At 33.7% G+C, this 71,768-nt stretch overlaps 1 protein-coding gene across 1 annotated transcript; it reads left to right on the forward strand.

The window, feature by feature from the left end:
• Positions 1-1,863: 1,863 nt before the first annotated feature.
• On the forward strand, positions 1,864-35,519 carry LOC129218486 (reticulocalbin-2-like). The gene is made up of 6 exons (XM_054852770.1): positions 1,864-2,266; positions 5,814-5,961; positions 11,504-11,654; positions 16,369-16,485; positions 27,163-27,377; positions 30,347-35,519. Exons 1-6 carry the CDS (start codon positions 2,089-2,091, stop codon positions 30,516-30,518), a joined length of 981 nt encoding a protein of 326 aa, XP_054708745.1. The 5' UTR covers positions 1,864-2,088; the 3' UTR covers positions 30,519-35,519.
• The last annotated feature ends 36,249 nt before the right edge of the window (positions 35,520-71,768 follow it).

Genomic DNA, 71,768 nt, shown 5'->3' on the forward strand with positions numbered 1-71,768 from the left:
TTTAGTAGAATATCATAACAAAACGTTTCCATAAATCAAAATGTTATTAAAAGATACTGCCAGCAAGCACTGAAAGTCCTATAATTTATAAGCATTTTATTTCCTATGCATCTCCTTTCAAAAAACAAAAATTTGACACTGTAAATACTTACGTTGCATAAAGTGAAGATTGCTTGAAGGAACATGAAAAACGATACATTAGTCAATTTTTGTCTAAGAAATGATCAGGAAAAATAAAAACCTTAACAGCAAAAAATAAGTTAAAATGGGTTTTAATATCAAGTCACATTCATTTAAAATAAAAATTTCCGCAGCATAAAGCATTTATAATACAAATCACAAGTTAAGATCTCTTCACATCACAAGTGTATGTTTTGTTTACTTCCACTCGTCGCCAAGCACGAAATTGATCGCGCCAAACCGAATACAGAGATCTATCGTTAAAAAAAATTTAATTTACACAATTTAAACATTTGCCTTGTCTTAAAGTGTTATTTTTCAATAACGTTGTGATTGGAATCATAGATTTAACAGAAAAAATAACTATAAAAGGCCCAAATAAAGTGTCAGGATGAAATTTTAGCACGCCGGAACACATGTTCTTGATATAATTACGCGATAGTTAAAGAAATAGGAATGGACTCACTCAAGTAAAGCTACGCACGTATAATTTGAACATTGTAGAACAGTAATATGAGCATCAAAATCCTGGACTCACCTTTAATTTTTCAGATTCTGGGTTTTTCCACAGCACTGTCATACGCTCCATGTTAATCCTACGGGAGAAGAAGAAACCTTGCCTCAGGCGGTCTTCGACCAATAGGAAAATGATACCGCGTTGTCGCAACTCTGAAAACTACGTTTTCATATAGGGACTCTAGTTTCTCCTACAGCGATGCAAAGTTTTCTGGGAAAATTCAGGAAGAGGCGTTCTCCGAGCCCGTTTCTCTTACAGCGATGCGAAGATTCCCCGTGAAGATTGCCAGAAGGCCGATCCCGTTACAGCGATACGGAGATTCCCCCGACGATGGCGTGGGGGCGCCTAGAGTCCCTATATGAAAACGATATATGAAACGATGATATTGGGCGGCGAGCATTTTGAACGCAGGAAACATTGGGCGCCGAGCATTTTAAGCCCCTGGAATACTGGGCAGAATATGCTCGGCGCCCAAAATTCCCAGCGCCCAAAGTTCCCGGCGCCCAAAATGCTCGGCGCTCAAAATGCTCGCGGCGCCTAAAGTTCCCGGCGCCCAAAATGCTTGGCGCCCAAAGTTCCCGGCGCCCAAAATGCTCGGTGCCCAAAGTTCCCGGCGCCCAAAGTGCTCGGCACCCAAAGTTCCCGGCGCCCAATAGTCGGCGCCCAATCTGCGGAGCCCAATTTCCTAGACCAGCCTCTGGACGCCATTGATGTTTTTCTGCGAGGGATTTTCCAAACTTATGACACCTCAAGAGCAGTTGCAATTTTTGCGAGAGAATCTGGTACTGAAGACAATCGCAATGTTACACTTGAATTCAAATTGGGGTAATAGCGATAGCATCGATGCATTGCGATTGGCCGTGTTTCACTTGAATCGCTGTGGTGGAAACCGGGCAGCCGGCAGCGGAGTCACTTCAAAACTGTTTTGCTTGCGTTCGACGAACCTCACCGGTCTACCGGTAAGTAACCGGTAACTAACTTCAGCATTCTATGATCAACCGGTTACCATTCTGTTGATTGGAGCACGTGATCATTAGCTGTCACGTGATTAACTGACCGGTCGCTACCGGTCGTGTCTGTTTAATGATTCGTTCTCGTAATTTTTGACATATGAAGATCCGGCAACTACAATTTCAAAAGTTGCTTTTTAGTGCATCGCCGTTTGGTCTTTTTTTTACCGATATTGTTTGCAAATAGAAAATGAATCACATTTTCGTCCATTTTAAGTGAATTAATTACATTTAAAGGGAGGAGTAAAAGATTTCTTGCTGTGTTTAAAATTAAAATGTGCGATCACCATTAATCCTAATTGTCAACATAATACTCAAACAAATCTGTTCACACCGTTACCATTGCGATTTTGTTTGGTACTGTAATAAACAGTTAACACCATGATTTTAAAATTCTTAATGATTGCATTTTTTGTGACTTGTGTGATGTGTGGACCACATTCTCATAAAAGTTCCGGATCGAAAGAAAGTGTTGAAAATGTAGCTTCTGTTCCTCGTGGGAACAATCACTATAAAGATGGTAAACATAACTATGAATTCGACCATGAGTCTGTTTTAGGTGAGTAATGAGTAGCTATTGCTTGATTCCACCTTCCATGTGTCGTGGGTGGATGCTTTTCTTGTTCTTCCCTTTTTAAGCTACGTTTTGTTTTTTACTATTTAGTTTTTGTGTCACTTTGCCTTCAATCAGTAGCCGATTTTGGGGAGGGGGAAGGGATAAATTTGTATAACTATTTCATTTGTTATTTTAATCAGCTTCTCAATAACTTAAAGAATTTTTTTACAGTTGTTTTAAAAGAACATAGTTGAGTAAAAGAATTTTTGTTTGAGGAAGAAATAGTACCGTAGTTGACGGACAGAGCGGTAGAATACATACTGGTTTTGGATTCAAGACAATGTAATATCATGATTCATCCATTAATTCTTCTTTGATGGAATAAATTTTGAACATTTTTAAAAAATTGTATAGACATACTTAGAAAAGTCATTTTGATAATTAAACTATTTGTGAAGTAATAAATTTCATTTTCAGCCTACAAAAAATGAAAAATTAAAGAAATCACTTGATGGTTGTTTCTAGGTAATACAAAACCATAATATTAATGGAAACGGCATGTAGTATCAAAATGTTATCTCAACTGTATCATGGTTTTAAGAACAAATCAGCAACTGCTTGAAATTCAAAAAAAATTAGCTTTTGAATTTTTCAATAAAACTTACCAGTTATGAAATTGTGATTTTCTTAATTACATAATATATTTTAGAGTTAAAATATAAATTAATATATTCAGGTATGGGTTTATTTAAAACCCTACCCTTGTGCTATAACAGTTGCGGATTTACTAGGGGGGCGGTGGGGCGACCGCCCCCTCTGTGACCGTCATTTTCTATAACCAATAATATAGAATTTAAAGAATTACTAGCAATTGTGACTCATTTCAATCAAGTACATTCCACAAATTTGCTTTTAATTAAGTTTAGGCAGTTAGTGTAGTCGAGGATGAACAGTGTTATCCACTTTTCAAATTTGAATCTAAACTCGCCCCTCCCCAAATATTTATCCAAAATTTTAGTTGAATGTGCAGAGGAATCAGCTGACGTAATTGTAAATATTTTCAATGCTTCTTATAACTCAGGGACAATGCCAGAGGATTGGAAGCTGGCTAACATTACACCGCTCTTCCAGAAAGGGTCTAAAGGGAGTGCGGGAAATTATAGACATGTGTGTCTAACATCGGTGGTTTGTAAAATTTTTGAAACATTGATAAAAATTAAGAAAGTAAATTTTTTAGAGACTAATAATCTGTTGTCTAGTTTTTAGTACGGCTTGAGGAAAGGTAAATCTTGTGCAACTGATTTATTACATTTCTATGACAAAGTTACTATGGCTTTAGACTATAAGAAGCCTGTAGATGTTGTTTACACATTGATTTTCAAAAGGCTTTCGATAAGGTACTGCATGTTGCTCTACTTAGCAAATTAGCTGATATAGTAATAGGAGGGAAAACTTTCATTTGAGTAAAAAACTGGCTGACCGGAAGGAAACAAAGGGTAGTTGTGAGGGGAAATTATTCTAAATGGAGTGAGGTTTTAAGTGGGGTTCCTCAAGGATCAGTGTTAGGGCCTGTTCTGTTCATTGTTTTTATGAACGATATTCATAAAAATGTTTCTGGGAACATGAATTGTTTTGCTGATGATGTCAAAGTTATGGGGATTGTTGATAATGAAGAACAAGCAAATCAGCTGCAAGAGGCTCTAGAACATATTACGGAGTGGGATGATAAATGGGGTATGGCTGTTAATGTTAGGAAGTGTCAAGTGCTACATTTAGGGCATGGAAATAAGTGTACAAGTTATTATTTGCAAGGTTCAGTCATTAGTCAGGCAGAAAAAGTTACTGATCTGGGCATCTTAGTAAGTCAGGATTTAAAGTTTAACCAACAGTGCAGCATAGCTAGTAACAAAGCTAATAAGATGCTTGGGTTTATCAATAGATCTATTTCAAATAAATCTAAAGAAGTTCTGTCCTTATATAGAAGTTTGGTAAGACCTCATTTGGAGTATGCTGTTCAGTTTTGATCTCCTTATCTTAAGAAAGATATTAATGTATTGGAACAGGTTCAAAGGCAGGCTACAAGGCTAATAAATGAACTTTCTCATTTAGACTACGATTCTAGGTTTAGAATGCTAAAAACTTACAGTCTAGAGAAAAGAAGAGACCGAGGGGACATGATTCAGTTGTTTAGATTTATTAAAATGAAAGATGTTACAGGGCTAAAGCTTAGCACTGAAAACAGGACAAGGAGTCATTGTTTTAAACTATTTAAATCTCAGGCTAACATGGATATTAGGAAAAATTATTATTTTAGCAGGGTAGTGGAACCTTGGAACAGCTTACCGGAAGAGGTGGTAATCAGCAAGAGAGTAGATAGTTTTAAGAGGGCCATTTGATCTTTACTGGGGGTTGTAAATTGATTAGGACCAGTTTAGCTGGGCCCAGAGCCTGTCGCTGGTCATCACTTTTGTATTTGTATATAATGTGATACTAATTAAAAATAAAACACGCCATACCTAGTGCGATCCTTTTATTATATTTTACACTATTCATTCTTTGCGAAACAAGAAAAAAAACAGCTCATCCCAATATTTTTTTACCTTTCAGACGCAAATGAAATATAATCCCTGCCAAACCACTTGATCGCCCAATTTCTAACATAAAATATCGACTTGGAAAATACTATGTAAGATCCCACCCTCAAAGTAAGGGTATAAAGAGATTTTTCCAACCCCCTCCCCCTTGGAACCCTTACGTTATTAATGAATGGCCCCTTAGACCTTGTAGTGACTTTTTCTTATACCAAAAAACCCATTATCTTTCCCTGTATTTTAAATGCGTTTAAAAATAATTAAATGGCCATCAATTTCAAACATTCCCTTACTTTTTTGACCTCTTGACGGCCTGCACGAATGAATCTAAGGCAAATTTTCAGTAAGTGTTCATACTTTTTATTTGTCTTTTGTACATTAGCCCACTTAAAATTTCGTTATAACACAAGTATAGTTGTTTCTAAAATTTGAATAAATTTCATGTTTATGTAGAATGTTAGTTTTTTTTGCATTTGTAGGGGGGGGGGGAGGGATGACGCCACATTACCGCCCAGGTGTCACCCATGCTAGGTGCACCACTGCTATTGCGTTAAATCTTTTCACGGAAGGTAAGGGGAGGTGTCATTGTTTTCAGGTATTCAAATCTCAGTCTAGTCTGGAAGTTAGGATAAATTATTACTTTAGTAATATTGTGGGCACTTGGAACAGCTTAACGGAAGAGGTTGTAATGCGCAAGGGGTAGATAATTTTATCATGCCATTGATCCTTCATGCCATGATTCCATGCCATTGATTGGGGATTAGTAAATTGAATAGGATCCGCCTCGCTGGGCCTGCTGCTGGTCCTCACATTAGTATTTCTATTTATTAAATTAATGTTAATTTTTTTCTAATATTTCAGCGAGTATAAAAATTTGTATTGTAGTTGTTTTTTTGTAATATACAAATGCATTAAAATTATTAAATGATTTAATTACCTAATTATGCCCTTAATTGTAGGTAGCCAGCATCTTGCTGAAGAATTTGAACATTTACCTGCTGAAGAAGCTAAAATAAGGTTACATATGTTAGCTTTGAAAATGGATGCAAACAACGATCAATTTGTGGACAGAAAAGAACTGACAAATTGGGTTTTAAAATCTTTCAAGTAAATATTTCATGTTCATGTCTTTGGTTTTTGTGTCAGAATGGTATATATATATATATAATAAAAGTGAAAAATATTGAAAAGACCACACCAAAAGCCCATAGATGCGCAACACAGCAAAACTAAAAAGCAAAGTAAATATAAAATTAAGCAAACAGAATTTCAAATATTAAACAAATTATATATAATTAATGATGATAAAAAGAAATATATATATATATATATATATATATATATATATATATATATATATATATATATATATATATATATATATATACATATATATATATATATATATATACTGATACTACTATTTACTGATAATTATTTTCCTGTTTTGGGCCTCTTATTTAAATCTAATGATTTTTGGTTTATTCAGTAACCAGGAATCGCCTGCATACCTTTTTTTGAAATCAAATGCAGTTTTAGGCTGCCTTTAAGAAGGAAGAGATCGACGACTCCTCTATGGACACGTCTAAAGACGAAGTTTTAAGCTATCTGCAGTTACTTTAGGGTATAATATAGGTGATTCTGGAGCCCTACCCTGGGAAGTTTTCGTTATTTTAGTTTTAAGAGGCAGTTTATATAAGAGTTTAAGAGTTAGACAGGTCAGATACATTATATTTAATTTTTCTGAAAATTATACAATTTTTTTTCTTATGATTTTAGCAGATACAGTCAAGCCCGCCTACTATCTGGGATCAAAATAACAACTTACTACAGCTTAGTACATTGAAAATGTATTAAATTAAGCGTAATATTCTTTTAACCAATGTTCTAAAATGCCGGCTCAACTGTACATATTTTTTCTTTTTGTCCAAAAAAATTATTGTGACCCACAAAAATTCCGGAAGTTGATCCCAAGTTAAGTGTTTTTCTCAGATCAACATTTTTGAATGTTCGATTATATTTACGCATTGAGCATCAACTAAAGTGTTTTTTATGATTACATCATTACATTTAGAGTTTAAGCAGAAATGTATTGTAAATTTTAGGGCTGACCTTCAGTGCAGGCATTTATGGGCAGGGTTGTAAGAGTTTCGCCCATTGCTGGTTTTAGCCATGGATAAAACCGGTTAAAACCAGCTTGGATAAAATCAGTTTTGTAACGTTTTGGCCATTGAATGTAGATATAAGAAATAATAAAATTTTGAATTAAAATTAATGAGTTCATAATTAAAAGACATATGAAACATCAGTCCCATAATCAGTCACTATTCATTATTTCAGTAAACAGTTAATTTCACCCTAGGTAAGTAATAAATGGCGACATATTTAAGAAGGTTAGTCACATCAGAAGATAAATGTGTCATAATTCTTTAAAAATATGTTTCCAACAGAGTAAACAGCACAATATCTAGTTGTTTTTATAGTTTATGCACATAAAATGAATTTCAAAATAAATCAAAGTGTATTAGTTATTTTCTAATCCATTGAATACATGTTACAAGTTTTGTGAAGCACAGTTATTAGTTTATATTGCAGGCAGTTTTGTAATCCTAATAAAAGTCTTTCGTCTTTGCTGAAGAAAAGTTGCATTTAAATCAATAAATCAGTATTATAAATTATTTCAATTATGATAAACAGACATCCTATTTATTTTAATTATGCATTAAAATGTGCAACATTACACATATTAGTATGCTTTTATACAATACAAAAAAATGTCCCCTGTGGCCCAAGCTCGCTTATTATAACTCCATTTTACTACGTTTTATCAGCAATCTTAGAAGTTTGGATTATGAAAGATTAGAAAGTTTTGTGTATTTGCATGAAATGAAATTACATACCTTTCCTAGCATCAGTTTTATTTCTACCTGCATTCGTAGCATAAGATGGAAAAATGCAGAACTTCGAGGCTGTTAAGCTACCTCTCTCTAAATGTTAAAATTATGAGCTCAAACTTCACAATAATTATTTTTTACACAGATGGAACCAAATGGGAGAGTAAAACCAATAAAATAATAAATAATAAATAATATAAAGGCCTATTTTGGACCACTCTAATTTACCATGCTGTTTCTTATAAGCTGATAAAGATGCCATCATAAACAGGGGCGGATACAGAAAAATCTTTTATAGAAGGCCCGGAAAATTGAATCCCCCCCCCCCCCGCCTATTCGATGTTTAACAACAGAGTTTTAATGACTTTATTTTTAAATGGTTTTGCGGTCAATGAATCTACTTCTAAATATAGGAATATTATGCACTAATATATTTTGAATGAGGAAGGAAAACATCTTCAACGTTTCAAGCCAATTAAATTTTAAACCCAATTTAATGTCACCAAGATACTATACAATGAGCGGTTTTAATTAGCAACATTGAGGGCAAAGTTATTAAATAAACCCATCCCTCATTTGAGTTTTTATAAATTAATTTATATTTTAACTACAAAATAATAATTGAGTAAGAAAATCATAACTTCATAAAACATAAGTTTTATTGAAGAATTCAGAAACTATTTCTGTGTGAATTTCAAAGCAGTTGCTGAATTGTTTTTAAAGCCATGACACAGTGAGATAACATATTGATACTACATGCCGTTTCCATTAATAATCATGGTTTTTCCAAGAAACTACCATCATGTGATTTCTATTATTTTGCATTTTTTATGAGCTGAAAAAAAAATCTATTATTTGGCAAATAGCTGCCTGGATCAAAATGACTTTTTAAGTGAACCTATACATTTTTTTTAATGTTAATTATTGATTCCATAAAAGAAAAATTAGTAGAGGAATGGTGATAATACGTTCCCTAGAATTCGAAACCAGTGAGTTAAATGTATTCTGCCACTCTGGGCCTCTGACTCCAGCATTACTTCTTTAACAAACAAAAATGCTTTTATTCAAAATATGCTGTGTGTGTTTTGTGTTAATAACCTATATAAAAAATGCAAAAAAGAATTCAATTAAAAATAATAAATAAAATAGTTAAATTAATTCATCCCTTTGGGGGGGGGGGCTGCCCCACCCCTAAAATCCGCTACTGATCATAAACTTATGATTTGCTTTCTGACCCGCCATGACTCTTCTAGGTAAGCATATACATATGTATTTTTTTTAATAATAATTACTAATTCTATGAAAAAAGAAGTAATGGACAAATCCCGATAATATATACCCTTGGGTTTAAACCCATTGAGTTACATATCTTTTTTTTGCACTGTCCTTAAATTCCAATAATACTCAAAAAGCAAACAAAAGTAATAAGGGTAAGTTCAAGTATTCTTCTAGGTATGTTTAAATATTCTTTCTTTCTTATATGACTTAATAATTAAAAAAATATATATAGTTACATTGGGACGAAATTAATTAAAAATTATTTAATGGGCAAGTTCAATTAATTTTATCCCTTTGAGAGGAGCACGTAAACTCTCAATCCCTCCCCCCCTCCAAAGCTTTGCAACTGCATTTAAATTATGATTTAACTACTTTTAAAGCTTTATTTTTGTGTTTATATACATAATTTGACAAAAAAAATGCAATTATTTATTAAAAATTAAGCAAAATTAAAATTATTTAAGAGCATCATTTTTGCCAGGTTTTTTCCTTACAATTCTCAAACGAAGGAAAAAAATGCTTTCCAGACAGCTATTTAGGACATTCGATCTGTGGACAGCAGGTGGAGAAGAAACCCGCCTACAAGTGGGGTGCTGACCGTTTCACCGAAGAGGCCATAAATCACTTGCGTAGAGGCGAATCTTGTACCATCGTAAAGGGGGATGGAAATTTTTAGTTTGTGAATTGGAATAAGATGTTTTTTTTTTCATAGATTTTTTAAAAAAATAGTTCCTTATCAAACATTTCCATAAAACATTTATTTGTTAAGTAAAATACGAAACGGAAAAAAAAAAAAAAACTTTATTATAATAACTCACTTTTGTTCAAAACTGCAGATGTGACTACTTTTACTAGTGTGCTTAGTATGGCCGTATGAATAAACTGAAACTCCAATTTAAGTTTTGGTTCAGCTTTAGAAACCATTACGCAGTTTTGGTTTGGGATTTCTGTTGGAGGGAAAAAAAAACAATTTAGTTTTGATTTGGACTTAGACCGGATTGGAAAAAAAATCAAAAGACAATAGCTTCCATTTTCAGACAGTAAAGTTACATTTCCGGAATTGTTTCAGAATTAAAGTGCATATTTTATAAACTTTCAAATTAACTTGGGGTGTTACCCACCAGATGATTATTACCTGGGGCGGAACGCTCTCTCTCAAGAAAGGTTTTTTGACTTGGCTAAAAAGCTTACAGCTTTCAAAAATTGAAAGCACACCATTTGATCAACACCTATTTGTTAAAAATTAAGGGTAAGCAAATCAATCCTTTCCAATTTTTTAAAATTGGAAAAATTTAAATGATCTCACTTTTTAAATCACAACTATTGGTAAAAATTTGATTTTCATATTGAATTTCTTCCATTGTATGCATCTTAGGTTTACAATAAAATAAACGCAAAAATTTCACAAAATGGAATTAATATTTCAATCTCTGTTTAGGGGTTTTCTTCTCTTTAAATGGGGGGGGGGCGATTGAAAAAAAACAACAAATAATTAAATAATTTTTAAAAGTCGAAGTCGGACATTTCAAAATCCAGGAGTCGGAGTAGGCCATTTTCCCTCAGACTCTGCACCTTTGCAGAAAACCCTATAAAACTATCTTTGTCGATGTAAGAATGAAGGGTTTCACAGCCGGTGTCCATAAAATTAACAGTGAAAGAAGAAAGTTGCCCAGAAGTGTTCTTTCCCTGGAGATTTGTCCACTCCGCCACTGAAGATGACCACTGCAGACGCAATTGAAACATTTGGAGTTGAGACACTCAAACCACGGCACAAAAGACCAGAATCTTTTAATTTTATCTTTGGCGATGTTAGAGGGTGTCCTCCTGTCATCCCCAGCAAAAAAAATGCCCTCCCAGCTACAACTCAAAATATGCCCAGCAACCCCTACTCCCCAAAATATGTTCATCACCCCTCAGCATCTTCCTACCACCCATTAGGGGCGATACTACCCTCATTGAGAAATACTGCTATAAATGATTAGTTTGGTCGTAAAAAATCTGTTAGCTTTTATTTATTTATTTTTAAAACAAAGCATATTAGATTATTGCTGTTGTAAATTTAGGGAAGTTTTACTGTTAATTTTGTTATAGAATAATTTGTGTAATTCTCTTTAGCCATAAATTTTAACAATGAAATCATCATTTTAGTTCGTACTATTCCATTGGTTTAAAATCTTATTTATTTAAGTTCTTTATGCATGAACAGGGTAGTGAAAAAGTTGAAATAGTCACTGAAAGATGTATATTTTTAAATTAAGCTGCTTGGAAAGTTTTTTTTCACAAAATTTTATTTTTAAAAAATGTGAAAGATTTCTCTTAAATTATTCAATGCATATCTTTAAATGTATACATTGATACCACCGAAAATGATAAAATCTCGTGCTTACCAAATATCTCAGAATATGCAAAAAAAAAAAAAAAAAAAAAAAAAAAAAAAAAATCGAAACAATATATGTATTTCATTTTCTCCCCTCTAGAACGTTAACTATAGAAGAATCCATGGATGAGTTGGAAGATGTAGATAGTGATGGTGATGCTCAAATCACTTGGGAAGAACACATAGCTGAAACTTTTGGTATTTATGAAGATGAGTTGTCTTTGAGTCAGGAATCAGAGGAAGAATATCAGGTATTTTCCTAAACATAAGATCACATCAGGGAGATCATATACCAACTTTAAGATAAAGTAGACCATGTTTAAAGTTTTTTATTAATGAATCGGCAATCTATAGTGTTGGTTCTGTTTACTGGCAATTTGCAAAACTCTGACCACTAAAAGTGGAACTTTCTAATATTTTTGTAGGCATTTTTTATTCCTTTAATTTATCACAACAAATTTGTAATAAAGTAAAATATCAAGATATGTGCAACAGTAGAATTGTTTTTTATTTTAACAGTAAAGTAATGTTTGAAAGTAAGGGGAGACATTACATTTTTTGTTTTCTTTAAACTTATTTTTTAAACTTTTGAATGCTCCTTAGAATTTTTACTTACAGCAATCCCACTTGTGTGTTTACATTCCAGAAAGTAGAATAATGCAGTTTTGTGAGTATCTACAGTATTTCTTTCCTGTAATTATCTCTAAAGATTAAGAAGAAAAAAGAACCCTTATGCATTGAAACTAACTTATTTAAAACTGTTCTATTACATATTTCCTTTACCTTAAAGTTGGTCTTCGTATGAAACTCTTTAAGTATTTAAAACTCCCTATTTGGTTTTGTATAAAGATAAAATTTTTAGAAAGCTTATTCATCTTGCAAAAATAAGGCATTTGTGTATGGAAAATGGATATCTTCTCAAAATCCCATGTGATTTTTTCTAAAATTTCACAACTATGGAAAGCAAACCCAAATAGATCCTCGTCAATGGATGGTGCCAACTAACACTGCACGAGAAAATGATACCTTCAAAATGCTTCTGACATAATTCTTATGTAAAATAATTCCCTGAATCCAAATATGTCCACGGTTTTCCCCCATCACATCCCACTTTTTGGAAATGGCGCTCTCCAATTTTTTTTTCATTTTGTGACAGTTTCATAGCTATTATTTTTATTTGGAGGGAAAAGGAGCATTATATTAGCCATTAACACTTTTCTTATACGCTAGAGAGGTGCAAAGTTCAAAAGCCTGAACTGTAGGAGCAAGTTGGGAAACTCATAGGGGTATTCCCCCCTAAAATATTTTTATCATTGTCAAAACCTACGTTTTTTCTAGTGGTTTATTTTAAAATTTTTTCATTTGTTTTTCGGAATAAAAGCAGAGTATAGGACTCATTCCTATGAGCCCCATGTCCAAAACAAAAAATTCACTAAAAAAGATGCGTTAGAAACATCACATTATGCATAGTCAGAGTCCCATCCTTGATCTTTAGTAAAAACCTACCGGTATTCAACTTTTGATTAAAAATGAACTTGGGTATACTTAAAAAGTAACATTAATGTATATACAGTGAAGCACCGTTTATATGTTTATCTTTTATAGGTTTTTAACAATTATACGATTTTTAAATTGATCCCTGCAGAGTCTAATACATATTAACGTCTACCTATTATGCGTTTTTTTCATTTATACGCTTTTTTCATAGTTCCTTCAAAAACATATAAATGGTGCTTCACTGTATTTATATTTTTTTGATATGCATTGGTTCCATTTTTTATCACTTCTTAATATAGTGAAAAACAATGGTTGCAGTGCATCCCCAGAAATATAAATTCTATATTATATGCATACTTAAGATAATTTTAATCTTAATAATATCTGAAAGTAAGTTGAACAAAACCGGGAGAGTTTACTGTAGATCTGCAATGTGACTGACTATGCAAAATGCAATGCTTTCAATATTTTTTTTACATTTTTTTTATAATGTTAAAATTTTTTGAACAAGGGGGTTATAAGAGTAAGTCCTACAGTCTAGTTTCAGAAAAATAAGTAAAAAAAATTGTTAAACAAACCCTTAGAAAAGAAATATCAGTTTTCTTGATTTAAAAAATATTTTAGGGCGAATACCCTCATGAATCTACCAACTTGCTCCAAATGTTCATGGTTTTGAATCTTGCACCTCTCTAACCCTACAGAAGAGTTACTGGCTAATGTAATGCTCCCTTTCCCTTCAAATAAAAATAATAGCAATGAAACTGTCGAAAAAAAAAATGGAGGACGGGCATTATTTTCCAAAAGTGGGATGTAATGGAGGAAAACGGTGGTTCTACATGGATTCAGAGAGTCATTTTACCTAAGAATCAGCAAGAATATCAGAAACATTTTTAAGGGGTGTTTTTTAATGTCTAAAGGTCTCTGTTTACTCTACAACATTTATATCTTTTATGTAGCACCAGCTTAGTACCTGCCCTAAATGTACTCTCTGTTTAACGACGCTCTATTTAATAATTTTCTCTATTAAGAACGGCTTTTTTTGTCCTGAATGCTCCACTGTTGTTTTAAAAGCATTCTATTTAAGGACACATTCTACTTAAGGACAATTTTTTCTGGTCCCTTGAAAGTTGTTAAACAGAGAGTCAACTGTATTTACCAAATAAAATATATCAAGGACAGGGCATTGTGGCTTGCTGCCTTTCACAGGTTTCAAGTTGATATTGGAACTGAAGCTGGATTGCCAAACTTGGAGAAAAAGTTTGGGGAGCATTTTGAAATTTTACGGAACAGCTCAGTATTTTGTTTTAAAAATCAATAAAAAAAACCAAAACCACAATTCTAAAATTGTTTTTCAGCTTTAATAATCATTTTAAGCACGAGCAGTGAAAATATGATATTTTTAAATTAATGAAACAGCTTTAAACACTATGTCATGCTTTGAGTATAAGCATCTTTAATTTCCCATATTCAGGGGTGCTCACCCTCTTAAATATTGCAAGGACCTCCCAAAGCAACAGCCCCCCCCCCCAAAAAGTGAAAATACCCCTCAAAACACGCCCCTAAAAACTTTTATGGCACAGTCTTTGCCATGACCCCCTACGTGGGCATTGCTGCCATATTTACATGTCTGTCAAAATAAAATAGCAAAGTATAATTAAAATAAATTTAACTTTATAAAACTCTTCATGAGTTGTATCTTTGGTAAACATTAAGACTTATTTAACTCGAATGGTGTAGGCTTAAATTAACTTGGATGGAACTGAATAAATATTTTTGAATGTGCATAGCAGTCTTCAGCAAAAAAATAAATATAAGGCTTTAAAATAATAGTATGCAAAAAGGTATTAATATCTAAAATGTAGAATGGCATAGTAGACAAAAAGGACAGCGTATTACCGAAATGAATGCAATCAGATTTCAAAATAAATGAAAAATCATCACACAATGAGCTACTGCTAATGATTGCGCATCACTTTCAAGCCTTCCTCTTTCCACTTCTATTTTTTCTCTCCTCAGGAGCAAAAATCTCTTCTTTCAACCCAACAAAGAATTCATGCATCAGCAAAAATCCTGACGGAAAGAGTGTTAGATAAAAATGTTGTATTATAATGTTTCTCACTTCTTACTGTTCAATCTGTATTAAATTAATCTAGTATCAGTAATTCCTTGCATCATATGTCCCCCCCCCCCCGATTCCTAATCAGAAATTCATCAGCTTTTGAATTGAATGTTATCTTGCTTTCATTTCTCGACATGTGTGAAGATCAACAAAGGGGAGTGGCATGAGTGACGCTGTAGGAGGTGTGGCTTACCTTGTCATTGCTTACTCGAGCCAGTCGCATTTGACTCATTTTGTGGGCATTGGTATCTGGGGTTACGTGGCTTTAGTGAAAGATATGGGAATGAGATGAAAGGAAAAAGAATCTGGTAACAGGATTTTCACCACATGCACTCCGTGATCTGACGCGCAATGTTTGCAATGTTTGTGTAGTCAGAAGATTTCACTCTTTTTCCCTCACAATGGGATTCTGTTTATTTAGTTTTACTGAGCTAGTCTATTAGATAATAGGAAATGATTTTACCAGTGATATTTGTTTTAACCCGGCAACTCTTAGAAATAGTGCAATAGTTTATAAAGCTTTTAGTTAATATTAATTTGGTCATTGTAGAAATATTTATTTAAAGTGATTGTCTTATTTTTTAAATGTTGATAGCAAATAAAGCTATTTATTCTTTTACAAAGTTTCAAGTTGGTTATTATACTCTGCTGAATATACAAATTATTAGAAATGGGTTTCATCCCCTCATCAAAGAGCGTGACAAAAGAGAGGTGAGGGGGAATTGGCGTGGATCGCGATTGATCTCTTAAACACTCGGTCGGGAAATAGACCTTGCACAATGATGAGTGCACGAGTCTTCAGCAACAAATAAAGTACAAGAATTATTGAAAATAATAGTCCTCAAAAAGTTTTGAAGATCCAAGATGTAGAATGGCGTAATAGACAGAAATGAGCGAGTGTTCAGAAGCTGATGCCATCTGATGTCGAAATGCATAAACACTGACGTTTGTACCGTCACTCCTAAGCCTTTCCACTTCCCTGGAATGAAGTTCTTTTTTCTTCCGAGTGTCAGCAAAACTCCTGACAAGAAGATTGTAGCTGAAGGGGTATTTCTGAGGTCACTTGAAAACAGGTTCAGCCGGAAAATGCAGGAGCAAAATGACTTCTTTGCGGAGTTTCACTACTTTTGCAGAACATCTCCGCAAGATGTGGAACAGTTGGCAACCTTGCTAAAATAGTTATTACAATGATTTCTCAATAACTTTGGCTGAGCAGTTTGTGTCCAAGTAAAATAAAGTTGAACAGCTTTTTCTTCAACTTTGTGGTATTTGAAATATATGTGAAACACAGCTTAAAATTTTTGTCTAATTCAAGGATTTTAATTCATTTTTATTTTAATTTATCCTAGATGCTGCAAAATGATAAGGAACTTTTTAATGCTGCAGATATTGATGGTGATGGAATTTTAAATAAAGCAGAGTATCCCTCGTTTTCACACCCAGAAGAATTTGAGCACATGCATCAGGTATTTTTTTTCTTCAGATTACAAGTATTTTTTCCCTTTTTCCTTATATTGTAAATTTGTTGAAGAAGTTGAATTTTGATTTCATTAGTTCAGTTCAGAAGTATTCAAAATTATGATATTCAAAGTTCAACATTGTAGCTTTTATACAGTGACTAAAGAATGTCAATTTACATTTATAATTAATTTTTATGTATCTACAATGAACAAATATTTCAAACTGTGGAATATCATAAATCTGAGTTTCAAAAGGTCCTAAGTTTATCTGCGGTGTCACAAATTTTAATTTTATTTTCACTCACAAGAATACAGTTCGTTTCCTTGTTTCCTGGAGTGTCATTGCCATTTTGAGTCCTTACCACACTTTGTTCACTCATGACATATTCAAAAGCATTTGCATAACATTCAACAAGTCCATTGTTGCTAAATTCCAAAAATGCAAGTTAAAATAAATAGAAATATTGTTGTAATAACATATGGAACAAAAAAAAAATATATATATATATAATCTGTAATTATTAAATGTGTTTAAAAGACTGCACCAGATTAGAACATTTTTTCATGTTCCTAAACAAATCTAAATTATTAAGAACCATGTATATGTATGTCCTAAGGTACAACATGTTTGGCTGTCCCAAGTTTCAATCATCACATGGTTTAAATAAAACCAAAATGGTGATCAATCTAGATGCACTATCATTATTTTCTCATAGCCAAAATATTTAAAGTATTTCTCCTTTATAACAAAATAAAGTTCAGTTGATTAATTTTACAAAGACAGAAAAGGAAAACATATTTGCTTTGGAGTCATGAAATTTTCTTTCTCTCACCAAATCATTGATTTAATTCTTTTGATGCTGATTGTTACTATAGCACCATTTAATAGTGAAAGTTACTCTTAGAGGTTACAAAAAAAAAAGGCTGTTAAAAATAGTATCTTTGAAAATACAGTGTCACAAGGTACAACTCCCTCCCCTATACCATTTTCACACATGGGGGAACAAATGAAACCCAAAAATTTGATCATTTATGCTAAACAACAAGAACTGTTGCCACACACAAAAACTTTTCGAAAAGCGACTCCTGTGGTTATCAAAAAAAGGAAATAACATAAACCCTGTCCAGTTCTAAATAAGGGAATCAATCGCTTGAATGACGTGATATTACGTGATGAGATGTTGTTTGTTTACATTGGAGTGATCGTGTGCAATTCAATCTGCATGGGGCAAAAACGTATTTTATTTTAAGAAATAAAAGCAGCAGTTCATTAATTTTTTTATTTATATATTTATTTTTATAGAAAGCTTAACTAAAACGTTAACAAGCGGCCTCATTTTTGCCACTTGCAGAACCAAAAAAAAAAAAAAAACTACACAAAATGTTCACATTGATATTAAAAGAGTCCATTGTATTCACATATTGATGATTAATCAAACTATCTAAATTTAAAAAAAATTACATGCCAGAAATTTCAAAATATGACATAGTTCAGATCATATAATTTCCCCCAAAACAATATCACAAAAACTCCTAAATTGCATTTTAATATATGGTTTTGTCACGACACCAGCTAAATTTAATTTCGAATTCACATATACTAATTTAAATAATTTTTCAGTTTCCAAATTTCTTAAAAAATGATATTTTGTGTCAATATATTCACTCCGCTGTTTCTGCCATACACAGCTCTCTTTAATAGACAAACTTTTTTAGGCTCATGTATGTACTTTCACATACTTTCTCATCTACTAAGTCAAGATTTCAGTGGCATTAATACACTTCATCTTTTCTGCAAAGAATGTGGGGGAAAAACAAAAATGCTTACATTATTCTTATTTTCTCTTATTGGCTGAAGATACTATCTCCACCTAGTATCAAATCCCTCAAGATTACGTTTCCTGTTAGAGGTCACTTTTTTTAATACTGACCATGCCTTTGGTAGAGTGGAAAAAAATTAAAAAAATACTCAGAAATAAAAAAAAACATAAAAAATTCGATGGGACTTATAACCAGGTTGGAGAAGTAAAAAGTATTGGTGGTGAATGGAATTTATGTCCTATAAAACAGTTGTCTATGTTTTATATTGAAATAGCCCAGATAAGAAATGCGAAAAGATTAAAATGAAAATTTTTTTCATCCGAGCTGTAAGAATTTCGTCCAAAGTCAAATGCATGTTTCATTATCGCTTTGAATCTGACTTTGAAATCTTCCATTCAATATTGAGAAAAGGAAAGAGTAAGTATGATCTATCTGAGATTCTACCACCGCAAATCTAGACTCTTTCTTTGACTAAAGATCAGAAAAAAAGATGTTCTCTACATACATTACGGAGATGACTGTATTGATGACACTGGATTATCTTGGTTTAAACCCATTCTCTTCCGTGGCAGTGAGGACCAAGCAATGGATGCTATTGACGGCCATGAGGACTATGAAATCAATGGAGAATGACTGTCTTGATGAAGAAGTCATTGACATGCATGTCTAGTTTGACCACAAACTATTTTTTAGCAATTTGAACTCATCTTTTTCCTTAACAAAGGTAGTCTACCTTTAATAAATACACTTATAATTTATTTAGCGTGGAGAGTTTCACCACTAAAAAACTTATTTTTAATTTTTTCTCTGCAAATCTTCCAAAATAAAATATTTTCGGCAGTGTTTCAGGAATAGTCTTCTTGATTTTAATACATTTCATCTTCATTCCATTCTACCATCTCCAGCATTTTATGAATGAATCCAACCATGAATACCTGCAAAGTATAAATCTAGGTAAAACTTTCTGATCCCAAGAATGGAGTTTATGAAGTTATGATGATTAAATGTTCGGTTAGGCTCATGGACACTTGATCCACTAATTTTAGGTTCAAGTACTTTGATATGAGAATATTAGATGCTTATATATTGAAAGTTTGGTTAAATTAGTGCTATCATCCTTCAGGTTTTCATTCAAAAGGGCACATCACCTCGTTTTTCAAACAAAAAGACACATATCTAAAATTAAAGTGGCGATATCTCCCTGATTTTTTGAGATGAAAATTTTTTACTGTGGGACATTATCTGTCATGATTTTGTACTCAATTATGTTCCCAGAAAATAGGATAAAATGGTTTTAAAATTAGTCTGATTTTTTTTTTTTTTTTTTTTTTTTTTTTAACCTAATGAACATTTTTGGAAAATGGATATGTTACCTTTTGATAAATTAGTCCTCAACTGTTATAAGTATTACATTTATAACTCAATGGTAATTTTTAATTGTGGCAAGAATAAGACATTTTTTCCTAATGTTGTCTTTTCTTAACAAGAAAATAAACTGAAAAAAGCACTTGCAGGAGCTAGAAGTTAGAAAAGAGCATGCATTTTACAAATACCTAAAGCTTTATTTTATTCTCTAATTCTGCTCTGGTATGATGCATTTTGAAGCAATCATCAGCATGGTCCTTGCACTAACGCAGTTGGTAATACTTTCTGGAGGGTTTTATGATCAGAACAATCCTTATCTGTGTAGAAAATACTGTATTAGGATTGGCAATAATGTTAAAACCAAGGTTTTTTTTAGTGGGGGGGGGTCCCCTCTTTACTGCACCACTGGTCCTAAACCACAATCAGGAAAACATATCTAGTTTCTTTTCTTACCCATTTTCTATTACTGTTTCTTTTTCATCAACACACAAAACACAGCTCCATTGGTCTAAATTTCTTTCAGCTAAGGGAAATCACTTCTATTAGGTGTCTTTCATTATTGATTTAAAAAAAAGCCTTTGTCCATCTTTTTTTTTTGTTCTGAACCCAAGTTAGATCATCTCAACTTCCTGTTCCATCATAACGAAGGAAATGAATGATCACCACCATTAAAATTACTTAAGAGAAATTAAGGATTCACTCTCAAATCCAAAATCACTTATTGCCACTTACACACCCATTTTTCTTTTATTTTAGTATGAAATTAAATTGGATTCAAACAGAACTCATTACATTTTTATGCTTAAATAACAAGCAATAAAACCAAATTCTAGAGTAATAATTAAAAAATGATTTTTAATTTTATAGAGTTTTTTTTTAAAAAAAATTTTGTGTGCTTGTAGGGCTGGGCAATGCATCAATTCATCACAAAAAACTTGTGAACATCCCACATCATTAAACCGGTTTAGAATTTTTATCTAAACCGATGCATCAATACCGTACTAACTGCAAATCTAAGCACCGATGTTCAGACCCCAGTCCACGATCATGGCCGTTTTAATCCCCTAATAGTTTCAAAACGCTGTGGAAGCAGGAGCACCCCTATGGATGGTAACTGTAACCTATCAAAAATGTCCTCATTTCACTTTTTTTCCTGAGGATTCGTTAATTTTGGAGACTACTTTGTAAAATTGCTTTTCAAAAAATAATGATGTTTAATGTCACTTCTCATTAGATACATTTTTGTGTTCATACTCATATTTAGCATTCGGTACAATTCAAGAGTATAATACAGCAAAATCAAAAACTTTCCCCTCCCAAAAATTTTAAGTTCTGCGTCAAAATATATTGACAATTTCTATGTCAAAATCTATTGATGAGCAAAATTTATTTTAACGTTCACAAAAAAAAAAAAAAAAAAATAATAATCTTATTGCCTAAAATAGCAACAAGATTGCACATTTGTATTTTGGTGTTTCCAGGAACCCCCTTTTTAAATGCAAGAAGATGAGACTGTTTCCATGAGCTCACATCATTTTGCAATGAAAAATAGGTTCATTGTAATCTCAAAACATATTTTTGTAATATTTATTGTTATATCGCACTTTCAACACTTTTTTTTTTTACAATTTCTTGCTGATGTTAAAATCTGTTTGTAGTAGGGTCTGGTGGGGTAAAGTGGTCATAAAATCATAGGTTTTCAACTTTGGTGGATAATAAATACAACAAACAATTTAAACACCTTAACTTTTTTTGTTGTTATTTTACATTGCATTATTAAAGAACACAGTACATTGAAGTTTAGAAAAAAAAATGATTTAATTAGTTTTATAACACTTTCTTTTCCCTTTGTATTTATGACCACTGTACCCCATGGGATGGGGGAAAGTGGTCATAGCATGGGGTAAAGTGATCATAGTTAAAAATAAATGCAAAACCGTATTAAATAACCCTAATATTTGTATATTTCAGTTATTTTTATGGTTACAAGTATATGCACTAATATATGCGTGTATTCACGAGTATATACGTGTCGCGTAAACATGAGTAATCACGTTCATATATGAGTAGATACCGTGCATTCCTGAGTATATACAGGTATAGTAGACGTATATACGCATATATGTACAAGTGTACATGTGGGTATATACATAACTGTACATAAATGTATATACGGGTATACACGAGTTAATTCGTGGATGCATCCAGTGCGTGTTTGTACGTGTCTACTCACGTATATACACGTATATATGGAAGCACGAGTATATACGTATGTATACGTGTCAACACGATTATATACCTGAAAAAACGTGTATACGTGCATTTATGTGTCCGTACATACTCGTCAACCAGTACATATATGTATTCACGAGTATATACGCTTACATACATGTATGCCTACAGAGTGAATCCAAGCTCTTGAGCAAAAATCTAAGGGGTGTGAGAGGTGACGATAAAAAGCAAAGAATAATAAGGAGTTTATGGTCGTTGACGTGCTACATGCACACAAAGCCAGAAACTGATGGATGCAAAGCAGGTCACAAATTTTTTACACAAAGATGATTTTATGCAAAATTTAGTTTTTAAGAAATATTTAGAGCACTTTTTAAAAGTTACGGCCCATAATAGTTCTAATACACGCATCGCAACAAAGGCGCAGCGACGGATGAAAGTTTTTCAAAAGTCTCGTTATTAAAACAGAGAGTGCTTTGTGATTGCAACGCATGCATTACAGCTGCAGGTCGCAAATTTCTTCAATCGCTTAAAAACCTTCTTACAACCTAAAATGTTGTGCAAAATTGTCTTTGTGTAACAAATTTGTGACCTGTTTTGCATCCATCCATCTTTGGCTTTGCTTGCATGTAGCGCGTCAGCATTGTGTTTGTGACCATATGTTCCTTGTGATTCTTGCTTCTTATCCTCCCCTCTAACACCTGGTAAAAATTTTCCCAAGAGTTTAAACTCACCCTGTATACTTGTATGTCATATGCTTGTATGTAAGTATCTACTCGAGTACGTACGTGTATATACGTGTCTACCTGAGTATATAAGTGTTCGTATACATACGAGTAAAAGCAAGTATATACTTGTATAGTCGAATGTATATCTGCATAGATAAAAAATACCCATATCGCAGATACCCATATACATATTTATTGGTGCATTTATGTGAATACGTTTGTATACGTGCCTACACGAGTATGTGCATATGCATACGTATATACTTGTATATTTAACCCCATTTATGGTAAAAACAATAGGGTCTGGTGGGGGAAAGTGGTCAATGGGGTAAAGTGGTCATAATTCAAATAAATGGCTATACCTTAAAAATAAATGTTCGAATGAAAGTGAAAATTTTATTTTAGAGTAGTGCAGTTAGAAACTACATTTTGAATACAAAATTTTACAACTGGCAAAATTTTATTTGGTAAAAAAAAAATATTTTGAGTGATTATGAATTTTTTAAAAATATAAACACCTTTTTTAACTTCCTTGGGAAATTTTGTTTGTTAGAATTATGAACAGATTGACTGCACAGGAAGCTTCCTACATGTCTCAAGAACTCATACTCATTAGCAGTTAGCTGAACCTCTTTTGAATAATTTTTTAGAACAATTTTAGTAAGATGGGGTAAAGTGGTCATAATATTAGGCTTAACGAATATTGTTCTTTTAAAATCACTTAATCTTTAAGTATAAGGCAGGTATCAATTAAATATTAATTTCACTGAATATGTATTGTTTTTACAGTAAACAAGGCTAAATATATGAGTATATGCGCATGCATAAGCATATACTCGTGTAGGCACGTATATATACGTATTCACATAAATGCACCAATAAATACGTATTTGGGTATCTCGTAGTATTTTTTATCCATACAGATATACATTCGACTATACACGTATATACCCGCTTATACTCGTACATATACGAACACTTATATACTCAGGTAGACACGACGTATATACACGTACATACTCGAGCTGACACATACATACTAGCATATGATATACATGCATGCAGGGTGAGTTTAAACTCTTGGGCAAATTTTTAAAAGGTGTTAGAGAGGAGGATAAGAAGGAAGATTCATAAGAAACATATGGCCACAAACTCAACGCTGACGCGCTACATGCACGCAAAGCCAGAAACTAATGAGTGCAAAACAGGTCACAAATTTATTACAAAAAAGACAATTTCGCACAACGACTTAAGAAAGTTTTAAAGTCATTGATGAAACTTGCGGCCGGCATCTGTAATACATGCGTCGTAATCACTCTGTTGCAATTACGAGACTCTTGAAAAACTTTCATCAGTCGCTGCGCCTTTGTTGCGATGCGTGTATTAGAGCTACTACAGGCCTTACTTTTTAACAACTGTCTAAATATTTCTTAAGAACTAAAATGTCGGGTAAAATCATCTTTGTGTAACAAATTTGTGACCTGTTTTCATTCCATCGATTTCTGGCTTTGTGTGCATGTAGCGCGTCAACGACCATGCATGTAGCGCGTCAACGACCATGCATGTAGCGCGTCAACGACCATAAGTTCCTTACGATTCTTTGCTTCTTATCCTCCCCTTTCACACCACTTAGATTTTGCCCCAGATCTTGGATTCACTATGTAAGCATACATGTATATTAGCGGATATACTCGTAGATATACGTGGATACATGTACTGATGTTTACACGTAAATGTACGTATATACGTCTAACAAGTATATAATCGTGTTTACACGTAAGCATACGTATATACTCTTGCTTCCACATATATATATATACGTGAGTAGGCACGTACCAAACACGCACTGGATATATCCACGAATTAACTCGTGTATACCCGTATATGTATGTAAGTACACTACTAGCTGTTAAAATTGCTACACCAAGAAGGAATAATCTGAATGAAACAAAATTTTGCACACGTGATGGCAACATTGACACTAGAAAACGATTACAAAATGAAAGCAAAATGATCATTTATTACTGGAAAAATCTCACATGAATGGAGGTTTAAGTACCCTGTTGCGCCACCTCTAGTTAGAATTTAAGAACCGATACGGTCGAGCATTGAGGTACAGCAGTTTCGTACGATGTCTTACGTCTTCTCGTACCACAGTTGCTGTAAACACGCCACTAATTTGATCAAATTTACAGGCTGTCCAATTTACCGTCTCAAGTGATCCCAGATATACTCGATTTGTGACAAGTCACAAATCGCAGACCAGAGCATCACGCAGACCAGAAAAAGTGATAATGCGGAAGAGGAAATCCCTTTACACCCTTGCTGTGTTTGACCGAGCATTGTCATGTTAAAAAATGGTTCCTGGGAGCCCCGTCGTGAGTGCTAACACGTATGAGTTTGATCGAATGAGTGGCACGTTTACAGCAACTGTGGTACGAGATGACGCAGGATATCGTAGGAGACTGTTTTGTCTCAATGCCCGATTGTTTCGCTTCAAGTACATCGTACATTCACGCTAGAGGTGGCTTAACAAGGTACTTAAACCTCCATTTATTCGAGATTTTTCCAACCATAAATGATCAATTTGCTTTAATTTTGTAATCACTTTCTAATGTCAATTTTATTATCACGTATGTAAAATTTAGCTTCATTCTGACAATTTCTTCTTGGTGTAGCAATTTTAATGGCCAGTAGTGTATCTATGTACACTTATATATGCGTATATACGTCGACTATACACGTATATACTCAGAAACTCAGGTATGCACATATATACTCGAGATACATGCGCAAACACGCAAATGATGTTCGTTTTGCGCGTATATACTCGCATATACACGTGACTCGTATATACTCGTGTAGACACGTATACATGCTTATACGCTCGTGTATACACGAATATACTTGAGTAGGCACATGCATGCATGTATCTGATGTATACATGTATTTATTCATATATGAACATGTTTACTCTTGTTTAAACGACACGTATATACTCGTGCATACCCGCATATACTCGTATATGTACTTGTAACAATAAAAATAACCAAAATATACAAATAATAGGGTTATTTGTAACAGTTTTGTAGCTGTTTTTAACTATGACCACTTTACCCCATGCTATGACCACTTTCCCCCACCCCATGGGGTAAAGTGGTCATAAATACAAAGGGAAATGAAAATGTTATAAAACTACTTAAATCAATATTTTTTTCCCTGAAATTCAATGTACGTGTTCTTTAATAATGCAATGTAAAATAATAACAAAAAAAGTTGAAGTATTTAAAGAATTTATTGTATTTATTATCCACGTAAGTTGAAAACCTACGATTTTATGACCACTTTACCCCACCAGACCCTACATATTAAGTGAAGTTAATATTTAATTCATATCTGCCTTATACATAACTCTTAAGTGACATTAGAAGAACAATATTCGTTAAGCCTAATATTATGACCACTTTACCCCATCTTACTGAAATTGTTCTAAAAAATGGTCTAAAATATATTCAGCTAACTGCTAATGAGTAAGCGATCTTAAGACATGTAGGAAGCTTCCTGTGCCGTCAATCTGTTCATAATTCTAACAAACAAAATTTCCCAAAGAAGTTAAAAGAGGTGTTTAGATTTTTAAAATTTTCATATTTGCACAAAATATTTTTTTTACCAAATAAAATTTTGCCAGGTTTGGAAATGTTGTATTCAAAATGTAGTTTCTAACTCCCCGAACCTAAAATAAAATTTTCACATTCATTCGAACATTTATTTCCAAACTATAGTCATTTATTTGACGTATGACCACTTTACCCCATTAACCACTTTCCCCCACCAGACCCTATCTGGCGTAACTGATATTTTTTCATCTTAAATATTTCGTAAAATTTAAACAATCAATTATAATTCAAGCTCTTAAAAAAAAAAAAAAAAAAGAAAAAAAAAAAAACCTTACATCGTGATGCATTCAATGCAATGTAAGGTTGGCAATGTATCACGATGTAGATATTCCAACATTGCCCAGCCCTTTGTGCTTGTTTAAAAAAGTATTAAAATATTAGCATTTCAACATGAAATTGCTTTTGAGTTATAAACTGTTATGATGTGAGACATCTGATTTGTATCCTGGAAAAATATGAATAATGGAGCAGTAAGGGAGTATTGCTATACTTCCCCTGAGTTGATTAAAAAAAGCTTTCGAAGTATTTCATCATAAAAGTTCCTACTCTTTTTTGAGGTATGTTTTTTGAATGCCCTAAAAAAGGGCTTTTGTTTTGATATGCAGTATAACCTTGATTTAATGATTCAAGGGACTAGAAACAGTTATCATTAAATGGAGGAGCATAGACATTTAATACAGTCAAACCCGGACGAGTGAAATGTATCATCAAATTGAGGAAATCCCTAAATCGGGTATCGTTAAATCAAATTTATGCTATACTTGAATCCTTTGTAAAAATTGCTGCTTTCATTGACAGTTGATTCTTTTATTATCTTATTATTTATTTTATTTCACGCTATGTTTTATGTTTACAATTAGATTGTGTTTGAACAAGCTATGAGAAAAAGAGATCGCAATCAAGATGGCTATTTAAGTTTTGAAGAATTTGTATCTGATAGTTATGGTTCTACTCCCCAACCTACTACAGAACAGTACATTATGGAAAAAGATCGCTTTATGACTGACTATGATCTAGATGGTGATAACAAACTGAATAAAGAAGAAGTCCTACTATGGCTTATTCCAAATAATGTGTAAGTTCTCCTTAGTTTTTTTAAAAAATATTTTAAATAACTGGAACTGTTTCAGTTACTATGTAGGATTTACCTTAATACAAATACAAAGACAAAAGTGACGACCAGCAACAGGCTCTGGGCCCAGTTAGACTGGTCCTAGTCAATTCACAATCCCCATTGAAGATCAATGGCCCTCTTAAAACTATCTACTCCCGTGCTCATTACCACCTCTTTCGGTAAGCTGTTCCAAGGTTCCACTACCCTGCTATAATAATAATTTTTCCTAATATCCACGTTAGCCTGAGATTTAAATAGCTTAAAACAATATCCCCTTGTCCTGTTTTCAGTGCTAAACTTCAGCCCCGTAACATCTTTCATTTTAATAAATTTTAACAACTGAATCATGTCCGCTCGGTCTCTTCTCTGCTCAAGACTACATTTTGAGCCTGGAATCGTAGTCTAAGTGGGAAAGTCCATTTATTAGCCTTGTAGCCCGCCTTTGAACCCTTTCCAATACATTAATATCTTTCTTAAGATAAGGAGACCAAGACTAAACAGCGTACTCCAAATGAGGTCTTTCCAAGCTTCTATATAAGGGCAGAAGAACTTCTTTAGATTTGTTTGAAATAGATCTATTGATAAACCCAAGCATCTTATTGGCTTTGTTACTAGCCTTACCTTCTGCTTTTAAATTTTTCCTTTATTTAACCATATTTAGTTGATGCCACTGAATAGAAGCAGCTGTGTATTGATCACAAAATCTGTGAGAATCAACTCTTACCTGCATGCAGTTTCAAATAGGAGTAGGGTGTTTGATTAAATGATCTTATTTAACCCAGATTTTAAGGGAATATTTTCTATTTGAAGGCATTTTCCTATTTTTGTACAGTTATTCAAAAACTTGTACTATATTACAGCTATTCATTTACAACACTTTTCTTACTAATAAAAGCACACAGGTTGAATAAAGCCCAAAAAACATATCAAATAAAGAATTTTAGATAGGATTTTTAAATTAAACAATTTCATTTCACACTAGTTTTTTTTTTTTTAATGTAAAAGAAAACTAAAAAACATTGTTCTCCAAACTGGTTGAACCAATGAATTATTTCTGGGCTGTTATTCACAACTGTAAAAGAAATAATTTTTTTGCAAAATATGAACCTTTTTTTTATTTTTTCGTAAACCGTAACGTAAAATGATTGTTGGCAGTCGAGAAACTTGTAAAATATGAACTCATGTTTTCATTAGAATTCTTACTTTCTGTAATGTGGAATAACATGAATTACAGTGGACTCGCTCTATCTGAACACTCCCTAATGTGAACATCCCAATATTCTGAACACATTTTGATGGTCTCCCAGCAAAACTCTATAGACTGACATCTCTCTATTCTGAATACCCTAGTATTATTAATGCTATTTTTAACCCTGTTTGATTATTACCTCTCTTAGATTCTGAATGTGTTCACAATCAGTACTCAAGAATTCTTATGAGCGAAATTGGAAAATCTGAAATACCTTAACAATTTTTTCACTATGATTGAAAAGTATTAAGAAGATGTAGAGAAGAAGATGGAAAATTATTTTGGTGGATATTGCTGCATTACATAAAATCATTCAGCTGAGAGATATGAGCCTGAAGTTTTGCCACTAAACTGTGTATTTCAAGAATACAACTATTGTATTAAGCAGGCAAATCAAGACCTTTAAAGTATGATTACGTACAAGCAATATGAGATCAAAAGTCACATAGAAACCTTTTCATTTAAACAGTTGGATGATAACATGTATCTTGCGCTAGAATACACAATGCAAAAGCACATTAAAATTACTCCTTTTTTTACAGGTATTGTACCAATAACTGTATTGTTATTATTATTTTTTATTTATTTATTTATATTTTTTTGTTGAATGTTATGTAAAACTTTTTAAGTAAAAAAGAAGAAAGAAATGCAAGGGTTTAGGTCCTATTGAGTTTAATTGGGTATTTCACTTGCTACCAATCCAAAATTCAGTACACTCATCTCAAAAACTGATCACTTGGCAAAGTGCTGAACACAGTTCATTAATGCAATAGAATGCATATTCATACATTTTCAGTCTCCCTCTATAATCAACACTCCCATAATCTGAACACTTTTGTTCGGTCCCATGAGTGTTCAGAATAGAGAGAGTCCACCTTTCTCTTGTTGTGTCATATATTCACTGATAATTACCCAAAACCCAAACCCTGTAGCACAACAGCCCATGAGGGCCAAATCCTACTGTGCTCAACTCAGTTTTCCTGACCAGAGGCTCTGGAGTTCAAGGCAGATGTTCCGGTTAGGTGGTCAGCCTAACGTCGAACCCTCAGTGTTTGGTTTCCATGTACGCTTGGTACTCATTTTATCGACACACTGAAGGCTGAGTCAACCATGCCCAACTCGGGAATAGAACTTGAACGTGGGAGCGTGAAGCGCTACCACTGAGCCTCTGGGCTTCAACTGATAATTACAGCTGTATATTTCACTGATAATTACAGCTGTATTTTAAAATTGGTTGATAGAGATAAAAGGAACACTTTGCTACTCTCATCTAAATCCCCAGTTAGATGAATCTTTAAAATTTGCACCAATGCAAAATTGTTTGAAAATTTTTTTACTGTGACAAAAGTTGCCTAAAGAATCTTTGTAAAAGTTTGTGACCTTATTGATAGCATATTGAACTCTTGAGTAATATTATAATACGAGAAGATTTATCTTTGGCTATAAAGCGTACATGTTTACCAAAAAATTTATTAATCTTCATGTAGTTCAAGAAATATTTTGAGTCTTGAGTAGAAAGATGCTCCTTCATTGTAGTGTAAGAGTAGAAGTAACTTTCAAATTGCTTAAAATGGTTCATTCTAAACAAAACTCCTGAATGAAGTTAAATTCATACATTTTGTTTTTTATTGTACTTGATCTGTAAAATCAAAATATTTGAAATAATTTTCTTTTAATATAGGGAAACAGCACAAAGTGAAGCTGATCACTTGATTGAAAGTTCAGACACAGATAAAGACGGAAAATTATCTTTTGAAGAGATTGTGAACCACCATGAAATTTTTGTTGGTAGTGAAGCAACTGATTTTGGTGAACAGTTGAAAGAATCCAACAGATATACAGATGAGTTGTGAGCAATGTTTTTATAGGTGCTGTATTTGCATAAGCAGAAACTTTCTATGCAGCAAAAACTAGTATGCAAATTGAACATATGATAGTCCTGATGTTTAACTTATTTGGTCACTCATGGTATTTTAAAGCTATAGAAATGGCAAAAATGTTTTTGTAACGTTTTTGAGAACAAATCTGAGAAGGTACTGTTATAAGTTTTTTTTTTTTTTTTGAACTCTAAATGTATCGATGTTATTTCAAATTTACTTTCTATTTTTATAACAACAAATAATAGGCCCAACTTCCGAATTAAAACCAAACTTATATAATTTTTAGCTTTATGAAGTCAAGTTAAATAAATATAAAAATGTATTCCTTTAACCTTTAAATACTAACGTATGAAAGTTAAAATATTTTGAAAATAAAATATCCTCATACTAAAAGTTATATCATTTCACATAACTGTATAAATACCGATTGAAGTATTTTAGTGATTAATGATGTGGAACTTAACTTACATTTCCAAACAAAAATTATAATACAAGAAATGCAAAAATTGTATTTCTTTAATTTTTATTAATATAAAATGAGGCAGGCACTTTTCTAGAAGTGTAAAGCTTCCTTCTTAAAGTCACCTCATAGGTCAAAATAGGTGTAACATTTTTACTTGAAGTATTTATTAATTTTAACTAATTTTCATTCATTTTGATTTTTTGTAGTGGAAAAATTCATGTTTTCATTATAACTGTGTGTAATAACAAGGAATATTGGTAAGGAGGATTGTATTACAAGGAGTTTTGTTGTTATGGTATTTTTTCTAGATACTTAATTGTCACCACAGCCTACCGTTACTTTGTTTTCAGCTGTATTTTCAATTCTAATCTACTTTCTCTGAACAGTATGTTTTCTACATTACAAAATTTGCCTGTGTCTGATAAAGATAGTTATATCTTATATTTTAAGTGCAGAATTTTGTGGATTAAATATTCACAATGTAGTGATTTTACTCTTTTTAACAATAAATTCATTGTTCGAATTTATTCATTTCAAATTTTTTGAGCTATGCTTAATATGATTATGCTATAAATAGGTTTTGTTTGAATATTTTTTCATCATTTCATTGGTGTATCTTTTAAAGAAATGTTCACTATGTGTGATTTGTAACAATTGTTAAATATCTATATATTTTTGTGAGTGAAATGTGCTAAATGGGCCATCCCATGTGACAGAAAAGGGCATTCGGAATAGTTTTGTCTGCAGGTTTTATTCCATAAAAACAAATAAAACAAATAAGAAAAATTCATTTTGGTATCAACAGTAAAGATGTGTTTTAGGTATGATGTAGAAAATCAAAAGTTAATAGTTAAGGAAAAAAAGACTCACATAAATATGCAAACTTGCCCGTGATCGAATGGTACTCATACCAAATGAAAACTCTTTTCAAGAAAAGAGTTCAACGTTCAACAAAACAGAAAAAAAGTGTTCTCACCAATACTTGCAGTAATAAATGTGAATGCAAACAGTCAAAATTTTTTAAACCAGTTTTAGAGTTACTGTTAGTTATTGATGTGATGCAACGGGACAAGATGATACAGATGTTGGAACTTAGACTTTCAGAAAAAAAAAAAGAAAAACAATTTTTAGTACATTTTTTACTATTTTTGTGCATTGAAGTTATTTGCTGACTTTAAACTGTTTACAAATAAAAAATAATAATAAATTATCAGAAAGATATGCTTCTCATAAATAAAATATTTTTAAATATATAAATAAATAAAAAAAAAACCACAAACTAAAAAGCAAAAAACAATTGGTCACATTTATATACAATTTCCTACCCAAACCTGTAAATCAAATTTATTTTACATCTGAAAATTAAGAAATTTTTTGAGATGTGAAGATCTAGTGGAGCACAAGGGGCACTAAAAATGTATGAAAGACTGGAACACAAATATGAATATGTTGCCAGAGCTATAATAATTCAAAAATATATTGAATATTGTGGTACTTTATCGTCGTATGCTTAATAATTCGACATGGGTCAAAAAGGACTTGAACAACTTATGTGCTACAATTTTTATTGGAACAAAATGATCATATTAAAAAAAAAAAAAAACTGCACATAGCTGAATATTTACAATGACTATAAAAAGACTATACTTTTGTGACTGTAAGTCACGAAATGTTTTTGAAAAATTCCAAAAAATACGTTTGGGGAGTGATTTTCTCCAAATAGGCCAAATTAATGTTCCAAGCCTGTATCTCATTAGTTTGGAATCGTTTTAAAAATAAATTTAACAGACATGCATAATATGACGTCAAAAAGTTATTTTGGTAGTTTTATAATTTAGGTATTTATAAATTAGTTCTTTAGCTCAAACCAATCATTGTCCTTCCCTCATGCTGTCCCCACGCAAGAGTTCAACTTTTTGATTTTATGTTCAAATAAGGACTATAATATGCTATTATTATAATTTATTAATAAAAATATTATCTTTAATATAATCTTATCTTTAATGTAATGTTGTCCCCCCCCCCCTTCTTATCTCACTTCCTCCCTGACCTATCAAACTTCCTCTAACTGCTACTAGAGGGCACATAAAACTAATTGAGGGAATTAGAATATTTTGGTAACCATTGCAGCACATTGCATTAAAAAACAAAAACTTGATTTTTTTGTTCAATTATTCTCAAAGGGAAATTTTGACAGAGAATAGACTGAAAGTTCTTTTACCTAATCACTCCCTCACCAGCCTCCTGAATACAGGTAAATTTTAATAACTCCTTATTCCTGCCGATTTATAAGTAGGTATAGTTAAAGCCCACTAAGACTAACTGCTATTCAGGTAACTGTAAAAAAGTAAATGGCCATTTTGTTAATATGAGGAAGTGCGGAATTTAAGCTATTATGTAATGAGTTTAAAATTAAGTTATTGCAGTTATAAAATAAATGCTAATCAACAGACTTTTTTAAGTTTTGCAAACGAAATAAATCATAAAAGTTACCATCATCACTATATTATGAGTTTTAACTTTATTAGTCTCTGAAAATGGTTACATTGTATGAATTCAGTAGACTACTTGTTAGCGTAGAACGTTATTTACTTAACTTAGTATTTCATAATTTTAACAGATTGCAAATTTGTTAGGTTGTCTATTCAAGAAATATGTCTTACTAGCATTCCCGTACCCGGCATTGCTCGGGTAATGGGATTAGCTGGGGTTAACAGTGCTTGGTGCACTTGTCCTTAACCGATCTTTAACTGTTATTAACGATCCTTTTAAAGTATTGATTATCTTTGCAAGCACTGGCCATCCACATTTTATTGTTATACCTATGTTTGAGCAAGAACTTCTTTGTATACAACATTTTTAGATTTTTTTTGTCTGGTGCTAAAATTATTAAGCTGCTTGATGAACGGACTTTGGAGCAAGCTACTTAAAATTGGCCGTGTGAAAAAAAATCTTCTCTTAAATTGATCCCTGCTACTTGTAATACCTTCCTTATTAACGGTTATTGCAATGCAAACTTTTACAGGAAACTGCACTCTTCTAAATTCAAAAAGATAGTCCGCCTGTGATGATGTTCTTAAAAACTTCGTTTCTAGTTTTGAAAAAATGAAAGTAAAAGAAAGAAACATTATTATTGGACTCGAGAAAAGCCTCGAAGAGTCACGTGAGAAACAAAAACAATATCAAATTTAAAATTCGCTATCGACCAAAAGTTGAGATGAAGTGCTGAATAATGATTTGAATGGAGGAAAGCCTCTGAAAATAAGGGATTTAAATTTCAATGACAGGTTTTAATTTCACAGATATTAAGGGGTTTTAATTAATTTCTCCCAAACTAAATGATATTTCGAAAAATCCTTTCTTAGTGGACACTTTCGTAATCATGTGGACATACCTGTCAAATTTCAAGTCTGAGGCTTCAGCGGTATTGGCTGTGCGTTGATATATATATATATATGTTATCTCAGGACATTGATTTTTATATATTAAGATATATTTTTTAATCTCATTAAGGTGTTTCCAATGTGCATTCGACCAACCTTGCAGCCGTTTTCACTTAGGTAAGGGTTATGATAGGCATCACTCCCTCACTTATGTAATTAAAAAAGAAAAAAAATTAGTTCAAAAAATAAGTGATTGATTACAGTCAATATTTTTCCTAATATAGATGAGTTCAGATTAACTCATAAAAATATTAAATTAAAATGAGTTTTCAACAAAGTAGCTTCAAAGAAAAAAAAAAATTCTTAGCTCTTATTTGGCCTATTTGGAGAGAATCACCCAGACAGATACGAAACAAATTTGAAATTTGTCAAAAATGACCCAAATACCCTAGGAAGGTTAAAACCAAACCAAACCTAACCAGTTACATTAGGTAGTAGTTACTCAGCGTTATGTAAAGAAAGTATACACATGGGAAATAATGTAAATTTTCAAAATTAGTTTCAAAATTAGTGAGAATGCTTTCTAAAATCTAAATGTTCAAGCAGTTCTTCCAACAACCATTTTTACCTTTCTGTAAATTCTTGTTAACGGACAAAAACAGAGCTGTTGTAAATTTTTCGTAAAATTTCCGACAGTTTGCATTTCTTCAAGATCTGTATTTAAAAATGTCATGAAAAAAAAATTTTTTTTTTCTCATTGTGGTTTAAGTTTTCATGGAATGGCCCAATATTTTTATTCATATTTTTCATTAATAGACATTAATTCAAGAATTTGTTAAATTTTTTTATACAATTTTTATTGCTTTGAAAGCTCTTCTATGTGCTGAATTGAAAGTATTTTATTTTCTAATTGTGCACAAGCCATATTTTGGGATAAATTTTTGTGATTTCATGATAAAACTAACTGCATTTTATTTCTACATACAATTATATTTCATTGTTTATACAGTGATTTACCCTATTTTATAATTAATCAGCTCATAGTAGCCACTCGCCAAATCTCTGTTGTCTTTCTAATAATGTATGACTTTTTTTATTTTTATATGGATTTATTTAAAGCTTTATTTACATACCAAATGAAAGGGCTTTCTGTGTTGTTTTTAAAATTACAAAATTGCAATTTACTATTAAAAAAATTATTTTACATAATTACATTTCAGCAACCAAAACAAATTTTGAAAGGAAACTGCTAAAGGTGAGACACTGGATAAGATTTAAGAAAAAGAACGAATAGTATGTAAAATTGAAACAACAAAAGCGAACATTTCTTGGAGATACTTATATGAAAACGATTATTTAAATATTATTTAGTTAATATCTTCAGTTGTGCTCTTTAGTATACAGGACATGAAAATTTCCTCATTAATTTTAATAATTAATAGTTTTGCTCTTATCCCTTTCGTAACTATTTAAATCTTCCAAATGCATTTCTTACAAATGACACATAAATTATACAAGTGCTGCGTGCTTATACAAGTTGGATGAGGGGAAAAACTGAAGTCATTTTCAAATTCGGTGCTAAAAAAATAAGTAACGATCAATTAAAAAAAATTTAAGGAACACAGCTATCACTGATTAGTGTTCAGAAAGTATAAATTTTCCTTTAATCTTTATAATTTAGACATGAAATATTTATTCAAGTCATTAATGAAACCCATTTATTTTCTTTCCCTTATTTACTTATTCAATTGGCAGATGTGCTGATGAATTTCTTTCAGTCTTTACAGAATGAGAAAAATATGAAAGAAACGTCAAGATTTCTAAGTATAGTTGGCTCTCTGTTTAACGACGCTCTATTTAACGACGGCTTTTCATGATCCCAGATGGTCCACTGTAGTGTTAAAAGCATTCTATTTAAGGACGTTTTCTACTTAAGGACGATTTTTTGTGGTCCCTTGAAAGTCGTTAAACAGAGATCCAACTGTATTAACAGTTCGTAGCCATGACGAATCCAACCGAAATTCATACTCTCATATTTTTTTCTTATTCATATACTTATGAAATTCAAAATGTACAGTTTCTTTCAGTGTTTGAAAATCCTAATTTACTTCAGTAGTTTTCGAGTTACTTTTAAAGTCATTCATGTGACTATCATCACCATTATTTTTTTCGAAATATTAAAACATGTTCTTTACCTGCATAGTATATTGCATATGTGCATTCTTAAAAAAATGAAAAAAACTTAAACACTTCTAGTTAATATATAAAACGTTTATCTTTTTATAAATAAATCAACGTTAATGAAGCTGAAATGGCAAAATATATTATAAACAAATAGCCCCAGTCCAAGAAGGATACAACTCAAAATCTACTACTTTCTCAGCAGAGACATTTGAAAAAGTAACACGTATTTTTCATGACTTGGCAAATGTTCCTTCTCTCTATAATGAAAATGTAATTTAAAGAAGAAAGAACAGTATCTTTTCTTTATGACCTCATCATTGATTGAAGACACAGAGCAAAAAGGGAGCGGGAGCGTTCAGGAGTCAGGACAGGAACCCAAATAACGGATGACATACATAGTTCTTTGCCAAAATTCTGTGGGTTTTCCTAAATTACTCAAGAAGCTATCTGATTACAAACTAGTCACAGGTGAAAACTTTAAAAAGAATAGGAAGAAAACACAGCTGTACCTAAGGCGTGCGAAAAAAGGCAGAAACGTAATCTTTTTCCCAGACAGCCTCAAAAGGTGAACCCCTGCAGCAGTTTCATTTTTTTATAGATAAGGCAATACAATAGTTCGTCCGGAAAAGTGACCATTCAAAGAGTTCCCTATGTTGTAAATCCTACTCGCTTTATTTAGAAAAATACCGACTCCAGGGCCGCACAAATGACGACTGGTTATGAGCAGGGCTGCAGAGTTGTAAGGAAATTGGACGACTTCGACTCCTGGATTTTGAAATATCCGACTCCAACTTCAACTCTGGATTTTTTACTTACTTATTTTATGTTATTTTTTCTATTCCGCCCCCTCATGGGAAGGCTGGAAAACCGCAAACAGAAATTGAAATATTATAATTCCTTTTTATGAAACTTTCGCATTGTATTTTATTGTAAACCTAAAATACATACAACAATAGAAATTCAACTGTAACTTGAGAGAGGGAGTTCTGCCCCCGGTGACACTCATTTGTTGCGTGACACCCCAAGTAAAGTTCAAGGTTTATAAAAACTATAAATTCTTTAATTCTGAAAAATTTCCCCAATAAATTTTAAATTATACTTCACCTACAAAATTTCAACGAAAATCAAGCACTAAATTGCGGGGAGTGGCCAAGCCGATATACGTCTGGAGCAAATTTTACACAAAATGAGGGGGATACAGCTTTGCATAAATTGTTTTTTCTATATCTATATTTCTTCTTCGCTCAATTTTTAATTTTAATTTTATTGACTGCTTTAGAAGAAACCTTAATATGAAGATTTTAAAATCAACTGCATTTATTGAGTGTTGTAACCAAGAAATCATATACTTATTTCATACTTTTTATTGAGAATCAAGCTTATAGACATAGTCTTTAGATTTAAAAAACATATATATTTTATTGGCAGAGGCGGCTCGTCACTATAGGCCAGGCCCACCCAGAAAGATTGTACACATTCAAATACATCATTTAAAAATAATGTTTTGTGTTTCAGTTTAAAAATTTAAAAAAAAAAATGAATTGGGGCAAGAAACACATTTTAAAAATCTCTAGCACTCTGCATATCGCTTTTAAAATATGAGAAGTTTTCAATCTGTTAGCGTTTGCTCTTGCATGCTCGGAGAATGATTCTTTGGGCAATTTCAATTCTGCCCCTGCCACACCTCCTCTCCTAACCAATCGTGACGATTTAACCAAACTAACCTAAACAGCAAGTCGCGTCACCTCGATCCTGAACTCATGGGCTACAGCTCTCTGACCCTCCGAAAAAGCTTTACCCAATAGCAGTAGAAGGGCAATAGCAGGTGGGAAGGATTTGACACACGTCACTTGTATGAAACAACAGCTCAGAGGGCACAAAATTCCGAGCCCAAGTGAATGAAAAAAAGGTTTATTTTCCTCCTTCCCTCTTTTGTCCTTAACCTTAAGCGGCTGTTAATATCTGGAAAAGGGATTTACAACTTTATGGGTTTATCATATCTCATGCATATTTTTATTTATTTATTTTTCTGCTTGGAACCAATATGAGCGGAATTCTGGGAGTTTCTGAATGGAGATTTTATTTTCAAGAAGCACACACCACAGATCAGTTTTTTTTTAGTGTGGTGCTAATAAAAGTTTTGAATTCGTCCGCAACTTTTACAAAACAGCTTGAATCGGGTGAGATCCATTCAATTTTCTTCTTTGTTCTGATAGTTGGCTAAAGTAATAAGTTTTAATCGTGTGATAGGTCTTATCGTTATGTGTTGTTTTCTATTCTGTAGGCGAAACAAATCTAAATTATTTCAATTTGATCCGGTACATCACTTTAAGTCCTTAAATGCATAGGGCCACAGTACCTCAAAAATGACCAAACTATCGATTTTTTTATTGCTTATTTTAAAACTTCAGATTGTTTGGCTTTAGGTCACTCACGCTAGCTGTGTTTTTTCTCAATTTCGAACTGTTTTTGAGCAATTACAAATTGTTTAATGTTTTCACTTGACCATTGAACGACTTTCGTTTTTATTTTTATAATGCAGGCATCTATGTGCCTCGGAATCGAATTATATATAAACGACCTTCACAACTTTACACAATCCTTTATACGCGAAAATAGTATCCAACATCCTGCCCCTGGCATTCATTTGAATTTTGACGTCTTGAGTTCAAACTATGGTTGCGATAAAAACTATTAGTAGAAAAAAGAAATTCAACGAGTAAGGTCCTATCGCAATTCGCCATAATTTGAATTCAAGATCTCAAAGTTTAAACTTTTAAAAAATTAAAATATTCTTTAGGGTTCTGATTTCAAAAAATAACACATTTTGTTTAAATGTTTAAAAAAATGCTGTGAATGTGATGTGGTTTCACACAATAAAAAGCAAAGGTAATTCTAATTTTGATTTAAGAAGAATATACTGGCAATTGAGGAAATTTTATGTTTCTAGAAAAAAAAATAGATACCAATTTCGAAATTTGATAGTTAATGCTGCTGCGTGATCATGTTGGCATCAAGAGTGTAATAGTAGTTTGAATTATGCTGTGTGTTTTTTATTACTAGTTGCATGGGGTGGGTGTCTTTAAATTTAGGTTGTTTACCTTGAAATTAAAAAAAAAAAATGCTCAAGTGGATATTTTTCTACATTAATTTCAACTTTGACGCTAGAAGAGAAGCTCGAAATAAAGAAACTACAATAAGGACTATCTTATATTGTTTAGCAATAATAACTGTAGTCCTCTCCCTTTTATCTGTATAAATATTATTGTGAAAACTTTATACATCGGGCCCACCTGTTAAATTAAGGCATGAGCCGCCAGTGTTTATAGGATTCTTAGAATTCGTGCCAACATTTATTTGAATTTTGCCGAACACCCTCAGAAGTTTCTTCCCTAGCTACGGGCTCTGATTTGCTCGAGGAATACATTCCTTTTACTATTTTATAACTGATATTGCAGTAAAAAAACATGTAATTATTTTTTCTTGAAAGTGATTAGAGGGTCATTCCATACGATATGAGCAAAATTCACAAAAAAGTGGTGGCCGCATGGTAATAGATTTTTATGAAATTTGGTTTAAAGGTTCTTTTTAAGCCTGTATAAAAATATCTAAAATATTTGGCCTAATATATTTTTATTTTTATAGTTACATGCGATTGAAAATTGGTCAAATTGAACAGCATTCTCATAAATGCTAAATGATGCATTTTTGAAGGCTTGTATTTTTTAAACTATTTAATCAAAACATAAAAGTTACATATTGTTGTAATCTATGGAGTACGGCAATTCATCTGATATAAGTAAAATTTTCAAAATTATTATAGTTAACTTTTAACCAAGTTTTATAAACTGAAAATATTTCAGTTTTCTCATAATTAAGCATTTTGTTTTTTAATCTCATTCTGTAAGGAATGTATTAGCTTTGCTGAAGTTAATACCCAATAACATGCTAAGTATCATAAAAGAAATACCTCACTTTTGAAGTTGCATTTTATCTCCTTTGTCTTCAAAATCAGTTTTAAACTTAGTGACATTTCGTAAAATGATGATTTTCCCCTTCACATAGACACAAAAATTTAAATGAGGGAAAATTCAGGCAACTTAAAAATTTTGCAAGAATATAGAGCAGTATTTCTACTATTTGCTTGAAGAAACTCGAAATTGATTTTCGATTTCTAAGCTTAATTCAGAACAATACATTTTCTTTGGGTTTTATGTGAAATGACAAGAATTCAAAGAACTAGATAAACGACTAAATGATGCAAAAGCAAGTTTTTCTAACATTTATTTCCATTTTTAAAAATGTACTGGTATAATGTGAATTTTATAAAATAAATTGTGGATAACTGTGTATGTTTGAAGTAATATTAATAACTTCAACAAATGCATCAAAATAAATGTTGCTTTTTTTTTTCTTTCTTTGCATCAAAAAAACCTTTCAATCAGACTAAAAATTTGTGGCTAATTTTTTGTAGGAAAATCCAGTTGGAAAATTCATTAATAGTACTTTCATTAATATATTTCAGGTAGTTTCAGACAAACATTATCTTTAATAGGTCATGCATAGGTTCATGTGGATACAGTAACTTAATAAGAAAATCACTTATCTGAAAAGATATCAATGCATAAAATCAATGTGTAGAAAGACATTACCTAGCCACAAGTTGTTGCTATATATATGTAACAAACAAATGAAATTATTGATGTTGGATTTCGGTCTGATCTCTAAATTGTTTCTCTTCAAACATATGCTCCTTTCACTGATGATTGAGATAAATCTGAGACAAGGAATTTAGGTGTTCAATTGTTAATTGAGATGAAACAATGATAATTTCATATTTCCAAGACAGATATGGGTACTTGAATAAATTGTTATTGAGCCTAACTTTCAAGATTGATAAGTTTTACTCATGGGACAAAAAAAAAAAAAAAAAAAAAAAAAAAAACTATTTGTGATTGTAGCTGGCAGAAGGAGAAAATAACTTACAGTTATAAGTGGATTATTGTACACTACGTGTCCAAAAAAAAAAAAAAAAAAAAAATGTCGCATTCCTTATATTTGGTAGGACCACCTTTTGCTCATATTACAGCTTTCATACACCGTGGCATTGCTTCAGTGAGCTTTTGTAGAGTATCCTTTTTTATTTTCGCCTACAATTCATCAAGAGGTCTCCTAAACGTTCGATAGATGAAGGAAGTGTGGTGTGCGATCTTAAATCCTTTTCGAGTACGTCCCACAGATTCTCGATTGGATTGAGGTCTGGACTTTGTGGTGGCCAAATTATGTGTTGAAATGATGCATCGTGCTCATCGAACCAAGATTTAACAATTGTAGCCCGGCGTACTCTGGCGTTATTGTCTTGGAATACACCACTACCGTCAGTAAAATAAAAGTCCATAGATGGCACAACATGATCATCCAAGATGTTAAGGTACTGTGCAGACTTTCATTTGGTTGGTGCACAATGCAGCCGAGCCTAGTCCAGATGAACAAAAACAACCCCAGATCATTACACTGCCTCCGAAAGAGTGCACAGTAGGAACAAGACATGAAGGGTCCATTGCTTCGTGTGGCTGTGTTCGAACCCTGACGCGTCCGTCATTTTGAAAGAGCGTAAATCTTGACTCATCGGACCACATCACCTTTCCCCAATCATTAACAGTCCAATTTGTATGATCTTTTGCAAACTGCAGTCTCTTTCTTCGATTAATGGCACTCACAAGTGGCTTCCCTATTGCAACACAGATTCTTAGTCCCGATTTCTGAAGTTCTCGTCGCATTGTGCGCTTGGAAATTGCTTTACTTGCCTTGCTGAAGAATGCTGTGAGTTGAATGGTCGATTTTTTGCGATTTTTCTTCACTAATCGCTTTAGAGTACGCGCCTGTTACTCTCATCCAGAATGAATTTATGACCACAAAAATGTCGGGAACAGGTAGCTTCTCCGCCATCTTTCCACCTTTTAATAATGCGTTGAAGTGTTCGCAATCCTATACCACTAATTTCAACTATGTCTTTGCATTTTGTCCCACTTTGGTGCAGGCCAACAATTTGCCCCTTTTTGAACTCTGTTACATCACTTCCTCGAGCACAACTACCGATTCTAGCCATGCTTACTTCGAACTAAACAGTCTTCTAGTGCAACGCCCGCATTTTAAGCTTGCATCGAGCAAAGATTTATGCAAATATCACGGGACGCGGGAGCGTCCCGCCCCGCCAAGGAAACCAAACGTCAGCAGCTAACAGAAGCAAATCCACCGCCAAAGACGAAAGAAGGTAAAAGGGAAAGTTATTGCTGAGGCGACTGACTGGGAAACAAAGGGTATAATTTTGGGAGATTCAATGGTGCGTGAGGTGGGAAACTCAATAGGCAGAGTTAGACGTAAGGTGGCTAGATGTTGTTTGCCAGGGGCTCGGGTGAGAAATGTAAATAGGGTTGCTGAAAAGAAGGGGGTATTTAATAAAGAGGATGTAGTTACTTTGTGGGTGGGAACTAACGATGTAGGCCATAGTAACAATGATGAGTTTACAAAGGAATGGGATTCCCTGTTGGACAAAGCAACCAACTGTTCGGCAAATGTCCAAGTGGTTGGTTTGCTTCCCAGGTATGGAGTGCATAGGAGTTGGTTAAACCAACGGGCTAGGTGTATGAACCTGGTACTCAAGGAAATTTGCTTTAAGCGTATAGTATCGGGTTTATTGATGTGTGGAGTAGATGTAAACGAGATTGGATTGCTAGGGATGGCCTACACCTGAGCTCTACAGGGGTCAAAATGGTTAGTGGTTTGGTTTTAGAGGCTTCAGAATCAAAAAACTAAGTTGGAATGGGGGGCATGGTTTAAGGAGCAGAATGCGAAAGGGTACTAACTATCGAGATTTTAGTAGAAACGGAAATAGGGTGGCTAATAAGAGAAAAGATTTTAACACTTGGGATTCAAACAATCGTGCAGCATTAAATAAAAGTAAGATGGGCTTACTTAAGGTTTTTTATACAAATGCTCGTAGTATTAGGAACAAGATGGATGAATTGAAAAGCATAATTATAGACGAGAGGTTGGATATTATTGGAGTTACCGAGACATGGGCGACCGAAAGTGATGATGATTTATTATCTGTTGCTGGGTATAATTTGTTTAGACAAGATAGAGTAGGTAAAAGAGGTGGTGGGGTTTTATTTTATGTCAGAGACACTTTAATTTGCAATGAATTGGTAATTAATGATAAACCTAATGAGATTAATATGATTTGGCTGGAGTTGATTAGTAATAAGGGCAAAAAACTACGTTTGGGGAATATTTATAGGCCACCCAACTTAAGCCAGGGTCAAGACGAACAGATGTTTAGTATTATTAGTGACATTTCTAGCAAGGGGTCAGTCATCATAATGGGAGATTTTAATTTTCCAGGAATTGATTGGAATAATTTTTACCATAGTAATAGCAGAGAAGAGGATTTTTTGAAAGTAATTGGTGACTGTTTCTTAGATCAAATTGTAACTCAGGGTACTCGACAGGACGCGATTTTAGATCTAGTTTTCTGCGACATGGAAGGCTCTGTTCAGGGATTATGTGTAGGGAACACATTGGAGATAGTGACCACAACAGTATTAGGTTTGGGATTACATTTGATATGCACAAAGAAGAGAATTTAAGGTTTGTGCCCAATTTCAGAAATACTGACTTTGTAGCACTTCGGCAGAGTTTGAAAGCAGTTTTTTCTTCTCGATTGGACAATAGCGATATGTGAATCTTCAGTGGGCAGAGTTTAAGGAAAATCTAGTGAATACGGTTAGGGATCATGTTCCTTTTAGGAGAAAGGGTGTCAACACTAAAATTTGGCCAATGTGGTTCTCCAGGGAGGGTAAAGACGCTCTAAATTACAAGCAATCTGCTTTTCATAGGTTTAGAGAAACAGGTCACAGTGCAGATAGGCTCCAATATTGTAAGAAGGCAAGGCGTAAATTTAAGTATTTGGTACGGATTCAGAAAAGAGAGTTGGAGCAAAGACTGGCAGATAACATAAACAGGAATCCCAAGAAGTTTTTTTGCATACGCTAATTCGGGGAAAGTTCGAAATAGTCATATTGGGCCACTGGTTGATGAGCACGGAATTTTAATTCAGGACGATAGTGATATTGCTAATGTTCTTAATAACTTTTTTTCGAGTGTTTTTAACGATAACTGTATCTCAACAGTTGACACCAACAAGACACAAGCTATAGTACAGCTTGAGGACTTTGTATTTTCCAGGGATGACGTTTTACTTCATTTGAAAAAAATTAAAGAGACTATTATTTATCTTGTTTGACTGCAAGCTTTTCAAAGTGAAGTGGTTGCTTGGTGAGCAAAAAGCTTCCCGCCAGACAAGATAAACAATTTAAAAGATCTATCTATATTTCTGAAGAGTTGAAGGTGGGAGGAGGTTCTAATGGAAGTAGCTGTGATGAAAAAGGAGAAGAGGGAGGATGATAGTTTGGCAGATACTTGGCGGGCAAACTAGATATCATAACTTTTTATGGCTGAGGGTTTTTGGGTTTAGGATGCAAGTTTTCTTTTTTGTGCGGAAAAGTTAAAGGTTTTCTTGGCGGGGAAATTTTTACAACTGGGTTGTTTTTCATGAGATCTGTAATACTCATCGAATCACGTTATTCCAAAAGTGGAAGGCTTAAAATTCGACCGCGACTTTTTTTTTTGGACACTTAGTGTATGTCGTATGCATACATGTTCTGACGGACAATAGTTTGATAGTTTTAACAATATGCCATAATATGCATTTTTGCCATTGATAGTAGAAATAAAAGTGATCTGCTTTCCATTGAAAATTAGATTCATTGTGTGGCAAATGTTGTTTAGCTGGCAATTTTTATTCTGGACAGAAAAGCTATAACTAAAATTGACGAGTTTCGCTACCAAAGGAATTCTTTTGTTTCAAAAATTTCGCAGCAGGACGGTTGAAATAAATGAGAATATTTCGTCAAATATACTTAGTCATGGATAAAAAATTTTTCCTCAAACTCATAGCCCAATCTCAAATGATATTGAGAATTAGACAAGATGGTCCTCTCCATTAATCTTTAAACTCAGTATATTCTTTTAGTCATGCTGACATGATAGGTTTTCTAGAATCTGTAGAGTTATTTTTTCCTATACCACGGGTGGAGAGGAAAATTCAACTTTCAGTGGCGCAATTATATTTAATTATGCAAACTGGACTATTATATACTTCACAATAATTAGGGAAAGATTTCAGCAAGTACTTCATAAACAAACTTTTGAGAAAATGAAACATGAAAGAAATGGTTAAGTCTTGCTAAACTTACAATAAATAAACGTAACTAATGTAATTTTGCCATAGTTCAAATTACTCTAGTAACAAAAATACGCTGATTCCAATGATTAAAATTTAAAATTATTTAAAAGACACTTAAATATGTTACGTAAAAAAAAGAGTTAATTAAGGGAATTCCCTCATGTTTAAACAAGCATCTAAAATAAGAAAAAAATGAAAATTTCGAAAAATTTTGATTTTTTAAAATATGATTTCCTGATCAAGGAATTCAAAAACAGTTACTAAATTAGAGCAGATAGTTAGTTATAGATAGTTTTTCAATCTGAATCCATTTTGTTGTTATTTTTTCATGAAAAGAGCTAGAGGGTCCTTCTCCAGAAAAAGTAACTTTTGAACGCAAATATTTTTCAATTTTGAAACCTTTTTTTTTTTTTTTTAAATTCTTACATGAAAGTGTTACCAACTAGAAGCTACCGTATACTATGGCCCAGCTAAGTTCCAATTATTTTACTCATAAATAAAAAAATTGAAAAATGCCTTGTTCACGGAAATAAAAAAAAAAAAAAAAAGGAAAGAAAAAATATATAATGCTTAAAAATTAAAGCTAATTTAATATGAAAGTAGTAATAATTTTGTTCATTGTGCAAGCAATGAGCTATTTTAATGAATAGGGGGAATGTAATATTAAGCTCTCTTAATTAAAGTACGGCTTAATTAGTAGTTATCCTTTCAGTTCAAATGTGTGTTAAAAAATACTATTTAGTAAATTTTAGAATATACTGGCAGTTTATAATTGTGGTAGAAAATGCCTGAGATTGATTTATTTCCCCTGCATAATTTATTTTCACCTCAGAAGTAATGACATTGATAAGGTCTGTCACGAAAATAAGGAATTTTTCATTAATATAGGCCTAATGGACACATTTTTCAGGGAAAGATGTTTTTTTTTCATTGCTATATCTGCACATGTTAAGCATATGAAAACATGTTCATTTCCTTTTTCACATTAATTTACATCTCTGGAATTCAAGTTTACGGAGGTGAGAAGTTATAATAACCATACTTAGTTTTTCGAACAAAATCTCAGAACTTCTTTATGGCTGAAAATAAACAAGGGAACTCCCTTGTATTATGGAAAATAAAATTTGATGTCATTACTGCCACGTGTTAATGAGGAATAAAATTTTCTGTTTATGTAACGGAGGGGGGTGAGAATTTTTTGTGTGACACGACTACTTATCCTAAAAAAACGAACTAAAACACAATATTAAAAAAATAAATATACTTAAACAATTAATATTTGAGACACTTGTGAAAGGAATAATGAATAAATAAATCTATACTTTTAATTAAACAAGTTATTAAGCAACATAAACAGTCAAACAAGGTGTGTGACATGCCACGGAGTTCACATATTGTGAACCAAAAATATACTAAAATAAAAATTATTATTAAAAACTGGTTGGCAGGTTTAAATAGATACATTTTTGATGAAGTTAAAAAGTATTGTTAAATGAATTGTTCCTTAAAGTTTTTTCTGTGAAAGGTGTGTGATAGAAAAGTTACACGCTTTGAAGATTGACCCTAGAACAGTGATTTGAAATCTGAAATCAATAGGCAAGTTTTCAATCTTTGTTAATATCTCAGATTCAAAAAAAGCTCCGAATAAATACTACTTTCCTCTATTCCTAATAGAGAATTGTTTACAGAATATGGAAATATTTATTTTTCACATGCTTTTCTTTAACTTCACTCGTTGTACGTAACTTTTTAATTTCCTTTTTCCTTCAACTTGGAATGCTGGAAACATGTTTTCATGTATGTATATACAGAAAAAAAAATCGTTTGTCTGTTTGTTTGTCTGTATGACCAATTGTATCCGGTCAATCTGTATGACCGGATTTTTTCAAATCTTGCAACTCTGATTAAACCAACTTCCAGATGTCCTAGGGTGCTATTTTTTTTTTAACACTCGTCTTGGATTACAATATAAGGTTCCATCATGATTTTTGGACCAGGACATCCAGCTCGATGATGACGGACTGGTATATTCGGGATTTCATGCTTTTCTTTAACCTCACTCGTTGTACGTAACTTTTTATAACACTCGTCTTAGATGACAATACAAGGTTCCGTCATGATTTTTGGAGCCGGACATCCAGGTCGATGATGACGGACCGGTATTTTCGGGAGTAAAAAAAAAAAGCAAAATATATAACTTAAATAACTACTTTGTAACAATAAGGAGCACGACATTTTTTTTCCTTTAAATTCATTTTCTTTTTTTTTTTAAATATAGTTTTTGATTTATCAACCCATATTTGTTTAGAATAAAAATAATTTTGAATTTTTTTCAAATATTACAACTTTGATTAAAGCAACTTCCAGATGTCCTAGGGTGCTATTTTTTTTTAATACTCGTTTTGGATGATAATACAAGGTTCCATCATAGATTTTTGGACCAGGACATCCAGCTCGATGATGACGGACTGGTATATTCGGGGTTACATGCTTTTCTTTAACTTCACTCGTTGTACGTAACTTTTTATAACACTCGTCTTAGATGACAATACAAGGTTCCGTCATGATTTTTGGAGCTGGACTAAAGTCGAACTAATGATACAAATACAAATACAAAAGTGATGACCAGCAACAGGCTCTGGGCCCAGCTAGACTGGTCCTAGTCAATTTACAATCCCCAGTGAAGATCAATGGCCCTCTTAAAACTATCTACTCCCTTGCTCATTACCACCTCTTCCGGTAAACTGTTCCAATGTTCCACTACCCTGCTATAATAATAATTTTTCCTAATATCCATGTTAGCCTGAGATTTAAATAGCTTAAAACAATGACCCGTTGTCCTGTTTTCAGTGCTAAACTTCAGCCCCGTAACATCTTTCATTTTAATAAATTTAAACAACTGAATCATGTCCCCTCGGTCTCTTCTTTGCTCAAGACTGTACATTTTTAACCTTCTAAGCCTGGAATCATAGTCTAAGTGAGAAAGTCCATTTATTAGCCTTGTAGCTCGCCTTTGAACCCTTTCTAATACATTAATGTCTTTCTTAAGATAAGGAGACCAAAACTGAACAGCATACTCCAAATGAGGTCTTACCAAACTTCTATATAAGGGCAGAAGAACTTCTTTAGATTTGTTTGAAATAGATCTATTGATAAACCCAAGCATATTATTGGCCTTGTTACTAGCAATGCTGCACTGTTGGCTAAACTTTAAATCCTGACTTATTACGACCCCCAGATCAGTAACTTTGTCTGCCTGACTAATGACTGAACCTTGCAAATAATAACTTGTACACTTATTTCCATGCCCTAAATGTAGCACTTGACATTTCCCAACATTAACAGCCATACCCCATTTATCAGCCCACTCCGTAATATGATCTAGATCCTCTTGCAGCTGATTTGCTTTTTCTTCATTATCTACAGTCCCCATAACTTTGACATCATCAGCAAAACAATTCATGTTCCCAGAAATATTTTTGTGAATATCGTTCATAAAAACAATGAACAAAACAGGCCCTAACACTGATCCTTGAGGAACCCCGCTTAAAACCTCACTCCAATTAGAGTAATTTCCCCTTACAACTACCCTTTGTTTCCTTCCGGTCAGCCAGTTTTTTACCCAAATGAAAGTTTTCCCTCCTATTCCTATATCAGCTAATTTGCTAAGTAGAGCAACATGCGGTACCTTATCGAAAGCTTTTTGAAAATCAATGTAAACAACATCAACAGGCTTCTTATTGTCCAAAGCCATGGTAACTTTGTCATAGAAATGTAATAAATTAGTTGCACAAGATTTGCCTTTCCTGAAACCGTACTGAAAACTAGTGAATAGATTATTAGTCTCTAGAAAATTTATTATCTTAATTTTTATCGATGTTTCAAAAATTTTGCAAACCACCGAAGTTAGACTAACAGGTCTATATTTTCCTGCACTCCCTTTAGACCCTTTCTTGAAGAGCGGTGTAATGTTAGCCAGCTTCCAGTCCTCTGGCACTGTCCCCGAGTTATAAGAAGCATTGAAAATATTTACGATTATATCTGCTAATTCCTCCGCACATTCAACTAAAATTTTTGGATAAATATTATCAGGTCCCGGAGCCTTAGTCTCTTTAATTTTTTTCAAATGAAGTAAAACGTCATCCCTGGAAAATACAAAGTTCTCAAGACATACTATAGCTTGTGTCTTGTTGGTGTCAACTGTTGAGATACAGTTATCGTTAAAAACACTCGAAAAAAAGTTATTAAGAACATTAGCAATATCACTATCGTCCTGAATTAAAATTCCATGCTCATCAACCAGTGGCCCAATATGACTATTTCGAACTTTCCCCGATTGGCGTATGCAAAAAACCTCTTGGGATTCCTTTTTATGTTATCTGCCAGTCTTTGCTCCAACTCTCTTTTCTGAATCCGTACCAAATACTTAAATTTACGCCTTGCCTTACAATATTGGAGCCTATCTGCACTGTGACCAGTTTCTCTAAACCTATGAAAAGCAGCTTGCTTGTAATTTAGAGCGTCTTTAGTTTCCCTGGAGAACCACATTGGCCAAATTTTAGTGTTGACACCCTTTCTCCTAAAAGGAACATGATCCCCAACCGTTTTCGCTAGCTTTTCCTTAAACTCTGCCCACTGAAGATTCACATCGCTATTTTCCAAGCCAGAAGAAAAAACTGCTTTCAAACTCTGCCTAAGTGCCACAAAATCAGTATTTCTGAAATTGGGCACAAACCTAAAATTCTCTACTTTGTGCGTATCAAATTTAATCCCAAACCTAATACTGTTGTGGTCACTGTCTCCAATGTGTTCCCCTACACATAACCCCTGAACAGAACCTTCCATATCACAGAAAACTAGATCCAAAATCACGTCCTGTCGAGTACCCTGAGTTACAATTTGATCTAAAAAACAGTCACCAATTACTTTCAAAAATTCCTCTTCTCTGCCATTACTATGGCAAAAATTATTCCAATCAATTCATGGAAAATTAAAATCTCCCATTATAATGACTGACCCCTTGCTTGAAATGTCATTAATAATACTAAAAATCTGTTCATCTTGACCCTGGCTTAAGTTGGGTGGCCTATAAATCTACCCTAAACGTAGTTTATTTCCCTTATTGCTCATCAACTCCAGCCAAATCATATCAATCTCATTAGGTTTATCATTAATTACCAATTCATTGCAAGTTAAAGTGTCTCTGACATAAAATAAAACCCCACCACCTCTTTTACCTACTCTATCTTGTCTAAACAAATTATACCCAGCAATAGATAATAAATCATCATCACTTTTGGTTGCCCATGTCTCAGTAACTCCAATAATATCCAACCTCTCATGTATAATTATGCTTTTCAATTCTTCCATCTTGTTCCTAATACTACGAGCATTTGTATAAAAAACCTTAAGTAAGCCCATCTTACTTTTATTTAATGCTGCACGATTGTTTGAATCCCAAGTGTTAAAATCTTTTCTCTTATTAGCCACCCTATTTCCGTTTCTACTAAAATCCCGATAGTTAGTACCCTTTCGCATTCTGCTCCTTAAACCATGCCCCCCATTCCAACTTAGTTTTTTGATTCTGAAGCCTCTAAAACCAAACCACTAACCATTTTGACCCCTGTAGAGCTCAGATGCAGGCCATCCCTAGCAATATAATCGCGTTTACATTTACTCCACACATCAATAAACCTGATACTACGCTTAACGCAAATTTCCTTGAGTATCAGGTTCATACACCTAGCCCGTTGGTTTAACCAACTCTTATGCACTCCATACCTGGGAAGCAAACCAACCACTTGGACATTTGCCGAACAGTTGGTTGCTTTGTCCAACAGGTAATCCCATTCCTTTGTAAACTCATCGTTGTTACTATGGCCTACATCGTTAGTTCCCACCCACAAAGTAATTTCATCCTCTTTATTAAATACCCCCTTCTTTTCAGCAACCCTATTTACATCTCTCACCCGAGCCCCTGACAAACAACATCTAGCCACCTTACGTCTAACTCTGCCTATTGAGTTTCCCACCTCACGCACCATTGAATCTCCCAAAATTATACCCTTAGTTTCCCAGTCTGTCACCTCAGCAATAGCTTTCCCCTTTACCTCTGGAATTTTCCCACTATCTAACACACAGCTAATGCCCACCTCCTTTTTACTAACTTCCTCCTTTACCTCTGGAATATTCCCACTATCTAACACACAGCTAATGCCCACCTCCTTTTTACTAACTTCTCCCTTTCCCTCTGGATTGTTTACCCCATAAAAACTCCTACAGACTAATGCTAACTCACCCTCCAAAGTAAGCATCCTAACTCTGATTTCTTAGAGTTCAACACAGTTAGTGCAAATGAAATCCTTCTCAGACTCATCCTATGATGAAGATAATTTTTTTTTTGTACATAGTTGCGCTCAGACTCATCCTTCCCTTATGATGAAGATAATTTTTTTTTTAAACATAGTTGCGCATTTGAAAAAGCTTTTCTTCACAGTCGTCGGAAGTTTCCGAGACGCTGTGGTCTATTTCTTTCTCTATCGTGCTTATCTTAGCTGTTTTCAGACTCATATGCTTGATGCTTTCTTACTCGAGATGCATGTAAGAAAGACTTCAACGTCATGTACCACATACTCTATCCTACTTACTTATTTTATATCACACCACTAAAAAGCAAAAAATAAATTACTTTTAAATATAAAAAAAAAACGCCTTCAAAAAACACCTAGGAACTAAAAAGCAAAAAATAACTGATTACACTTATATACTACGTATTTCCTACCCAAACCTAGAAATCAAATTTATTTTACAATTCCTGTACGAAAATCAACTAAACTAAACACCCAGTTATAAAATAAACACTGATTTTAATTACACTATGAATTATTTTAAATACCAACTAATTATATACGGTCTCTTAATTTGTAATAACCTTTTGAAGTCGGGGCCTCCTGCAAACTACCACCTAACGTAACTGAGTAGGTTTAGTTTTAAAGACTAATTTTGCGTTTATTTAAATTTGTCTTTAATTCAGGATTCGGTAGGTTGTCAGTTACGTTAGGTAGTAGTTTATAGGAGGCCCCGACTTCAAAAGGTTATTAAAAACTGAGCAATCGTATGTAATTAGTTAGGTATTTAAAATAATTCATCGTTTTGTAATTAAAATTAGTGTGTATTTTATAACTGGGCGTTTAGTTTAGTTGATTTTTGTACTGGAATTGTAAAATAAATTTGATTTGTAGGTTTGAGTAGTATATAAGTGTAATCAGTAATTTTTTTGCTTTTAGTTCCTAAGTAGTTTTTGAAGGCGATTTTTTTTTATTTAAAAGTAATGTATTTTTTCCGATAAATAAAGTCGATTTCGTTTTTACTAATCAAGGTGTTGTATTCATTCTTTAATAACAATTTAAACGTTTGTTTCATGTTTTGAAAAATTACTGGCTTTTAGTCTTGTAATAAATTATTATCAGTAAATTTTAAAACATAGGCTTCGGATTGTCCAATGTTTCGGAGTTTTGGAGTTCTATTGCAAATGAATTGATTTTTTTTTTGATGTGGAAAATAGTATGCAAAAAAAAAAAAAAACATTTCTCTAGCGACCGCTCAAGAGATGTTAAAGAAGCCTTTGTCTGCTGGTAGAATAGCAATCGATAGATCTTCATTCAGATTTTTCAAGGCTTTTCTCTCCTCGCTGCTGAAATTACTTATCGGTGGCTTGGCCTTTCACTACGGGCGAGGCGAATGGGGGGGGGGGGGGAATGGGTGACATCGAAAGTGGAATTGCAAGTCTTCAAAAAATAAAAATACTTCAGTTCTGAAAATTTCCTTCAATATTTTCAATTATATTTACTCTGTCAAGCGCAGTTGTATCACCACAGGGGGGGGGGGGGCTTGTAGCATGCACTGGGGGCCACCCTCTGAAAGGCAACTGATACGAAATTGAATTTAAGAGTTTATGAGGAATATAGATACTTCAATTCTAAAATTTTTACCCAAAATCTCAAATTTTATGTAATCTATCAAACAGAGTGTAACATTTAGGGGGGGGGGGGTCATTTTCGCAAACTGACATCCTTCTGATAGGTGACACCCAAAACGCATTTAAGAGTTCCTGAAAAATATAAATAATGAAATCCTGATATATTTCAAATTCTATTTCATCTTCAAACGCAGTAGCAACAGAAGGGGGGATGGGGACGCTTGTGTAGAGTGACAACCCTTTAGAAAGGGACATCCAAAATGTATTTAAGAGTTTTCTGAAAAATATAAGTACTGAAATTTCAATACATTTAAAATTAAATTTATTATAGTAAGAGTAAAAAAGAAGTTCATCACACATTAGCACAAGAATTAATCATCATTTTTTTTCTTATTTTATTAAATTAATTATCCGTTAGACAACAACATTGCCATCCGATGGCTCCAGAATATTTGAGGCCAATTTTTTTTATAACTATAATTTATTTGTTTGTTTTTATTTTAGATGCTTTCGGAGCATTTAGAACTGAGAGGCGCGTTTACAAATGTTTTTATGTTTTTATTTAGATATGTAGATAACCTTTTTACTTTTGTTTAAGGCAGGAAAAGGGATACAATACAGCCAGTGCCAATGCATCAAGTTTAAGTAAAGACCAGGGACCGATTTACACACCTGGGTGCCCCGGGCACTGAGAAATATGGTGCCCCCCCACACAAAAAAATATGATGGTAAGTGTTGGATATTATTTTGACAGAAACGAGCTGATGTGTGCATCACATGACTTCCTTTTACTCCAATTTAATGTCATTTCCACATATTGTCAATTTTAATGTGATTCAATAGTTTACTCTCTAAATATCACCAACAGTGCCCAAAGTGAAACCAAATTAAAAAAAAAAAAAAAAAAAAAAAAAATCAGCCACATTTGTCGCCAAGTTGGCGACAAAACTTGGCGACCAAAAGACTGGCGATATATCGCCAAGTGTCCGACAAATTATAACACCGCTTGAGTTTACATCGAGATTAACAATGATTTCCCCCCAAAAAGGGGCAAAAGTCCCCCTTAGAAACATCCGAATGCAACCAAAAGAGAAGGTGCACAACTAGACCCCACTAGGAGTCTACGTGCTAAATTTCAACTTTCTAGGACATACCGTTTTTGAGTTATGCGACATACATACACACATACGCACATACATACGTACATACGGACGTCACGAGAAAATTCGTTGTAATTAACTCGGATGTCGTCAAAATGGATATTTCTGGTGTCTGTACGTTTCTAGGCATATATCCACGTGTGGTTGGGTCGAAAAAAGAAACTCAACATTAATTCGGGGGTGAGCAAAATGGAAATTAAGGCCGAATTTTGAGTGAAATTTTTTTCGCGAATACAATACTTCCTTTTTTTGGAAAAGGAAGTAAAAAAACTTTAAAATACCGATTTCATACGAAAAAAGTTAATAATTAAGATGTTTTGCAAAGAAATCATTTAACATAAATCTAAAATAAATTTATGGTTTTCATGTTAAAATTTTTTTGACAGTTGCAGATGGAAAAACTATGATACAAATGGTAAAGGTAAATCATAATGTGCTTTCTGCGCATCAATGATTCTCTATATATTTTCTCCTTTGTTTTCTTGTAGTAAATTCATCTATAATGACCTCATAATCAAGTTTTAGGTCAATCTTTCTTCTATTGATAACAGAGCTAATAAAGATAATTTACCATCAGAAATGAGAGTACGCAAATTACACTTAATTCTCTTCAATAGCGAAAACACAACAACTGGCTAATATACTTTCATTTAATAAAAAAAAAAATTGTCAAATGATAAAATTTTTTTGTTTCCTTTAGTTAGAGGCCCCGAACACTGGTCCCTAAAAAAAAAAATTGATGACAGAAATTTGGTGCCCCCTTTCTTTTGGTGCCCCGGGTCCGGGCCCCGAATACCCTGCCGTAAATCAGTCCCTGGTAAAGACCTAATTTAAAACTTAATTAAGCCACCAGCCTATAGTATAAGATTAGTCAGAATGGATGTGACTGTATTCCATTCTAATTTTCTTGTGTGTTTGTGTGTGTTAATGAAAGAAAAAAAAAACGGTATTTAGAATGCGGAGGAAAAAATATGGTTTAGGAAGGACCAAATACGGTAGGACCAATTTCCACCAAAACCAAACCCTGTGGCACGACAGCCCGTGAGAGCCAAGGCTATATTTCCACCCATATCCTTAATAGGACTCGACCGATGCTTCAACAATTTAGCCATCGGCATCGGCATCGGCAGCCGATGCTAACTTGCAGGAAACATCGGCCCATCGGCCTTAAAAACATCGAAAAGCCGGATGGAATTGGCCGATGTTTTCGAAAAAAAAAAACAGACCCTTGCTGTTTTACTTTTTAATGCAAAGTAAAGGGAGTTATTGTTTTCATATAAAATTGTTCACTTAAACTTCAGTATTATTCTATTTTAGTCACCCCTGAAAGAGTTTTTAGTACTGCATTCAGGTACCAAACAAGTTAATTATTGCGTTGTTTCTTGCGGCTGGATGTACGTATGTATCTCTTATAAGTCATAACTCAAAAATGGTAAGCTGTAGAAGGTTAAAATTTCGCATGTGGGGTGTACGTACGTTCCAGTTGTGCACTTCCCTTTTTGTTTTCGATCGGGTGTTCTAAAAAGCCTATTAACTCATTTTTTGTGGCTATTAATTACTTATTTCAATACAAAACTAATATATCGTCTCAGACTGACGATCATTTGGTGATACACTCTGTAACAAAAAACTCGACTCACCAAGAAGGAGTGATCCGATTGAGACGAAAATTGGTGGATAGGAAGACAATGCACAGAATAGTAAATGATTAAATTCTTAGAACAATTGAATAAATTATGTCAGAGTTACAGTAACAAGTTCAATAAGGTATTGACCCGCCTCTAGCCTAGATACAAGCTAAAGCACGACGTGGGAAACACCGATAAAGCTCCCAGAGGTTGTCCTGCGGTATTTCCGGCCAAATTCGCTCCAATTGTCGGACGAGGTTATCAACATTGTTTGCCAGATGCAATCACCATCCCATCATATCCCAGACATGCTCGATGGGAGAGAGATTTGACAATCTAGCAAGCCACGGAAGAGTTTGACAAGCTTGCAGGCAGTTCATAGCAACACATGCCGTATGTTATCTGGCATTGTCCTGCTGAAAACCAGTCGAGGGTACTGCAAAAGGGACGGCAACAAAACAGGTCTTAGGATGTCGTCGACGTGCCACTGTGCAGTAAGTGTACCTCTAATTACGACCAAAGGGGTCCAATTATCAAAGGAAATGGCACTCCAAACCACAATACCTTCTTGAGGGCCAGTGTGGCGCGCAAAAGTGAAACCAGGATCCCTACTTTGCCCTGGGTGTCTCCAAACACATCTTCGATTATCGTTATGACACAGTTGGAAGCGGGATTTGTAGCTACAGACTACCAGTCGGCACCATTCCAACCTGATCGAACCATGCACCACTGTAATCTAGCTCGGCAGTGTGTAGGTGTCAGTGGCAGGTGGCGTAACGGTCGGCGCGAGCATAGATTTAACTGTTCAAACCGTCTGTAAATGGTCATGATGGACACTGGTGTTTGGGTTGAATGTCTGATGGTTCATGGAGATGAAGAAAGCGCTGTGACAGCTGATCGGACAATTGTGACTCTAGGTCGACCGCTAACATCCTGACTCTGAACTCTGCCTTTTTTCCACCCATCCTTGCCAGCATCTTCGAATCATAATACGCTTCGACTCAAATGACGAGTGATTCTCCGATTTGACCAACTGGCCTCTTTCAATCCTATGATATGACCTCGTTTAAACTCTGACTCTGACAGCTGCTCGTAATGAGCACGAACCATGCGGCGAGGTATTTTTAAGTTGTTGAAAGGTAATTTGAATCGCAATCAAACCGAAAGTTTTAACAACTGTTGAAGAACTGCTCTTTATATACATCTGCTGGACGCACAGTTTCGATGCACTGGAGATCAAACTATTCGTTCATTGGACACCAAATTTTAATCATTTGCACATCTAGTCAAAACAATCATGCATACAAAATCTCAAAGCAATCGGATGATTGCTTCTTGATGCGTCGATATTTTTGTTATAGAGTGTATATTGCCGAATTGAAAACCATGGAAACAGATATGAGATGGCGATACCGGTTTTTGTGTCATTTTGTTAGATTCCCGTTGAACCGACGGTAATTTTTAGAACACTTGCGTGCCCCCCCTCCCTGTGTTCCTGAAATTAAACTCTAGTTGCACTTCCGAGCTGTTTAAAACTAACTCCATTCATAAAATTAGAGATGTTTTTTTACAAACTTAATCTATTGTTTAGGAAGAATTTAGAGCATTGATGTAAGAAATTAATTAAAGACGTTTTGAATGGTGACATAATTCGGAAATCAAAGGGACTTTTGAATTTTTTCTTCGGAAGTGCTGAAGTAGATTCAGAAACTCTTCCGAGACGTTGGTGGTAGCGGTTCTGTACTAAAAAAATGAGACCGAAGTTTAATGTTGTGCGTTAATCCAAAATCAGAGGGTGAACTCCCCCCCCCCCCTCTCTCGTCGTTTCAAGCATTTCTTAAATATTTAGCGATTATTTATTTTTGTTCAAGAAATGTCATTTTGCGTATTTCTCATTCTTGTTTCATCTTTGTTTCGTAATGCGCCATCTTTTTTGCATCATTTACAGCGATTGATTTTTTTTTCTATTGTAAGTAGTTATTTTCATGTATTTTTATAAAATCAATAAATAATCGTTTTCATCATATCTTTGATAATATGCTACAGAAAAGTTTCAAGGATTTTCTATTAGGCAATTTTTTAAATTTCAGCAAATTATTGTTAACTTGAAAAAATTAATTTGAATTTGCAGTGCTTCATAAAAGATTTTAAACAATCAAATTGTTCAATATTATGTGCGAAAACATCAGATCAAGTAGTACATGTATTCAGTTATTATTAACTTGGAGTAAATATCGAGTTTTTTTATTGTAGCTGCGTTTTAAGAACCTCACTCTTTTCATGGCTATTTCTTTTCTCAGTAAATTTATGTCACTGTTATAGCTTTTATGAAAAATGCAAATTTTTCTATTCATAAATTTTAAATAAGTATAAAAATATTCCTATTATGATTTAATATTGTAATTTATCTGTTACCTTTTTTGTTTAATTTAATGACTAAAAAATGTGTACGTGCAATCTTTCCACTTTAATTGCGTAATTTGTTGATGGTTTCATATTTTTATTCTTAATTTTTTTTGAATAATTAAACAACATAATTTAAAGTTTTTTAACTATGTGTAGTGTACATAATCCATACATTATTACAATATTGTTGAAATCTTAGTTATATGTTCAATTGAAAAAAAAAAAAATCAGTTGGTTATTAAGCAGTGTCTTTGTTTTTCTTTCTTTCTTTCTTTCTTTTTTTTTTTTTTTTGGCTGTTTTTCTTTCTTTATCATCATACAACAGTCAAAAAAGAGAAGCATAACTACATCCTATTTAGATTGTACGTAGTACGATCCAAAATTTCGGGGACAAGCTGTATAAAACTTTAACCAGAATAGTTCACATTACCGAAGCACATCCACCTTCAAAGGGTCACCTTGAGGGACTAGGTACTTCTGCCAGTGTTCATATAACTTTTTGAAACACTTCTGGAAACCTTTTTCGCAATTTACTGTGATGCAGCTTTATCTTCTCCTGACGGAAGAAAGCGGTGTCCATGCAAATGTTTTTTTTGCTGGGAACAGGTAAGTCTCACGGAGCTAAGACCGACGAAACGGTATGTTATTTCTTTGTCATATCAGAGCATTGATCAATCAAACCGTGTATCCTCAACATGAAAGTCGCCTTCTTCCCCACGATGAAGTTAAAGCAGCAGCGCAAGAGGCCTTACAGTAGGTTGTGAAAAATGGCTGTCACGAGTGCTTCTAAAAGCTATACGAACGTTGGCAGAAGTGCATAGTCGTTCAAGGAGATTATTTTGTAGATAGATGTAGGGTAAGGTTTTATACTGCTTGTCCTCGAACTTTTAGATCATACTACGTACGTATGAGTTTTCAACTTACTATTTCATAACGTTTCTGAGTGACGCAAGTTTACGTGTATGAAGACATCACAAGAGAACTTGTGATAATTAACTTAGGAGGTGTTCAAAATGGATATTTTGGACATCAATATGTTCTTAGGTACATATGCGTGTACAGATGTGCCGAAAAAACTTGTGAAGTTTAAATTGGGTGATCGTAAAATAGAAATTAGTTCGAAATTTGATTTTTTTTTTTTTGATTTCAAGTCCTTATTTGTAGAAAGGAAGTAAAGTGAAATGAATAAATGATCCTTTAAATCCCTGACAATCTTATCAATTTCCGTTAATTTTTTTTTTTTTTTGCCATCGGCCAACGGCATCGGCCATCGGCCATTTGGAGGAAAACAATCGGCAATCGGCCATCGGCCATCTTTGAACAATCGGCCAACAATCGGCATCGGCCCATCGGCCAAAAAATGCCATCGGTCGAGCCCTAATCCTTAATATAAGGATTATATTTGAATGTATATATATTGTTACCAATATTTAAATTCTGAAATATCAAAATACAAAGAATTGTTTTAGCAATGTGTAAATTCAAAAGTTAATAATAATAATAATAAAAGCTTCGATGTTGGAAGCTTTGGAATTTTTTGCTAAATAATTTAAATGAATACCTGAGAACTAGCATAGGAAATTTGAATACGAATTCGGGAACACACTAATAGAAAATTGCAACTTCCCATTTCAAAACGATACGTTTTGCAAAACATCTCAATTACGGCAAATAAAGGAATAAAAATAAAAAAGCGATAAAACTACTGTCAATAAATAACACATGACAAACCACATGTAAATTGTTCAAATAACTGGCAGATAATTGAAACCTTCAAAAGTTTTAAGTTTTAAATAAGGAAATAAATTCCATTTTGTAAATCGGTATTTTTTTTTTTTTACATTTTATACATAAAAAAATCAAACTACTTTTATTGAGCACAGTTTCTTAGAAATTTATATGAGTTTTAAATAGGAGTGTTAATTAGAATATTGGTTCTATACACCAACAAAAGAATGGAATAATGATTTTACAGGTATTTTCTGTAGAGTGAAATAGTTTTTGATTTTAAATTTTAAAAGTAGAACTGTAAATTTTAAAATTACCAAAGAAGATGAATAATGATTTTTCAGTTATTTTGGAGAATTAAGTAATTTTTGATTGCAAAGTTTAAAAAGGGGAATAATCTCTGACCTCTCTGAAATGAAATCTAACCCAAGTGAAATAGCTTAGTAGTATGTATTAATTGAATTGCTTAGAATCGGATGTAGTAGACATTATTTTTTATGCCTGTCTGTGAACATGTGAGTCATTAATGTATTTTAAATTCAGGTTTTTATTCTGTTGGTTCTAATTGACTCTTGTGTTAACAACCGATACGACCGAAGGTGTAGACCAGGTGTGTGTAGAAGAACAGTTTGTACGGTTAGAAAATGCCTTCCAGGACAAGTTTTAAAGTTACGAGCCAGCCGATGTGGCTGTTGTAATATTTGTGTCAAACTTTTAGGTAAGTGGTTTTTAAAATATTGATGTATTTCTTCCTTTTAAGTATATTTTACTTTAGTACTTTAAGTTTCAATTACAATATTATTTATGTAACATATTTTAAGTAAATTCTTATAAGTATTATCTTATAAAAAATTACTTAAAATATGTTCTTATAAGTATTAATTATGAGTATTTCTTTTAGGTTCTGTTGAAAACTAATTTGTTTACTTTAGGCAATATGAATTCATGGTCAAATAAATGTCTAAATATGCTCCTTCGTATGCGACCATTTTGAACTTTTTTCATGATTACTGAAGTCGGGTGGTTCCCTGGTTAGAGCTGGAATTACTAAATGGAGGGAGCAAGTCCAGTCATTGGCTTAGCAAAAGCTGAGGTAAAGATTCCAAGTCACGTGACTCAACAACGACGAATAGTTGACACGTTTTGCACGAAACTTGATTTCTTCCACAATGCTTTGCTTTAAAATATATTACGTGATTTGGGATCTTAGCTTCACTAATTAAAGTATTCACTCCCTCCATTTTACATCTTCTTAATGTTTGATACATGTTATGGTTTTAAACGTATTCGCCTTTTTAAATTTGATAGTATAATTTTTGTCCAGAGTTCTTATTTTTAACGTTTTTGTTTCTCAGACTGCTTTGCGAGAAGTCTCGATGCAGTAAGTTAAAATCAATGTTTTTTACAGATTTAGGCGAGCCCTGCTTGGCAATAAAGCCACCTCCAGTAACGGATCAGTGCAGACGTGGTCTTCAGTGTATAAACAGACGATGTGCTCCACCAAAGTCATGAACAGTGATGTAAGTATCTAAACATTAACTTAGAATGAATATGACATACAGTGAAACCTGTGTAAGTTTACCACTTGCGGTGCAGTACTTTGGTGGTCAACTTATAGAGGGTAGTAATGAAATTTTTTTTTTCATTTCTTGTCCCATGCATTTATTTTTTAACTTATTGGAATACTTTAAACTCACTTTCATTGTTTAACACTACTTTAAAACAAAAAGAACAAATGTTGTTTAAATATTTTTAGAGATTATTTACCAGAACGACGCGCAAAATATCATACAAGTTTAAAATTTCTGTGAATTGATTAAAAAAAAATAGCCTCATTGCTTATTAAAAGCTACTTACTTGATATTAACAATTCCTAAAAATTCATAACAAGTCAAAAGTGACTCTAATTCTTCATTTCATTTTTTCTTGTACATTTGTAACCATGGTAATCTATTTTTCAACAAAATATCTCCTTATTGAAGTTTGGCTCATTTTCTGCACTTAACTTTAACCCAATGTTTTTCGATGGAAACATAAATATTCATAGGTTTTTCTAAAACGTCTGGTTACTTATTTGAGGCATAACTGATGAAACTTTTAGTACAATCTAATACTTTTGCCTAGTGGTCAACTTACAAAGGTTTTTTTTACAATACTCCAAACCAAAGCTGGTATATATTAGTGGTCAAGATAGACAGGTGGTCAAGATAGAGAGGTGGTCAAGTTACAGAGGTTTTCCTTCATTACATAAGCTAAGACTAATTCCGTTCTTGACAAAAGCGGTCAATTTAGACAGGTAGTCAACTTTACAGGTTTTACTGCACTCACTGCTGCGCAAACGAAACACGAAAATGACGCGACAAACCTGCAACTGCTCCGCAATTAGTTGAGCTTTTTTGTAACGTAAGTGGTGACATGGGTGTATATTTTTTGTTCACTCTACAAAATTACTACAATAGTACTAGAGTAGAAAAATTTCCAATGATTTTAGTGTTATTTCTGTACCTCAGAGCTAGACTGAGGTAAGTTCAAAAATTGCGATTTTCTGTTCATTAGTGCAATGTATGCAGACTCGCATCAAGCCCTGTGAACGTAATTCAAAAAAAAAAAAAAAAACTTTGTAATTATTAACCGGTGCTAAAAGAGTTCACGTCCATCTTTTGCATGCACCGATCTTTTTTCCTGTCTCCGGTAAAGTAGAGATTATGTGACTTACGTTGTTCTGGCTTTGAGGTACAGATTTATTAATGGAAATACAACTGAAACAGTACTATAATACATATAGTTATAAAGGCATCTATATAAGTATTACAAAACATTTGAATCCATAAGTCTGATTCTTCTGAGCAATGTTGCAGTTGCAAAAAATAATTGGGGGAATGCACTTTTTTACAGGGTAGGTTTCATGATTGATGAATTTTCGTTAAGCCTAAAATGCTCAGTTTAGATTACGTATGCCACCTTCAGTTGAATTGATGAGTCCAAAAACCAGTCATCTCCTGCGTTTTACTGAAGGAGATGACTGATTTTGGGACTCATCAATTCAATTGAAAGATCAGACATTTATTTATTTTTTTAAAGTTGTTTTAAAACCAATTTGCATTCAATTTACATGGTGTTGACAATAATAAATATTTTCCCTTCAACTACAGCACTGCTTCAGGGACATAGACACCCCGCATTACCAGTTAAGGTTTAATAAAAGTTGAGTGATTGTCAGTTGAGTTCGGGAAAAGTCTCTAATTTTGAATCAAGGAACCCGATTTTAAAATCTCTATGTTGATAACATGAAAATCAAACGAAATGTAGCATAACAAAGGACTTATGGTTATTATATTGAATCAATACTAAGATACAGCAACCCCTCTTTATATCTCTCATTCGGATATTTCGAACTTTTTTTTTGTCTAAAAAAAAAAAGATAATAATAAAGGTGTTTTAAATTTCACATCACTGGGGAAAAAATATCGATATATTTCCCAGAAAATGTTTCTTTGGATACCTTTCTTCGATGAACAATACTGCTATGTAAAAATAAGACATTGCAGCGTATACACTGTAAAAACGATTCAGAAACGTTCCTTGAAAATAATGAGCAGCTGATGTGCCTAATTTCTGCCAGTAACAGAACTTGCAAAAACCAGGAACGTTTTCTGCTAAAATTCAGTAACCTTCCTGAAATTATCCCGGAAACTTCCTGAAAAATTCAAAAATCTTCCCGTTAGAAGCCAGTTGTGTCTCTGAAACTTTAGATTAAACTTAGGAATGTATAATATAATAGCTCGGCATCTTCCTGATTTGCCAAGGTAGTTCCAAGAGTATTGTTGGAAACATGGCCGAAGCTAAGCCAGAATTGCAAGTAAATGACGATAATTTTACCCGCCTGCAATTCTTGCAAAGCAAAGTAGTCCACACTTATTCGCTCCCTTTGAAAGCTTAATTTCATGGACGGGCCGTAATTGAACTGAAGCCGATGCACTTTATAAATACGTTCAGTTGATCTTTAAACTGGGAGCTAAAATATTTTTGACAACAGTGAAAAGTCTGCATTCGTGCGACTTGTAGCAATTCAGGAAACTTTTTGACAAGGATACTTGATTTTTCCAGGAAGTGGGCAAAAACCATTAAAATCTCGAAACGTAACTCGGAAATACTCAGTAAAGTTTCGGAATTTTTTTACAGTGTAGTTGCACAAAATTACAGATTACTGCAGTCACGTGTTTAGGGATTGCAAGGAATACAATTGTTGTGTCTTGAACCTGGCAACAAGTATTTATTAATATTTTACCAAGCTGTGTTAAATTGCGGTTGCCATGGTTTCCGTTTGAGTTCCATTCTTATTCGCAAAATTATTAGATTATGTATCTGTAGTGTTCATGTTGTAGCATTGAAGAATAAATGTTTGTCGTGTGTGAATCGTATCCTTATAGTTATTGCTAAACACGACAATAAGTTGGCGACGAGGATGATGGGATCTTCCAGCATTAATTTTGAGTCATTTGATGTTGCAGTGGAAGATTGGCCAAGTTACGTAGAACGACTTGAGTCTTACTTCTTAGTGAATGAGATTGAAGAAACTAAGAAGGTACCAGCCATTTTAAGTTTAATGGGAGCCACTACTTACAAATTATTGAAGAATTTGGCTACGCCAAAAATTCCTTCTGATCTGGAGTATGATGACATTGTAACACTATTAACTGAACATTTGAATCCAAAACCGTTGGAGATGACGGAACGCTTCAGATTTTACAAGCGTAATCAATTAGAAGGTGAGAATATTACTACATATTGCGCTGAATTACAAAAATTGTCGATGAACTGTAATTTTGGCGACAATTTAAGTACAATGCTAAGAGATAAATTAGTCATGGGTTTAAGAAATGAAAACATCCAGAAGAAGTTGTTGGCGCAAGATAATTTGACTTACGCCAAGGCGAAAGAAATTGCTTTCGCTATGGAATCGGCACAACGTGATGTGCATGAAATTCAAAATAAAATGGTATCTATTAATAAACTGTATAGTTCGGAAGATAAAGTTGCTAAAACTGTTTCGAATAAATTTAAAAAGCCAGAATTTCAAAGAAAAGCAGCAAAATCATCTCGCAAATGTTATAGGTGTGATAGTACGCTTCATTTAGCCCATGAATGTAAACACAAAGACACGGAATGCCGAATTTGCCAAAAGAAAGGACATTTGGCGAAGGTCTGTCGCTCAAAAAGAAATAAAACTGAAATTGTGAAACAAATTGAATCGTGTTCTGACAATGCCCCTGTTCTTAATGTAAAATCTGCTACACAAGCAAGAGATAAAATATATTTGGAAGTTTTTATTGAAGACCAAAAGTGTGACATTGAATTAGATACTGGAGCCGCAGTCACATGCATGAATGTAACTGATTTTAAGAAACTGTGCCCATTGGTAGTGATTAAACCGACGAATATGATACTCCGTAATTTTGACAACTCTGTGATCATACCCGCTGGAGAAGCACATGTCAAAGTTCGGTAAAAGAATCAAAGTAGCAACAAGAAGATTTATTTAGTGAATGAAAAAGTGAGTGCAGTATTTGGAAGAGAATGGTTAAGAAGTTTCTCTCTTGACTGGAAAGAAATTAAGACTGTTTGTGCTTACAAATCCGACTCCCGTAGCAATAAACTAGTAGAATTGTTACAAAAACATGAGAAAATATTTACTCCAGGGATAGGAAAATTAGAAAACTTTAGCTGTCGTCTACAAATGAAACCTGGTTTCAAGCCAGTATTTTTCAAGCCTCGACCAGTACCATTTGCTTTAAAGGAACGAATCGAAGCAGAACTCGTTAGATAAGTATCAGAAGATATCATTGAACCAGTTAAATATAGTGATTGGGCAACACCAATAGTACCTGTTGTAAAGCAAAATGGTAAATTGCGAATTTGTGGAGACTATAAAGTGACAATAAATCCTGGACTTAATATTGAGCAATATCCCTTACCTAGAATCGAGGACATTTTTGCGAATTTGGCTGGCGGAGAGACTTTTACTAAAATAGATTTAACCGAGGCATATTTACAAATGATGGTTGATGAAAAGGATCGTCATTTACTTACTATAAATACACATAAAGGTTTATTCAGATACAAACGAATGAACTATGGAATCGCCTTAGCCCCTGCTGTTTGGCAACGTAGTATTGAACAAGTGTTATCCGGAATCCCAGGAGTGCATGTATTTTTGGATGATATCACCGTAACGGGCCATAACGATCAAGAACATCTAAGCAGATTAGAACAAGTATTAGAAAGACTTTCTGAACATGGACTTAAAGTTAACAAGAGTAAAAGTGAATTTTTCAAAGATTCCGTAAACTTTTGTGGTCACAAAATCGACAAATTTGGACTGCACAAAACTCAAGAAAAAATTGAAGCAGTTTTGAAAGCGCCTGTTCCGAAGAACGTTTCTGAGTTAAAGAGTTTTCTAGGGTTAGTGAATTATTATGGAAAATTCATACCAAATTTATCCACTTGTGTAGCGCCACTAAATAAGCTACTTAAGAATGGAACGAAATTTTGCTGGACCACAGAATGTCAAAATACTTTTCTGAAGCTAAAACAAGAAATATCATCAGAAAGAGTGTTATGCCATTACGATCCGAAGCTACCCATTGTACTGCAAACAGAAGCATCACCAGTGGGAATTGGAGCTGTGTTGAGCCATATTACTGAAGACGGTTCGGAGAAGCCGATTATGTTTGCTTCGAGATCCCTGACAGCAACAGAGCGCAATTATTCTCAAATTGACAAGGAGGCTCTAAGTATTGTTTGGGCAGTAAAGAAATATTACCAGTACCTGTTTGGACGCCATTTTCACTTAGTCACTGATCACAAGCCCCTAGTATCAATTTTTGCTCCTAGTAAAAGTTTACCATGTCTTTCTGCTACAAGAATGGTTCACTATGCACTGTTTTTACAAGCTTTCAGTTATACTATTAGGTACCGAAACACTAAGGATCACGGAAACGCAGATGCTCTGTCAAGATTGCCATTGTCAACCGGGAAGGTAGAGCATATTACAGATGCAGATGCAGCTAACATTTTACAAGTTGAAGTGCTTCCGATTACGGCAAGTGAAATTGCTAAAGCGACCAAAGTTGACAGCAAACTGTTTGAACTTTATGAAAGTTTACGAACTGGAACTGAGCTGCGCTTACCCTGGAAAGGTAAAGAATCCGAATTTTCTTTGCAACAAGGATGCATTATGTATGGTCATCGAGTTTGCATTCCCCAAAAGTACCATAAAGCTGTCTTGGAGGAGCTCCATGTAGGACACCCAGGAATTGTTAAAATGAAAGCCCTCGCAAGAAGTTACTGCTATTGGCAGGGTATAGATTCGAGCATAACTAGTTTTGTCCAAAATTGTGCTGCTTGCTTGTCAACTAGAAATGACCCATCAAGAATCAAGCGACATCCGTGGGAATGGCCGAATGGCCCATGGCAAAGGATTCATGTCGACTTTGCTGGTCCATTTATGGGGAAAATGTTTCTAGTGGTTGTTGATGCATTTTCTAAATGGGTGGAGGTAATGCCAATGAAGAATATTACATCGAACTTAACAATTGAATACTTAAGAGTTCTATTTGCCCATTATGGACTTCCATTGACGGTTGTGAGCGATAATGGTCGAAGTTTCACAAGTTACGAATTTCGTCAATTCCTGAAAATGAATGGCATTAAGCATAGTCCTTCTGCTCCTTATCATCCTGCTACGAATGGGCAAGCAGAAAAATTGGTTCAAGGTTTTAAAGCATCATTGAAATCTAGTCAAAGTGAACCTGGAGATATTAATGTGAAACTCCAAAGATATTTGATGCAGTATCGAATAACCCCACACTCATTAACAGGTGAAACTCCAAGTTTTCTGTTTTTGAAACGATGTATTCGTACCAGGCTCGATATTTTGAAACCGAATGTAAGAGAACATGTGATGCAAAAGCAAAGCTCTCACTGCTTGACTGAAGAAATTACACGTGAGTTTCTCGAAGGGGAAAAAGTAGCCGTGAGGAATTATGCAGGACTGCCAAAATGGAAGATAGGTACTGTGATCAACCGTGATGGATCTTTGAGTTATAGCGTACAAGTCGGAAATGAAGTATGGAAACGACATGTTGACCAGCTAAGGAAGCGTGGACAATCCTTGGAGACAACTGAATCAACTCTTGAAAATTGTGTTCCTAAAATTTCAGAATGTACTGAGGAACCAGAGGCAATATCTGATTCAAGTGAGGTAGAAAAGCCAGATAGTTCCATTCCTGCATCAGAACCCTCATCAACACCATTACCGGTGCCTACACCTGAGCCGAGCCTGGAAGTTAATTCCCCGACTACTGTGCCTTTGCGACGCTCGACCAGAATTAGGAAAGCACCTAAGAGACTTGGTTTGTAACGTTATATTTAGTCGCAGAGGGACTGTTGTGTCTTGAACCTGGCAACAAGTATTTATTAATATTTTACCAAGCTGTGTTAAATTGCGGCTGCCATGGTTTCCGTTTGAGTTCCATTCTTATTCGCAAAATTATTAGATTATGTATCTGTAGTGTTCATGTTGTAGCATTGAAGAATAAATGTTTGTCGTGTGTGAATCGTATCCTTATAGTTATTGCTAAACACGACAACAATGTTGGGTTTACATACACCCGATCTCACCAATTATGTTACAAAAATATCACCTCACCACTAGTTAAGGAGTAATTAAAGACTCGTAGGAATCAGATCGTTTTCACGTTATTCCCCGAAAACTGAGAAGAAATTTACAGCTGTAGGGCGCACACACAAAAATTTCTTTGTTTCACAGAGTTCCGAAAAAATGATGGAATTTTCGAAGCTAATTCTTATCAATTGAGACAAAAATTATTCTGCTGTTTTTTAATATACTGCTGCGCAGTCAATGTGATGACTTCATATTCCTTCTTTTTTATGTTTATCAATTGTTGAATTTAGAATATTTCGTTAATTTATTTTTAGGATATTTTATAGAAAAGTTGAATCTCTCGGGAAGGCCGACTCTTATGAGGAAGAAGTTAAAATTCAGTGAACGGAGTAGTAATTGTGATATCTATACGAAAATATCTAATCTACAATGCTTTCATTAACTATGTAAAGTTATTTTAAATAAACTGTTGATATTATGGGAATGACTGAACATTTATACGGCATTCAATGGTTTTAAAATTTCATTGCAAATAACAACCCTTCAAAGGACAACCGCCCTTCAAATGATTCTTGTGAAAAATGACCCCCTGAATCCAAATATTACCTCCATATTGCCTTCACCACTCTCCATTTTCACTTTTCAGTTCTCGACAGTATCATAGCCGTTACTTTTAGTGGGAAAGAGAGTTTTATATTGACATATAAACCGTTAACATTCTTCTGAGGCGCAAGAGAGGTTGAAAAATTAAAAACACATCAACATTTGTTGCAAGAAGGGACACTTAAGTGGTATTCTTCCCAATTTTTTTTTTTTAAATCATCTAAAACGATATTTGGTTTCTAGGGATGTGTTTTATAATTTGTTACTTATTCTTGGACATGAAGGGTGAGTTTAGACCTTAATCCACAGCCGAAAAAAATATCCACATGGTGCAAAATTAAAAAAAAAAAAAAAATTAAAAATTAATTTGAATTCTGACATCTTGAATTCAAATTATGTTTTTCGCAATCACGAGTGTGTGTGTGTATGTAGGCGTGTGCGCTTGTGTGTGGGGGGTATGTGTGTTTGTGTGTAGGGGGTATGTGTATGTGTGTGTAGGCATGTGTTTGTGTTTGTGTGCAGGCATGAGTTGTGGGTTGTTGTGTGTATGAGTGTTTGTGTGCGGTGGGGCGGGTAATGTGTGTGTAGGCATATGTGTTTGTGTCTGTGTGCATGCATGAATATGTGAGTAGTTGTGTGTGTATGTGTGTGTGTATGTGTAGGTGTCTGTATGTATGCGTGAGTGTATGTGTTTGTGTGTGTGTGTGTATGTGTAGGTGTCTGTATGTATGCGTGTATGTGTTTGTATGTGTGTATGTGTATGTGTTTGTGTGTGTGTGTATGTATGCGCGTGTGTGTAGGATATGAACGCAACCTGGAGACTGTTTTCGCTATAGGAGCAGCATCGTGAGGAGCCGGTCGACGGTGATGCTGCAGCTGGCGTGAAAATAAAATGATAGCACATCAAAACAGTCAAATGAAAGCAATAAGCAATCGTGATTGCTCAAAAAAAAAAAAAAAAAAAAATCTTCTAAACATCGCATGTTGCATTCCAGTCGCACCGCAGATCTTCAGTAAGGAAACTTCCTGTATTATTTGTATGAATTTATTTTATATTCACAGATATAATAATATGACTGAGCTGGCGGTGTATTTCACGTATTTCTTTCTTAACCATGGCTATAGGGCGCTAACTTACTGAAAAGAGTTAAGTATGTTTATAATATAGCATTCAAGTAGGGTAGCGGATTTTTTTCAATGAATTTTCTTTTTGTGTATTAATCATATTAATTCAGAGATGGTCCACCGCAAAAGTAATATCAAACTACGAACGAGACCCCTCAAAAAAGTGAGAGTAAAATCCCTAGGAACAGCCTCTTAAAGATTTCAAAGCCTCAGTTTCAACCACGCCTTCCACCTGGTGCACACCCCTGCTAATTTGTAAATAAAACGAATGTATAGTGATATAATTTAATCCTTATTATAACTAATTAAAATTAACTGAACATTTTTTTCTCGATATAATCCCCGTATATATACATTTTATCATTGACATTTGAAGGAGGGGAGTTTAGGCGAGTGATTCAAGGACCATCATAAGTTCGATATAGAATATCTTTAGTTAAAGGGGGTTCGGAGGTTTTTCCTCCGGGAAATTTTTTCAAAAATAGATTTAAAATTCTGCGTTTTGTGACCTTATAAAACATAATTTAACTTACAAAATATCGGGAAAAAATAGGCAAACAAACACTTTTTAT

Source organism: Uloborus diversus, chromosome 3, assembly GCF_026930045.1.
Source record: "Uloborus diversus isolate 005 chromosome 3, Udiv.v.3.1, whole genome shotgun sequence".
Lineage (NCBI taxonomy): Eukaryota > Metazoa > Arthropoda > Arachnida > Araneae > Uloboridae > Uloborus > Uloborus diversus.

Bases quoted from the DNA above. Each gene is read 5' to 3' on its own strand.
- LOC129218486 (XM_054852770.1), top strand. From the start codon at position 2,089: ATGATTTTAAAATTCTTAATGATTGCATTTTTTGTGACTTGTGTGATG. The intron at 2,267-5,813 runs GTGAGTAATGAG...CCTTAATTGTAG, and splicing joins CGACCATGAGTCTGTTTTAG to GTAGCCAGCATCTTGCTGAA. The intron at 5,962-11,503 runs GTAAATATTTCA...TCTCCCCTCTAG, and splicing joins TGGGTTTTAAAATCTTTCAA to AACGTTAACTATAGAAGAAT.